We start from the raw sequence: 72,089 nt of genomic DNA, 5'->3' as shown, positions 1-72,089 counted from the left end.
GAAAATTTTATGAGTATGTTGCTTGATTGTGATACGAGAAGCATTTATGATGTTTTCGGTTTAAGTTTATTGAGTTTTGAATGATTTGAAGGCAAGAAATCAGATTGTTGGGGTAAAAGTTGAATGAGGGTTTTTGATTCAAAATATTTGAAATGGTTGTTGTTTTGGGGAAAGTTATTTTAATGTTTTGATGTTGTTGAATGGTATTTTGATGGAAAAACGTCCCAAAGCATTGTGGGTTTTGAAGAAAGTGCAGAAAAGATCAGTTTTTTTTTGGAATCAGACGCCACGACGACGCGCCCACACCTGAGCTGCGAAATCTATGCGCACAGACGGCGCGCCCGCGCTACTAAGTAGCGCGCCCGTGCCACATTGTCGCAAGAATTCGTGTGGGCGGCGCGCCCGCGCTGTTGAGACAGCGCGGCCGCGCCTCAGGCTCGATTTTCCCATCCCATTTTATGAGTTTTTGAGTCCTAAAAATCATGATTTTGATACTTTAATGTATTTTAATTATTTTTAAGAATGTTCATGAAGAATTTTAAAGTTTTCAAGGTCCGAAACGGATGGAGTGCCTCACGTGGATCAGTCAAGTTATGTATTGCAAGATTATGTGATTTTCTCATGAAAGTTAATTTCTCATGAAATGTTTTGACGGATTTTAAGCATGTAGCATCACGAGAAACTTTATGAGCATGTACGAGATTTATGAAATGACATTATAAGATGAATGATATGGTGCATGGAAAATATTTTGATGATTTATGCGTCTTGTGGTGATTATATGGGGTATGCACTTCGGGATGAGCTCCGGAGCGGCTATCCAAACATGGCTCACGGGATGGTTATACGGGGTATGCACTTCGGGTTGAGCTCCGAAGCGGCTATCCAAAGAATGAAAGTTTACGGGCGTAATGTCATATGCTTGTTGATCAACACGAAACTATGAATGGCTCGTTATGACGGTTACCACACTACTCATACTTCATCTCCTCAAATATTTTTATGATATGGCTATATTAAAGTTATGTTTATTGCATGGGAGTTTAAGTTAATGTTTTTCTTTTAAAGTTAGAAAATCCTTTTCTGCATGCTCTTGCTGAGTCTTTCGACTCACTATACTTGAATGGTGCAGGTAATGATGATGTGGATGCTTTTATTGATGATTATGTGGGCGGACATGAAGAAAAGGCAGGGGTCGGTCCAACGGGCAATGCATGAGTGTGAATGCTTTAGAATGGAAGATATTTTAAACCTTTTTATTTGATGAGAGACAAACAAGTTTTGATTTTTTTTTTAAGTTGATGGCCATGTTTTGGAAAATATTTTTAGATGCTATTTTATTTTGTGCACATTTTATACGCTATTTTAATAAATAAGATTATGCTTCCGCAAAATTTTTATTTTTACCAAATTTTTAAGTAAGTATGTTTGAGTAACGTTTCGATTGAGAAATTGGGACGTTACACAATAAACCCGGGAGCATGTAATGCAGACACGATATATGAAATATGAACACAATACTTCATTAAAACAAATGAATGCATGAAAAACAACAACAGAATGATATTAAAATATGCAACACAAACACGACTATCAAAATCCCCCATACTTAATCCTTGCTCGCCCTCGAGCAGGTCATGCAAAAAAAAAAAAGAAAAACAAAAACATAAGTAAGGACGAATCATGCATAACATAGCCTCAACGAAGTTTCTCACACAAAAAACAAGCTTACGAATACTCTCGATTTTCCATGATGCACCTCCATTCGAATGTGAACGTGTGTGTGTTCATGTTACCCCACTACATGCAACTTCAAAAGACATAGTTTCAAGACTGTTCGCCGACCTATAACAATTCAGTGTAAGTTTCACCATCAAGAACTCTCCTCTCAACAATCCCTTAATACAACACAACTTTCTTGAGATAAAATTCCGCACCGTCGGATTTTGCAACCGAAAAATTTATCCCAATAATTACCCGCATACTTATCTATAACTAGATAGAATTCGAATTTCAATCCCCTCGTCTATAGCTCGGATGGAACTATAATCCCATTAGGTCCGCAAACTTAGCTATGGAATAGTGAATAAAATTTCAATCACATTCCAAGCCCGGATGGAACTGTTATTTAAAAAAAATTTCAAAAGTTAACCCCATTCAATCCGCATACTTAGGCAAAAACAATATGATTAGGATTTCAATCTTCTTGCTCATACCCCGGATGAAGTTAATTGGATTTGCATAAAAGTATCATAAAAATTAACAGGTATGCCCAAGATCGTATATGTCATATCAACAAGATCATCGAAATTCAAGAAACTATCAAGTTCCACAAACACTTATTGTCGTGCAATGGTCCAACAGACATCAACAACATCTAATATATCTATGCAATTCACTGGTTAAACATGCGTGATTAAAATATTCACCAATCAACCTGTGGTGTCTCATATCCAATCAAGAGTAAAATTTTTCACAAAAATTCAATTTTTTCTAACTTCATCATCATAGGCTAACAATTTTCATCCTCGACTTATGCATACGAAACACCTGAAACAACGACAACACATATAACGAACTATATGCAACTACTCAACAAAAACAAATGCAAAACCATAATTGCACCCCCACACTTATCTAAAGCATTGTCCTCAATGCTTCAAAAAAAAACACAAAACATAAAAACACAAAAAACAAAATGACAATACGATGCAAATGTAAAACAGAACCCCCTGGTTTAATTGTCGGCGTTGTCCTCCTCATCGGCCTCAGGTGGAAAGACAGGGTTGGCGTATTGGAATTGGAAAGGAGGCGGGAACGGTACAGTTGGCGGCAGCGTGGCAGGATCAAGGCCAAGATGTGTAGACATGCCTCGAATAATAGCGTCCACAGCCTGAAAATTATGCGCAACCACAATATTGAACTCGTTTTGATGATGGGCAAAGGCAGTCAATTCTTGTACGGAGTTGGTGGTTGATGAAACTTAAAATTCGTAATTATTTATATGTTAATAATTGTGTTTTAAAATTAAAGTTTCATTAAAATTATGAATTTGTATTATTTTAGTGTTATGTGTTTATATTTAAATGTTTTACTAAAAATGTTGTATTTTATGGTTTGCGCAAGTTTGATAAAAATAAAATTACTCAAGCAACAAAGGTCATATTGGAGTAATCTCAAATCCTGTAGAACCAAAAAAGAGGGATCTTCAACTTTGTAGAAGACAAGAAATTCCAAAAACCTCATTAAAATGATCAAATTATCAAAAATAAAAAAGGAGACAGATTTACTTTTACTATGACCAGCTTGTAGTAAAAATATCATTACTATTTCACCTTTTACCCAAAAGAGGTGAATTATATGTCCAAACACATCTACACAAAATTTCGTACGTGTTCTCTGTTGAATGAAAAGGCTGAATCGGTGGTTTAAGGCATCAAACATGCCAATTAAAGTTGGGTCATGATATTGACATTCAAGGAGACAAGCACTCACCAACTTTACTATTCCACATTTAATGAGCATTAGACTCTTGCTCTCATTTGACCTATAAATAGATGTGTTGTATAAGATTTGAAGTGTGCAAAAGTGTAGAGAAATTCCTCACTTGTAAAATAAATATTGTGTGTGTAAGAATAAGAGTTTGAGTGTGCATATTTCTCCAAGTTTAAGTATGAAATTTCTTTTATCCTTACTCTTGAGTCTTATGTTCATGGCAAGCTAAATCCTTTTATGTTAAGGTGAAAAGGTTTCATTGTTGGTCAAGTAAGATTGTTTATATTTTTTATATTCTTCCCTTTTCTATTTTTATTTTGTTTTACTAATTGATCTTTATTTGTAGGTATAATTAGGATGATTTATCGTTATCTATTTACATCAAATACTTGGTATCTTAAATGTGGTTACCTTGATTTGTTGTCTAATATGATTGATAAGTATGTTTAGTATGCATTTTTTTATGTTATTTTATATTTATTTTGCATGCATTTATTTTATTTTTGTGAGTTTTATTAGTGTTTTATTTTATGTGCATGCATTATACTCCCCTGGTTGAATTTTGTAGGAAAATAAGCAATTTTTGGGAATTTCTGTGCGGAAAAAGCGCGCGCGCGCGAGGCGTGCGCAGAAGGAATCTCCAAAGGCATCCAGACCAATGCGCGTGCGGGCGAGCTCCTGCCCCGCGCGCGCGCAGAAGAATTAACCCGAGAGTTTCAGGGAAGCCGCGCGCGCGCGAGGTGTTTAAGGAATCACTGTTTATTTTAGGTGCGCGCGCGAGGCACAAAATCCTAGAATTTTAGTTTTACGAGGATTCCAATTGGCGCGGACTTATAAATAGAAATTTTATTATCTTTTTGCAGACTTTTTGTCCTTTTGAGACGCGCGAAGCATACGGAGGCTGCTGAACAAATTCTTCAGATTTTCTTCTACTCTCGTATTTTCTTTAGTTGATGATTTTAGATTTGGTTATAATTAATTATGTTTATTAGTGAGTAGTAGTTCTTTTTCGATCAAGGCCACATGATTGGGCCAGACAATTTATGTAGAAAACTTGATTTGTTTATTTGAGATTTTCAGACTTGATTTGATTTTATTGGTTATCGAATTTATATTTGTCTTGAAAATTTCTTGGCCAGTTATTTGTTTGCTTGTTATTCGATTCCAAGTCGACAGAGGAGGTTTAGATTTTGATCACTTTGATATTCAACATAGTGTAAAACTGACTAGAAATAGAATTCGGTTTCATTATGCGGTTTGGGTGTAAATTGAATTTTCACAGCTATTCATGCATTCAAATTTGATTAGAATTACGAAAGATTGGTTCATCAATATTTGAATAGGTTTGATTGTTTTAGAAATAGTCCTTCGAACAAATTAGGAAAATTCCCGTGAATTAAGATTAAGTCTGAGTCTTAAATCGACTGCTTGTTACATGAATTGTCTGGTACCTACGTGAGTCCTTGATCGAACTTTTCCCATATTTGAATTAAATCTAAATTTTCTTGCTGCGTTTTAGTTAATTTAATTTTTTTTACAATTTTAATTATTAGTTTAAAATCTAAAATCGCTATTTTTTATTAGTCTAGATTAAGTAGGAATAAATATATTCTGGTAGTCATAATTATACAGTCCCTGTGGGTTCGACATTCGAATTTTAATCACTATATTATAACTTGACCTGATACGCTTGCCAGTTGATTTTAATCAAACCGATTTAGCCGGTCAATGATACAATAAATACAACAATAATTATATACTATAAATATATGTATCAATTTATAATAAAGTCATATATATTATTTAGACAATAGCGTGACTCTGCCGGTTGTTCTAAATAATATATTGTGATTTGATATAACATTTACTTTCTCGCAACTAACATTTACTTTCTCGCATCTAACATTTACTTTTCCGCAGCTAACATTTACTTTCTCGCATCTAACATAAAAAAGGTCATATATTTTATTTAGACAATAGTGTGGTTCTGCCGGTTGTTCTAAATAATATATTGTGATTTGATCTAACATTTATTTTTATGTCAATTTATATTTATGCATTTACATATATATATATATATATATATATATATTATGGGTACCATGTATTAAATATCGGTTAATCTGATATTATTATAGTGGGAACTATATTATATGATATACTTGTTTAAATATTTAATTGTTCTTTTATGTTTATTATTATTTTAGTTTCTTTTATTTATTTTTGTCAAGCAATCTTAAATAAACCAACAATAAACCTTTGAAGCCTTGAAAATTTTATAATTTGTGCATTTGAAGTTTTATAATAATATTTTCATCTATAATATATCATTGCTAAAATTAAACTTACAGCATCCTCTCCGTGGATCGATCTCGTACTCACGAGTATATTACTTGCAGACAACCTACACTTGGGAGAATTACAATTTATGTTGTAGTAGTGGTGGTGTGACGAGAGGGTGGAGGTGGACGAGGAGGAGCACCAGTGGTAGAAACTTGACCATCGTGCACAAAATGCTTGACCCGGTAGGCTTTTTTAGCATCAACCGCGGCTTTATCCACGGGGCGCATGGGCTGCAACCATTCCTCATCGGAGTGAGTGGGAACACCAACGCGGATACACAGTGCTGAAATGATTATCGAAAAGTAGAGACCCAAAGCGGAGGATTATACCGACCGGCGGATCTCGCTGTGTATCACACGGCCCACATTGATTGGCCAACCCAAATCAAGAGCGTAGAGAAGTAAAGCACGCTCAAGAAGTCAAGGTTGACATCATTCGTGTGCAATATCGGCATCAGACGACTGGTCAGGAAAATGTACCATGTAGCCGGGGACAATTTCAAGTAGCGCTGCTTGAAGAACTGGGAGGAGACGGGATCATGGCACGAACCTCCATCGTAAGCCAGTTGGGTGATAACCTCGTCCAAATCTGGGTCGTTCTTGAGGCTCTGGTAAAAGGTGTCATCAACTTCCGGAGTCTCAAGTAGAGAATTCAACTAATTTGGCTAAAAAAAAAATCAGTTTACCTCGAACAAAGGCTTTTCCATCGGTCCTCTCCGCAACATTAGCATAGAATTCAATCACAATAGGGACTACAACGGCTTGCGGTTGTTTACAAAATAATTCCCAACCACGTTGTGCAATAAAACAATAAACCTCGCTATCAGAATAAGCGAGTTCAAATCCGCGTTTGGGAATAGAAGAGCGGTGTACCTTGGCGTGATCGTATCGATCAAGTGCCGCTTGGCTAACAAATTTACCGGCAAGGGCTTGTGAAGAATCGAGTGCCATGGCTCGTTGAGTAGAGGACTCCCCTGTGAAACGACCACTTTTTGGTCCCATAATAGCAAAGATTAAGATAGAAAATACACGGATGGCGGCGTGAGCAGCAGTTATCGGAGAAAGAGGGCCGGCTGAACAGATTGAAACTGCCGGTTGATAGGGGATGGTGGTGGATGGTTCTCGAAGAATGAGGACCACGACTGCTAGCGGCCAAGTGCTGGAGGAAATCAGTGTCATAGGACCGGCTGGTGTGGCATCCTTCACGGGGAGACAGGAGCGATGGCGACATGAGATTGATTGGAGCAGATAGTCGGTGATGCACAGGTGTTATGTGGTGTGGATTCTGGGTGTTCCTGCAAATGAAAGAGCAGGTGAACGAGATTGAAGATGGTAAGGGTTTGGGGGTTTATGGATTTCAAAAAAATAGAGAAGGAAAAAAGACTGAAAGAGAGAGGGAATAAATCGCGATTTAAATCGCGTTAGCAGAGGTCTTGCTCGATCGGTTAAAAGTGACCGATCGAACGAGACAAAGAAAGTAAAAGAATAAGGGGCAGAGAAATTCTCGCTCGATCGGTTAAAGATGACTGATCGAGCGAAATAAAAGTTGCAAAAGTTCTGTTGTCCAGAGAAATTCTCGCTCGATCGGTTAAAGATGACCGATCGAGCGAGCTCCAAAAAATATTTTTGGAATTTTTCGAAAATCAGAAAAAAAAACATGCAATGAACAATAAAACTAAAAAATAAAATAAAATAAGAAAAATAAGAAAAAGAACACTGGGTGGTCTCCCAGCCAGCGCTAAATTTACAGTCTATAGCTCGACTGTATGCTACGATTTAGTCAATATCTGGCGGAGCATCGAGTGTTAGATTATCCGCGTCCTCTCCGTCGTTCGATTGGACCCCTTCATGATAATGTTTCAATCGCTGTCCATTCACCTTGAATATCTTTGAGGTCTCCAAGCTCTGAATCTCAACTGCACCATGAGAAAACACATTTGTAATAACAAAAAGGAAAATCCATCTGGAACGCAGCTTACCTGGGAATAACCAAAGTCGTGAGTGGTAGAGAAGGACTTTCTTACCAACTTTGAATTCCCTTCTAGATATCATCTTGTCATGGAAGGCGTTTGTGTTTTCCTTGTAGATCTTGGAACTGACATACGCTTCATTGCGGATTTCTTCCAATTCTTGCAATTGCAGCTTCCTGTGTTCCCCACTATCATCCATCTGCATATTAAAAGTCTTGATAGCCCAATAGGCTCTGTGCTCCAATTTCACTGGCAGATGGCACGGTTTCCCAAAAATCAGCCGATATGGCGACATTCCAATTGGTGTCTTGTACGCAGTTCTTTAGGCCCACAGAGCATCATCCAATCGCAAACTCCAGTCTTTCCTTCTTGGATTCACTGTTTTCTCTAGGTTAGATTTGATCTCTCTATTTGAAACTTCAGCTTGGCCATTGGATTGTGGATGATATGCGGTAGAGATCTTGTGAGTCACATGGTACTTTTTCAGCAAACTCGCCATGGTGCGGTTGCATAAACGCGTTCCTCTATCACTGATGATGGCTATTGGAATCCCAAACCTAGAGAAAATATTATGCTTGATAAACTCTGCAACCACTTTTGAATCGTCAGTACGTGTGGCCTTAGCTTCCACCCACTTTGAGACATAATCCACAGCCAGTAATATATAAATAAATCCATGTGAACTAGGAAAGTGTCCCATGAAGTCGATGCCCCATACATAAAAAAATTCAAAAACTAAAATGGGTTGCTGAGGCATCTCTTTTCGCTGGGATATATTACCTGTCTTTTGGCATTGTGCGCATGACTTACAAAAAATGTAAGAATCTTGAAATATGGATGGCCAGAAAATCCACAGTCTAACACCTTCCTCGCTATTCTTTTCGCTCCAAAGTGCCCACCACAAGCATATGAGTGACAAAACGTGAGGATAGGAATTACCTCGCTTGCAGGTACACATCTTTGTATGACTTGATCAGCGCAGTGTTTCCACAAGTATGGGTCATCCCACACAAAGTACTTAGCATCGCTTCGGACCTTATCTCTCTGTGCTTTGGAAAATTCAGAAGGAAACCCTTTAGTAACTAAATAATTTACGATATGTGCGTACCAGGGTAATACTGTGCTCGCTGAAAATAGTTGCTCATCAGAAAATTCTTCTTGCAAGCTCAGCTCCTCATCAATATGAATCAGACGGCTCGAGTGGTCAGCTACTCGATTATATGTTCCTCTTTTATCCTTGATTTTCACATCAAATTCGCTCAAGAGCAGTATCCATCTTATCAACCTTGGCTTTGCCTCCTTCTTCGCCATCAGAAAACGAAGAGTTGCATGATCAGAATAAACAATAACTATAGCACCAAGTAAATAAGAACGCAATTTTTCTAAAGCAAAGAATACAGCTAAGAGCTCCTTATCAGTTGAATAATAATTTCGTTGGGCATCATTTAGAATGCGCAAGGCGTAGTAAATGGCATGCGATGCTTTCCCAACTTTCTGTCCCAATACTACTCCTACTGCATAGTCGCTAGCATCACACATTATTTCAAATGGTTTGCTCCAGTCCGGTGGTTGGATGATTGGTGCCGAAGTCAATGAGTCCTTAAGTTTGTCAAACGATGCTTTGCATGAATCATCAAATTCAAACGGGACATCTTTTTGCAACAGTTTGCACATGGAAGATGAAATCTTGGCGAAGTCCTGAATATATCCCCTGTAAAAACCTGCATGGCCAAGAAAAGAGTGCACTTCCCGCAGACAAGTGGGATAAGGTAAAGACTGAATAATATCAATTTTCCTTTTATCTACCTCAATCCCCTTAGATGAGACGAATGACCCAAAACAATACCTTGCCTAACCATAAAATGACATTTTTCATAATTTAAAACCAGGTTTGTTTCGACACACCGCTTAAGGACAAGATATAGGTTAGACAAGCATTTATCAAATGAATCACCATAGACAGTAAAATCATACATAAAAACCTCTAATATGTGCTCAATAAAATCAAAAAAAATACTAACCATACATCGTTGGAATGTGGCCGGTGCATTGCATAGTCCAAAGGGCATACGCCGATACGCAAAGGTGCCAAACGGGCAAGTGAATGTCGTCTTCTCCTGATCTTCCGGTGCAATTGCAATCTAAAAATAACCAGAATATCCATCAAGAAAACAATAATAAGGATAATATGCTAATATTTCAATCATTTGATCAATAAAGGGTAAAGGGAAATGGTCCTTTCGGGTTCCAGCATTTAATTTTCTGTAATCTATACAAACCCTCCACCCATTTTGAATGCGGGTGAGAACCAATTCATCATCCTTGTTCTTCACAACAGTAATCCCGATTTTCTTGGGAACCACTTGGACAGGACTAACACACTGATTGTCAGAGATGGGGTAAATTACTCCAACTTCAAGGAGTTTGATGATTTCGGCCTTCACCACCTCCATCATAGGTGGGTTCCACTTTCTTTGCGGCTGACACAAGGGGTTTGCTCCTTCCTCCATCAGAATCCTATGCATGCATGTAAAAGGGTTGATTTTCTTGATGTCTGCAATGGTCCATCCAATAGCAGTCTTGTGCTCCTTTAACACTTTGACAAGTTGCTCCTCTTGTTCGGAGACCAAACTGCTAGAGATGATAAATGGAAATGTTTCTCCTCCTCCAAGGAAAACATATTTAAGATGCTTGGGCAATGTTTTCATCTCAATAACTGGCTCCTTCAAAACAGATGGAAGACGCCGAGTGTTAGAAATTGTTAAAGAGATATATGCAAGATTACCTGATTCAGATAACTCAGGTGCACTGTTCAGAATTTTCACAATTTCTTTCACTTCTTCATTGCAACCCATCCCATCATCATCCTGCTGAATGAGTGCTATAATAGCCACCTCTAGCTTATCTTTTCCTGCCTGCTCAAAACATTCTTGTGACAAGTAATCCACAATGTCAACATAATATACACAATCATCACTGTTAAGAAATTTCATGGCATCATAAATATTAAACTTTACAACCTCACCATCAAATTCCATAGTTAGTGTGGCACTGTGAACATCAATTTTAGTCATCGACATTTTAAAAAATGATCTGCCTAACAGAATTGGACTATTGTGTTCAACATTTTCCATGTCGAGGAGATAAAAATCAGCAGGAAAGACCAAATTGTTCATTTGCACTAACACATCTTCCACTACTCCCCTAGGGTATGCATTAGACCTATCAGCAAATTGTATGACAATTCCAGTTTTTTTTAAAGGACCAAGTTTGGCATAACATTAATCGATGATCCTAAATCTAACATGACCTTTTATAATCAAACATTCCCTATGGTACATGGGATAGAGAACATACCTGGGTCCTTGCATTTTGCAGGCAATTTTCTTTGGATCGCAGCAAATACATTTTCACCCAACTCCACTTTCTGACATCCTTTCAATGTTTGTTTCCTCTTTGAAGTGCATAATTATTTCAAAAATTTTGCATATCGAGGTACCTGCTTAATAGCATTTAGCAATAGAATGTTTATCTCACATCTACGAAAATTTCATAAAGTTCCTTAATCCCTTCATCTTTCCTAGATTCCTTAAGTGCTAAGGAAAAATGGGCCACATGTTTATATTCAGAGAGAGGAGGGAACTTACCTTTTGGCACTTCTCCTTGAGTTGCTTCTCTATCATCTTAAGCTCTTCATTTTGCTCCTTCCTGGATGAAGCATCAACTTACTTCTCCTTGACTTTCAACTTCTTCCCATTCCTTAAAGTGATAGCACTTGCATTATCCCTAGGGTTTGGAATTGTTTGAGATGGTAGGGCGTTGGAGTGTTGCGATTCCAAGTTGTTGATTGCGTTGGCGAGCCGTCCCATCTGATTATTCAAGTTTTGGATACTTGCTCGGGTTTCATGTTGGAAAGTCAGAGTATTAGTTGAAAGATCCTTAACTATATTCTCAAGAAACTCACCTGGCACTGGAATCTGAGGACGCTGCTGTTGTGGAGGATAATGTGGCCTATAAGCTTCATAATGCGGTTGTGCCTGAGGCCCAGGTTGATTCTCCTGAGTATTTCTGTAAGGCCCGGGATTAATTAATATTAATCCGAATTTATTTAATTTTAATCCGAGTATATTTAATTTGGGAATATTTAGAGTTTTTATTTAAATTCTAATATTCATAAATTATTTAGGAATGAAATTGAATTAAAATGAGGACCGAGGACTGAATTGCAATTTTTGAAGCACGAGGGACTAAATTGCAATTCTTCTTTAACATATCCGATTTTGAGTATGTTTAGTCAGCATGAAACGTGTAAGAATGATATTTTGTTCAGAAACTTTCGAAACCAAGAGCAGAGTCTCGTTCCATTTTCTTTTTCCTTTGAAACTTTGAGATTCAAATTGCCGTAACTTTTGAACCGGTTATCCGATTTCGATTCCGTAAATTGTTCTGAAATCCTTACAACGAGGGCTTCGATCTCGTGTAAGTTTTATGTTATGTTATTTGGATTTCTAAATCAGTATGGAGCAGATATCAGATTTTGAGTTCTTGATTATGTTTATCAACGTATATGCAATTCTATGTCGAAACCGGATTGAGAAGTTTGTATTACATGTATCCAATCTTGATTCCAGCATGTTAATCGATTTTTATAGCTATTGAGATGAGGATTTGAATGATTTATCAGCTGGTTATTGACTTGAATATACGGATGATTGGGTTTTGAAGTTAGAAATGGTTTTGGGATTACGTCGGTTACCGATTTTCAATCGCTACGCAGTTTAATCGAGTTTTTGGACTGTTTTGATATTTGATAGTTAAGCTGAAACACTTATCTTGATGATGTGAATATTATAGAATTTTATTCTTCAGTTTCAGTTGAGTTTGGAAGGCCAACGACTCGAGACAACGACTTTGAACCGAAGAAAGTGGATTAAGGTTTGAAATGCGATTGATTGACGATCTTCTGATGTTTTCGACTTGTTTTTGATACAATATATTGAAATGAAAATTGATATATGTGTTATGATTGTATCTTTCAGATTTGAAGAGTTCAGAATCGAGATAAACGAAGGTATAATGACGACATCGCGAAGTAGGGACTTTGAAACTCAAGAACGACTAACCTTGAGTTGGCCCGCATAAACCACATACTTGTTTATGTTTTTATTTGATTGTGGTGTTATCGATCCATCTCAGGTAGTGGATCTTTATATTCGAGTTGATATGATGCTATATTGAATTGATTTTATGCCAAAGTTGCGGTAAACCTTATTTGCGAGTTGTTTACGAACTCGTTAGATGGATATCCATGTCAAGATCATTTATGAATCTTGATGGCCTCGAAGTTATATGAATCAGTTCTTATGCGAAGCGTTAATTTACTCTATTTGTTGAGTCGAGTTTAAATAGAGTCGATACGATTTATTTAACGCTTTCTATATGTTGGTTATACTGAGAATCCTTTCTCACCGGAGTTTATCCGGTTGTTGTCTTGTTTTGTATGTGTGCACGACAACAGATGGGGCAGGAGCTAGTCATCGATGTCATTGACAGCTGGGAGAGAGTCTAGCACGTGAGGACTCGGGTTGTAGATGATGTCTTGAACTTTAGAAGCAAGGAACCTTGGTCTAGTTTGTTTTGGACTACATGTATGAATTATGAGATAATTTGTGTCGTTTATCGATCTTTAGCGACTTGTTTGATGTAATAAATGCATGTATTGATGTTCAAGATTTCAATTATGTATGTATGCATATTTCCAGATTTTATAGCATGTGTAGAATCCATGTTGTTGAAGATTTATGCTTTGAACCAAGCCTTGACAGCAAAAACTCTTCTGCAGAATTTCTGGATTTTGGAGGCCGCTCGATCGGTTAAAGTTTACCGATCGAGCGAGGCTTGTAATTTGCAAACAGAGGATTTGAGTTTTTGGCTCGCTCGATCCACAGAAGTTGACGGATCGAGCGAGGCCAAATTATTTTCTATTCAAGAGTTGAGCAATTGTGCTCGCTCGATCGGGTGTTTTTCACCGATCGAGCGAGACACTGAATTTAAAAAAAAATAAATTTTTTTGTTATTTGGTTTGAGTATTCTTTAAACACTTGATTAATTGTTATTAATCATTAATTGCCCTAAGTTGAGATTAACAACTCGAGGTCCCCACAACAGGTGGTATCAGAGCGTTAAGTTTCTCGTACTAGGAATAGATGAGCGGGGTAGATCGAGTTGTCTATTCTGATTTATTTAATCTTGAAGCCTGTTTATTATTTGAAATGATTTACAGCTTTAAGAATTGCATGTTATCTATTTATTTGATGTGATTGGAAGCATGTCTTGACTGTCACTGAATCAGAACTCGATCTTTTGAGAAGTCGTTGTGTGCTTATCAGAGGGTGGACTGAAACAGACTTGTTCTATCTGAGATTGAACTGTACACTAATCTGTTTGATTACCAGATATGCCTCCCCGACCAGCACCGAGAGTTAGACAGATGTTGGCTACTAATCAGCCTGAACAGACGACTGCTGCACAGGTCCCAGTGACAGTGTCTGAACATGGACAGGGTAGTACTTCTACTGATGAGTGCAGTGATGCTAATCCGATGGAGAAACTTCTAAAACGATTCCAATCATTCAAACCACCGAAGTTTCAAGGAACTGAGAATGCTATAGAGTGCGAGAACTGGTTGGAAGATATTGAGAAGTTATTCGAGTCTATTGATTATACAGATGATCGTCGTGTGAGACTGGTAATTCATCAACTGCATGGTCTTGCCATGAGTTGGTGGATAGCGACGAAGAGAGCATTGGAAAACCAAGGTACTGTTATTACTTGGTTTGTATTTCGAACTGCTTTCTATCAGCGTTTCTTTCCTGTGTCTTATCGCAAGGACAAAGGAGCAGAGTTTGCAAGTCTACAACAGGGACAGTTAAATATCGAGGAATATGTTGCCAAATTCACCAGCTTGTTGAATTTTTCTCCACATATTGCTGTTAGTGATGAAGTTCAAGCCGATCAATTTATCAATGGCTTGAATCCTGATGTGTTTACACTTGTGAATTCGGGAAGACCGAATACCTTTGCTGATGCTTTGAATCGAGCAAAGGGTGCAGAAGCAGGGATACTGAAACAACTAGGAGCACAGTTTGTGCCACAGCCAGTGAGACAGTCCCAAGAACAGTCACAGATTCCACCGCCACCTCGATTTGAAGTTGGAGGTAGCAGTAGTGGAAAGAAGAACTTCTTCAAGGGCAAGAGTAAACAGTTCAAGAGATCTGGTGGTAGTAACTCTTCGAGTTCAGGTAGTTCCCGACATTCTAGGGCTGGACAGAAGTCTGATGTGTATTGCACCAAGTGTGGTGGACGCCATACCAATGAACAATGCCATGGTGTATTTGGAAGCTGCCACATTTGCAACAAGATGGGACATTTTGCACGAGTGTGTCCACAACGAGGTTCTGAAGGTGCACAGGGTGCGGGATCATCGAGACCGGTAGGTCAATCTACATATTCTGTTCACTCTTTTCAACCACAGCCTGCAGCACCGAGTAGAGTAGGAGGTCAGACGGTGAATCAACCTCCGAGGCAACAAGCACGAGTGTTTGCATTGACAGAAGAGCAAGCACAAGCAGCACCAAACGATGTGATTGCAGGTAACTGTTCTCTTTATGGTTATCCTGCTTATGTCTTATTTGATACTGGTGCATCGCATACCTTCATATCTGAACAATTTGTTACGTTCTATTCATTTCCTGTTGAGTCATTAGCTACTGTAGTGTCTATATCTTCACCGTTGGGAAAAGGTATAGTATCAGTGAAGTCTGTTAGAAACTGTGTACTACAGTACGAAGGTAATGAAGTTGAGCTTGACTGTATCGTTCTTGGTTTATCTAATTTTGATTGTATAATCGGTATTGATATGTTAACCAAGTACAGAGCAACAATTGACTGTTTTCAGAAGATTGTGCAGTTCAGACCTGATATGACTGATGAATGGAAATTCTATGGTAAGGGATCACGAGCCAAAATTCCTTTGATATCTGTTATTGCTATGACTGGTTTGTTACAGAAGGGAGCAGAGGGATTTTTTATCTATGCAGTTGATATGCTGAAGTCTAGTCCGAAATTGACTGATATACCGGTGGTGAGTGAGTTTGCAGATGTATTCCCTGATGAGATTCCAGGATTTCCACCGTACAGAGAGGTAGATTTCGGGATTGAATTAATGCCAGGTACACAACCGATATCAAAAGCACCTTACCGTATGGCACCGATCGAACTGAAAGAATTGAAGGACCAACTTGAAGATTTGTTGGCCAAAGGATATATCAGACCGAGTATATCCCCATGGGGTGCTCCGGTATTATTTGTTAGAAAGAAAGACGGATCAATGAGATTATGTATAGACTACCGGCAATTGAACAAAGCAACGGTAAAGAATCGTTATCCTTTACCTCGTATCGATGATTTATTTGATCAATTGCAGGGTTCGTTGGTATATTCAAAGATTGATCTCCGATCCGGATATCATCAGTTGAGAGTTAGAGACGAGGATATTGCTAAAACTGCATTTAGAACCAGGTATGGCCATTATGAATTCATAGTCATGCCTTTTGGTCTAACGAATGCACCGACAGTTTTTATGGGATTGATGAATAGAGTATTTCAAAGATATTTAGATGACTTTGTGATCATATTTATTGATGATATTTTGATTTACTCAAAGAATTTGTGTGATCATGCTGATCATCTCCGTACTGTGTTGAGAACATTGCGAGAAGAAAAATTGTATGCCAATTTGTCTAAATGTGAATTCTGGTTGCAACGAGTTGTATTTCTTGGGCATATAATTTCAGGAGATGGCATTTCCGTTGATTCGAGTAAGGTAGAAGCTGTGATCAGTTGGCAGAGACCGACATCTGTGCCAGAAATTCGAAGTTTTATGGGCTTGTCAGGTTATTACCATCGATTCAATCGAGATTTTTCCTCGATAGCGAAGCCTATTACACAGCTTACACAGAAGAATGCACCATTTCTTTGGTCTGAGGCATGTGAAAGAAGTTTTATCGAACTTAAGAAGAGATTGACGACAGCGCCGATTTTAATGATCCCTACAGGTACTGGTGATTTTGTTGTTTATTGTGATGCTTCTCACCAGGGTTTGGGATGTATTTTAATGTAGAAAGGACATGTTGTCGCTTATGCTTCTCGAAAACTGAAACCACATGAAGTCAGGTATCCGATTCGTGATCTTGAATTGGCTGCAATTGTCTTTGCATTGAAGATTTGGAGACATTACTTATATGGCGAGAAGTTTGAAATCTTTTCTGATCCCAAAAGTCTGAAGTATCTGTTCTCACAATCTGAATTGAATATGAGACAACGACGATGACTTGATTTGTTGAAGATTTTGATTGTGAAATCAAATACTATCTGGGAAAATCTAATGCAGCAGCGGATGCCCTGAGTAGAAAGGCATGTGCTTTATCCTTATCTACGGTAGGTGTATCTAATTTGATTGAAGATTGTTGTAGTTCTGGATATGTATTTGAGACAGATAGAAGGTCGATGAGAGTATATGCAATCAGTGCTGAGCCAGAGTTATTGATTCGTATCAAAGAAGCACAGAAAAGCAGATCAGAATGTGCAGAAATCGATTGAAATGATTTGATCGGGACATCAGTCTGAGTACAAGGTTAGTGACGATGATATCTTTTATGTGAATGACCGAATAGTTGTTCCCAATATTGCAGATTTGAGACAGAATATTTTGAAAGAAGCCCATTGCAGTCGCTATAGTGTTCACCCTGGAGGTAGAAAGATGTACAACGACTTGAAGAGTCAGTACTGGTGGAAACAAATGAAGTCTGATGTGACTGAATTTGTATCTAAATGTTTGAATTGCCAACAGGTGAAAGCTGAACGAAAGAAACCGGGTGGCTTATTACAGAGTTTATCGATTCCTGAATGGAAGTGGGGTCACATTTCCATGGACTTTGTAACGAAGTTGCCACGATCATCTCGAGGATGCGATGCTGTTTGGGTGATCATTGACAGATTGACGAAATTTGCGTGCTTTATTCCCTACCGAATGACTTATCGTCATGATCAAATGGCGGATCTCTATATTCGAGAAGTGGTAAGAATACACGGTGTGCCAAAGTCGATTGCATCTGACCGAGATCCGAGGTTTACTTCGCACTTTTGGCATAGTCTACAGGAAGCTCTAGGTACGCGTTTACATTTGAGTACCGCTTATCATCCTCAAACTGATGATCAATCTGAACGAACTATTCAGACGCTTGAGGATATGCTCAGAGTTGTAGTACTTGATTTTGGTGTTACATAGCAAAATTTTATACCACTCGTGGAATTTTCTTATAACAACAGTTATCAGACGAGTATAGAGATGGCACCATTTGAAGCATTATATGGGAAGAAGTGTCGATCGCCTTTGTATTGGGATGATGTTTCTGAAGTACCTGAGTTAGGGCCAGATATGATCAGACAGATGACTGAGAAGGTGAAACTGATACAGCAGAGAATGAGAACAACACAGCACAGACAGTCCAGATATGTAGATATACGACGACGGCCATTATCTTTTGATCAGGGAGATAGAGTGTTTTTGAAGATTTCACCGTTCAGGGGCACAGTTCGATTTGGCAAACGAGGAAAATTATCTCAGAGGTATATTGGGCCGTATGAGATTCTCGAGAAGATAGGCAATCTAGCTTATCGACTCGCTCTTCCTATGTCTTTATCTGGAATACATGATGTCTTTCATGTATCGATGTTGAGGAAGTATATATCTGATGCGTCTCATGTGATTCGATCTGATGAAGCTGAGTTGGATGATATTCTTTGCTATTTCGAACGACCTATTCAGATTCTTGATAGGAAGACGAAGAAACTCCGAACGAAGACCATTCCATTGGTGAAGATTCAATGGAATCGACACGGAGTTGAAGAGGCGGCGTGGGAAGTCGAAGAAGATATGAAGCAACGATTTCCTTATCTATTCCACGGATGTGAGTTCTTATTCAGTTTCAATTATTCTTTATTCTTATGAGCATGCAGTCTGCATATCTATACTGTTTATGAATCCGAGGACGAACTCATGTCTTAGTGGGGGAGAAATGTAAGGCCCGGGATTAATTAATATTAATCTGAATTTATTTAATTTTAATCCGAGTATATTTAATTTAGGAATATTTAGAGTTTTGATTTAAATTATAATATTCTTAAATTATTTAGGATTAAAATTTAATTAAAACGAGGACCGAGGACTGAATTGCAATTTTTGAAGCACGAGGGACTAAATTGCAATTCTTCTTTAACATATCCGATTTTGAGTATGTTTAGTCACCATGAAACGTGTAAGAATGATATTTTGTTCAGAAACTTTCGAAACCAAGAGCAGAGTCTCGTTCCATTTCCTTTTTCCTTTGAAACTTTGAGATTCAAATTGCCGTAACTTTTGAACCGGTTATCCGATTTAAATTCCATAAATTGTTCTGAAATCCTTACGATGAGTGCTTGGATCTCGTGTAAGTTTTATGTTATGTTATTTGGATTTCAAAATCAGTATGGAGCAGATATCAGATTTTGAGTTCTTGATTATGTTTATCAACGTATATGCGATTCTATGTCGAAACCGGATAGAGAAATTTGTATTACATGTATCCAATCTTGATTCCAGCATGTTAATAGATTTTTATAGCTATTGAGGTGAGGATTTGAATGATTTATCAGCTGGTTATTGACTTGAATATAAATATGATTGGGTTTTGAAGTTAGAAATGGTTTTGGGATTACGTCGGTTATCGATTTTCAATCGCTGCGTCGTTTAATCGAGTTTTTGGACTGTTTTGATATTCGATAGCTAAGCTGAAACACTTATCTTGATGATTTGAATATTATAGAATTTTATTCTTCAGTTTCAGTTGAGTTTGGAAGGCCAACGACTCGAGACAACGACTTTGAACCAAAGAAAGTGGATTGAGGTTTGAAATGCGATTGATTGACGATCTTATGATGTTTTCGACTTGTTTTTGATACAATAGATTGAAATGAAGTTTGATATATGTGTTATGATTGTATCTTTTAGATTTGAAGAGTTCAGAATCGAGATAAACAAAGGTATAATGACGACATCGCGAAGTAGGGACTTTGAAACTCAAGAACAACTAACCTTGAGTTGGCCCGCATAAACCACATACTTGTTTATGTTTTTGATTTGATTGTGGTGTTGTCGATCCATCTCAGGTAGTGGATCATTATATTCGAGTTGATATGATGCTATATTGAATTGATTCTATGCCAAGGTTGCGGTTAACCTTATTTGCGAGTCGTTTACGAACTCGTTAGATGGATATCCATGTCAAGATCATTTATGAATCTTGATGGCCTCGAAGTTATATGAATAAGTTCTTATGCGAAGCGTTAATTTACTCTATTTATTGAGTCGAGTTTAAATAGAGTCGATACGATTTATTTAACGCTTTCTATATGTTGGTTATACTGAGAATCGTTTCTCACCAGAGTTTATCCGGCTGTTATCTTGTTTTGTATGTGTGCACGACAACAAATGGGGCAGGAGCTAGTCATCGACGTCATTGACAGCTGGGAGAGAGTCTAGCACGTAAGGACTCAGGTTGTAGATGATGTCTTGAACTTTAGAAGCAAGGAACCTTGGTCTAGTTTGTTTTGGACTACATGTATGAAGTATGAGATAATTTGTGTCGTTTATCGATCTTTAGCGACTTGTTTGATGTAATAAATGCATGTATTGATGTTCAAGATTTCAATTATGTATGTATGCATATTTCCAGATTTTATAGCATGTGTAGAATCCATGTTGTTGAAGATTTATGCTTTGAACCAAGCCTTGACAGCAAAAACTCTTCTGCAGAATTTCTGGATTTTGGAGGCCGCTCGATCGGCAGAAGTTTACCGATCGAGCGAGCCTTGTAATTTGCAAACAGAGGATTTGAGTTTTTGGCTCGCTCGATCCGCAGAAGTTGACGGATCAAGCGAGGCCAAATTATTTTCTATCCGAGAGTTGAGCAATTGTGCTCGCTCGATCGGGTGTTTTTCACCGATCGAGCGAGACACTGAATTTTTAAAAAAAAAATCAGTTTTTTTGTTATTTGGTTTGAGTATTCTTTAAACACTTGATTAATTGTTATTAATCGTTAATTGCCCTAAGTTGAGATTAACAACCCGAGGTCCCCACAATTTCCGTATATAAGATTTGTATGATCCTTCCAACCTGGATTGTATATGTTGGAATATGGATCATACTTCCGCTGTGGTGGTCCAGGAAATCTACCAGTAGCATTCACCAGTAGCATTCACCTGTTCCACTGAATCCCACTGCAGCGCAAATTCCACATGTCTTTGCAGTTTGTCCATTCCCTACAGCCATTTGATGCACAAGAGACATCAGTTCAATCAATTATTGCTAAAGAGAAGAGACATTTACCTCATTACTCTTTTTAGGTGCATGATCACTTCTGTTGGTGCCAAATTGTTGAGAATTGGCAGCCATGTTCTCGATCAAATTCCTCGCTTGTATTGGAGTTTTGTCTACGAAAAATCCTCCACTGGACGCATCTAGCATACTACTGTCATGGGGTAACAAACCTTCATAGCAATATTAAATTAACAGGTTTTCACTTATCTGATGTTGCGGACATCTAGCATAGAGCTTTTTGAACCGCTCCCAGTATTCCTGAAGTGATTCCCCCGTAAATTTCTTGATTCCATATATCTCCTTCCTGATATTCGCTGCTCTAGAAGCTGGGAAATATTTTTCCAAAAAAATCCTCTTCATTTCAGTCCAAGTTGTGATGGATCCAGAGGGTAGATAGTACAGTCAATCCTTTGCAGCACTCTTCAAAGAGAAAGAAAAGGCTCTCAGTTGGATCTGCTTCTCTGTCACTCCATGGGGTTTCATACTTGTGCATACCACATGGAATTCCATCAAGTGCTTGTACGGATCCTCACCTGCGAGACCATGAAAAGAAGGCAGTAAATGAATTAATCCGGATTTCAACTCAAATGTAGCATTATTTTCTAGAGTAGAAAAAGTAGTGCATAAATATTGTTTATTTAAATCAGGAGTGCCCAATTGTCTCAGGCTCAGATTTGCGTTGGCAACCATCTCTTCCTTAGGAATTTCAGCCTGAATTTTGTCCTCTTCTTGTCTCCTACGAGCTTCTCTCCTTCGCCTATGCAAAGTTCTTTCTGTATCCGGGTCGTATGGAAATTTTTCTTTAGAAGAGTCACCTGAAAGCATGAACGACTGGAGAAGTACTAGAAACAAAGAAAAGAAAAGAAAATGATATTAAATAAAATAAAAAAAAATAGAATACAATGAATTAAACACTGTTCCCCGGCAACGTCGCCAAAATTTGGTAACGCTTAGTCGTGTCGCGCCAAAATTTTCCGACTCAACTCAGATAAATAAAATATGCAGTAGTGAGAGTAGGGATCGTTCCCACGAGGAAAGTGAAATTTATCGTGTTCTAAAAATTAATAAAATAAAATAAAAGGGGGTTTGAGTTTTGAAATTAACTACTGAAAATTTAAAGCAATTTAAAATTAAATTTTATCACTAGCATGCAAGATTAGGAATATGAGAAATCAATAAATTAACAAGTCTTGATATCGGTCGACTACACTCTTGAAATCATTCATTCGATCATCGATTATCTAAAAATAATTAATTATAATTGAATATTCATCATTCGATCATCGATTATCTAAGAACCCGGAGGAACCATGCGTGTACAAGAAAGTAGTTAAGGATGCGGTAACATTCTTAGTACTTTATGTTGATGACATCCTACTCATTGGGAATTACGTAGGGATGTTGCAGTCAACAAAGATATGGTTATCAGGTAGATTCTCGATGAAGGACTTAGGTGAGGCATCCTATATTCTAGGAATACAGATCTATAGAGATAGATCTAAAAGAAACATAGGACTCACTCAATCAACCTCCATCGACACCATATTGAAAAGGTTTTCAATGGATGGGTCCAAGAGAGGACATCTACCTATGTGTCATGGAGTTTCTCTATCCAAGTCTATGTGTCCCAAGACTGATGAAGAGATAGAGAAGATGACACACATACCATATGCGTCAGCCATAGGTAGTATCATGTATGGGATGATATCTACCAGACCGGATGTGGCCTATGCTCTGAGCGTCATAAGCAGATATCAAGCCAATCCTGGTCAAATGCATTGGAAAGCCGTGAAGGATATTCTTAAGTACTTGCGAAGGAATAAGAATTTATTCATGCTTTATGGAGGGAGAGAATTGAAGTTGGAAGGCTATACTGACTCTAGCTTCCTGTAGTAGCCCGTAACCAAAATCAGTAATTAAGGGATTAATCATAATTACTTGGGTAGAGTTCGGAAGCTCCGAAGGTGAGATCGGAAGCACCGATCAGGATCGGAAGCTCCGATCAATATTACGTCAGGCATGACGTGTGGCAAGATCGGAAGCACCGATCAGGACCGGAAGCTCCGATCACCCCTATCCGGAGTCAGCTAGTGATATTTTGACACGTGGCAGATCAGGATCTTCGGAAGCTCCAATGGCAGGATCGGACGTTCCGATCGAGGTTCAGACGTTCCGATCAAGGATCGGATGTTCCGATCGTTGTCTATAAATAGAAGGCCGAGGCTTCACTTTCATTTGCCAATTCCGAGTTCTCCTTTCCATTCTAGTCCTTTTGGAGCTGTTCTAGTCTTCTTAGGCTTGGTCCGGAGGTCGGCGAGTTGTTCGGTAGTCGTAGCGGAGTTGTGCCCAAGTTCTGGAGGCATCGACATCAAAGGGCTAACGACGGACGAAGGTATAGCTTTTGCTTCCTATAAATATTTAGGAGTATGCAATAGCTTAGTTAAGGCTTTTAGAGCACTTTAATGATAGTAGTATCATTTGGCAGTGTAGGGCAGACTATAGGCGTGGACCTAGAGTTGGTAGAGCTTGCACTGTTTTGAGGTACGAAAGTACTGTTCAAGATATCCTGATTGAGTATGCATGTATTATGTGACTGCATGATTTATATGCCATGATATTATGCTGCATTCATTTGCATCTTGCTGTATCTCTTTCGAGATGTCTGTTAGTAGGGTTGCACCCTATCCTGTTAGTGGATGGACTTCCATCGATTTGGGTCCGGCGTATCCACGGTTATCTCAGTATGGGAGCCACCTCCTGAAGCGACAGCACAGCGTGCTACATACCAGGGCCCGGTCTGTCTCTGTTATCTGATCCTTGACCTCAAGTCCTTAGGGAGTTCACTTTGCATGCATGTATACTCATACTCTCGCACTGAGCGTTTTATGCTCACGTCTCGTACTCTGTATTTTCTGGACACCCTATTCCATGGGGCAGGTTTGCGATTGGACGAGGAGGGTGGATCCAGGAGGGGCTAGTCAGTGGTTGGCCAGCTGGAGCTTCGCTTAGGTTTTATAACTGTTGTTTTGGGTTTATACAACTATTCGATTTGGTTGTATATTATTGGATAAATTACAGATTCCTTTATTTGGGATTGTATATTTTGTTTATGGATTCCGCAGTTTTATTCTGATATCTATTTAATTAAGTTAATTGCATGCCTAAGTTCTGTTTAGTAGGTGACCCGGGTAAGGGTCGCTACATTTATGGTATCAGAGCATGCAAAAGAATTCTTGGGATTTAGTCTCATCTTGAGGTATTTTTGTAGATGTCAAATCGTGACGACCAGAGTTCTCATGGCAGTGTTGGTGGGCGTTGGGGTGATGCTGACCAGGAGCCTCGTCGAGAACGGCGTCATCGTCATCATGACGACGAGCGTTTCACTGTGCGTCGATTCTTAGCTATGGGTCCTAAGCCCTTAGTTGGAGGTGAGCCTCCGGAGGATGCGGAGAACTGGTTAGACCGCATGGAGACGACTTTTCAGACTTTCCAGTGCACCGAGGAGCAGAAGGTGGAGACCCTTGGCTATCTTCTAGATGGGCATGCGCGCAGGTGGTGGAGGTTTACTTCTGCACCTTTTGTTGCGGCGAGAGGAGTGGCCACCTGGGCCGAGTTCCGCACAGATTTCCAAAAGAGGTATTTTCCTCCTGCACTCCGTCAGTCAAAGGCAGGCGAGCTACTGAGTCTGCGACAGGGAGCCATGTCTATAGATGAGTATCAGCAGAGGTTCTTTGATCTGCTATTTATTGCCCTGAGATTGCTGATAGCTTAGAGATGAAGTATAATCTGTTCCTTCAGGGCCTTAACCCTGAGATCCATGACCGTGTGGCGGTTGGCGACGACATGTCCTACGAGGGTTTGGTAAGCCGTTGTCACCAGGCGGAGGACAGCATTCGGCGGAACAGGTCTTTCCCTCAGTCGAGGCCTGCTAGTTCTTTGGGTCCCCGTGCCCAAACTTTCAAGAAGTCTGGATCTTCTTCTTCCTCTGGTTCTGGAGGTGTTGTCCGTTACGGTAAGAAGGACAAGTGTGATCACTGTGGGAAGAACCATCCATCCGACAAGTGCCATAGAGCTTCTGGAGCTTGTTTCCGTTGTGGAGAGACTGGTCATATCCGAAGGGATTGTCCACAGTCTGGGGGAGGCGGTTCTGGATCTGGTTCAGGATCTGGTTCTCAGGACACCGTTCAGCAGAGGTCGCAGGGACAGTCTGCTGGGAGTTCTCATTTGAGGCCACGAGCTTCTGGCCAGGTGTTTGCCCTGAGACATGATCAGGCTGTGGAGGAGAATGAGAAAGTCATCGCAGGTACATTTCTGCTTTATGGTATACCTTCTCTTGTACTTATTGACACTGGTGCATCTCATTCCTTCATTTCTGCACGTTTTGTTAAGAGGCATAAGTTACCATGCATTGCACTAGACGTAGTGATGTCTGTTTCTACCCCGAGGCCAATCTGCTTTGGCTAAGCGTCTAGTGATGGGTTGCCCTTTAGAGTTCGAAGGGAACATTCTGTTAGCGAATCTCATGGTCCTGGCGATGGACTACTTTGATTGCATTCTGGGAATAGATATGTTGACTACCTATCGAGCTTCAGTGGACTGCTATCAGAGATTAGTACGCTTTCATCCGGAGGGGAGCGAGAGCTGGTTTTTCTATGGTGAGGGAGCGCGACCCCCGATGCCTTTGGTATCAGCTTTGAGAGCCTGTCGAGCTCTGGAGTCTGGCGGGGAAGGCTACCTTATCTATGCAGTTGATTTGTCCGCTGAGAGTTTTGGGATAGAGAGCATTCCTGTTGTGGATGAATTTCCAGATGTGTTTCCTGATGAGATTCCGGGTTTTCCTCCTGCTAGGGAAGTCAAGTTTGGCATAGAGTTGATGCCGGATACTTCGCCTATTTCTAGAGCACCGTATCGTCTGGCTCCGTCAGAGATGCGTGAGTTGAAGAATCAGCTACAGGATCTTTTGGACAAGGGGTACATTCATACTAGTGTATCTCCTTGGGGAGCTCCTGTTCTCTTCGTGAAGAAGAAGGATGAGTCGATGCGGCTGTGCATTGACTATCGGCAGCTGAACCGAGTCACTGTGAAGAACAAGTATCCGTTGCCTCGTATTGATGACTTGTTTGATCAGCTGCAGGGCACGTCAGTTTACTCCAAGATTGACTTGAGATCTGGGTATCATCAGTTGAGAGTCCGTGATCAGGACGTAGCCAAGACTGCATTCCGTACTCGCTATGGGCATTACGAGTTCCTAGTGATGCCATTTGGTTTGACTAATGCGCCGGCTATATTCATGGATCTGATGAACCGTGTCTTCAGGGGGTATTTGGACAAGTTTGTCGTGGTTTTCATTGATGACATCTTGGTGTATTCACGTAATACGGAAGAGCATGTTTCTCACTTGCGGTTGGTACTGCAGACTCTTCGAGATGAGCAGTTGTACGCTAAGCTGAGTAAGTGTGAGTTCTGGATGGATAGAGTGGTCTTTCTTGGCCATATCATATCCAGGGAAGGGATTTCTGTTGATCCAAGCAAGATTGAAGCAGTACTTAATTGGTCCCGTCCGACGACAGTTGCTGAGATCCGTAGTTTTCTGGGTCTAGCAGGGTATTATCTTCGCTTCATTCTGAACTTCTCTCAGTTAGCTCGACCGTTGACGCAGCTTACCCGCAAGGGTGTGGATTTTGAGTGGTCCTCCGAGTGTGAGGAGAATTTCCTTGAGCTTCGACGGCGGTTGACTTCTGCGCCGGTGTTGGCATTATCGTCAGGATCTGGAGGGTATGTAGTTTACAAGGACGCTTCTCTTCAGGGGTTAGGCTGTGTCCTGACTCAGAATGGGCATGTGATCGCATACGCTTCTAGACAGCTGAAGCTTCACGAGGACAACTACCCAGTCCATGATTTGGAATTGGCAGCCATTGTGTTCGCTTTGAAGATCTTGCGTCATTATCTGTATGGCGAGAAATTTGAGATCTTCACCGACCATAAGAGTCTCAAGTATTTGTTCTCTCAGGAGGAGTTGAACATGAGGCAAAAACGTTGGATGGATTTGCTTAAGGACTATGATTGCGAGATTAAGTACCATCCGGGAGCTGCTAATCTCACCGCTGATACTTTGAGTCGCAAGGTGCGACTATCCGCACTTCAGACTTGTTCGATGTCTAGTGCGATCAGTGACTATTGTACTTCAGGTTATACCTTCAAGCATAAGAAAGGTATGCAGAGTATCTAGATGTTTGCGATATTATCTGAGCCAGCCTTGTATTCGCGGATCCGAGATGCTCAGATGTCTGATTCGAAGACCCAGCGTTTAGCTCGTCTAGCTAACGAGGGTAGCTCGTCTGGATTTCATTATCTGTCAGATGGCTTTCTGTGTTTGTCTGGTAGGCTTGTGATTCCGCAGGATGAAGAGTTGCGAGAGGAGATTTTGTCTCAGGCGCATCGCACTAAGTTGAGTATTCATCCTGGGAGCAACAAGATGTACAAGGATCTACGTACTCGTTTCTGGTGGAAGGGAGTGAAACGCAGTGTTTATCAGTTTGTTTCGAGATGTTTGGTGTGTCAACAGGTCAAGGCAGAGCACCGACGACCTGGAGGATTGCTTCACAGTCTGCCTATTCCTGAATGAAAATGAGAGTTTATCACTATGGACTTTGTGACCCATTTATCGGTATCCCCGAAGAACTGTGATGCTATCTGGGTTGTGGTGGACCGACTCACCAAGTCAGCGCATTTTATTGCCTATAGCCGAGATTACTCTGTGGATCGCATGGCACGGATGTACATTCAGGAGGTCGTCCGACTTCATGGAGTGCCTGTGAGCATTGTCAGCGATCGGGACCCCAGGTTTACTTCTAGATTCTAGGGGAGTGTTCAGCGTGCGATGGGTACTACTCTCAGTTTGAGTACAGCCTATCATCCGGAGACTGATGGTCAGTCAGAGCGCACTATCCGTACTTTAGAAGATATGCTTAGAGCGTGCGTCATGAATTTTGGTTCAGCCTGGCAGGATCATTTGCCGTTGATCGAGTTCGCTTACAACAACAGCTATCACACTAGTATTGGGATGGCACCTTTTGAGGCGTTGTATGGACGACGTTGTCGTACTCCACTCTTCTGGGAAGAAGTGGGGGAGAGACAGGCTGAGGGACCGGCGTTTATCCAGCAGGCGATAGATATTGTTGATCAAATCAAGAAACGGATTAAGACTGCACAGGATCGTCAGGCCAGCTATGCTATTATCAAGCGTAGGCCTTTGCAGTTCGAGGTTGGGGAGAAAGTGTTCTTGAGAGTGTCACCTTTCCGCAAGATTCTCAGATTTGGCCTTAAGGGCAAGTTGTCTCCCAGATTTATCGGTCCGTTTGAGATCTTGGAGAGCATTGGCGATTTGGCTTATCGACTAGATTTGTCACTGCATCTATCCAGTATTCACGACGTGTTCCACGTATCTCTGTTGCGACGGTATGTGGCGGATGAATCTCATATTCTGCAGCGGTCTGAGGTTCAGGTAGACAAGGATTTGACTTATGTTGAGAAACCTCTTCGTATCATGGATTATAAAGATAGGGTTTTACGGAACAAAGTCATTCCTTTGGTTTTAGTTCAGTGGCAGCGCCGAGGCACTGAGGAAGCTACTTGGGAGCTTGAGGACAGGATGCGTAAAGACCATCCTGAGTTGTTTTTAAAATATTCTTTAAGTTGTATTCAGTTGCAAACTCTGTAAACGTTTGATTTGAATAAAGAATGTTTCTGATTTTTGTATTTTGCATTCGGTACTTAAGATCTGATTTCGAGGACGAAATATCTTAAGTGGGGGAGAATGTAGTAGCCCGTAACCAAAATCAGTAATTAAGGGATTAATCATAATTACTTGGGTAGAGTTCGGAAGCTCCGAAGGTGAGATCGGAAGCACCGATCAGGATCGGAAGCTCCGAACAGGATCGGAAGCTCCGATCAATATTACGTCAGGCATGATGTGTGGCAAGATCGGAAGCTCCGATCAGGACCGGAAGCTCCGATCACCCCTATCCGGAGTTAGCTAGTGATATTTTGACACGTGGCAGATCAGGATCTTCGGAAGCTCCGATGGCAGGATCGGACGTTCCGATCGAGGTTCGGACGTTCCGATCAAGGATCGGAAGTTCCGATCATTGTCTATAAATAGAAGGCCGAGGCTTCACTTTCATTTGCCAATTCCGAGTTCTCCTTTTCATTCTAGTCCTTTTGGAGCTGTTCTAGTCTTCTTAGGCTTGGTCCGGAGGTCGGCGAGGCGTTCGGTAGTCGTAGCGGAGTTGTGCCCAAGTTCTGGAGGCATCGACATCAAAGGGCTAATGACGGACGAAGGTATAGCTTTTGCTTCCTATAAATATTTAGGAGTATTCAATAGCTTAGTTAAGGCTTTTAGAGCACTTTAATGATAGTAGTATCATTTGGCAGTGTAGGGCAGACTATAGGCATGGACCTAGAGTTGGTAGAGCTTGCACTGTTTTGAGGTACGAAAGTACTGTTTGAGATATCCTGACTGTGTATGCATGTATTATGTGACTGCATGATTTATATGCCATGATATTATGCTGCATTCATTTGCATCTTGTTGTATCTCTTTCGAGATGTCTGTTAATAGGGTTGTACCCTATCCTGTTAGTGGATGGACTTCCATCGATTTGGGTCCGGCGTATCCACGGTTATCTCGATATGGGAGCCACCTCCTGAAGCGACGGCACAGCGTGCTACATACCAGGGCCCGGTCTGTCTCTGTTATCTGATCCTTGACCTCGAGTCCTTAGGGAGTTCACTTTGCATGCATGTATACTCATACTCTCGCACTGAGCGTTTTATGCTCACGTCTCGTACTCTGTATTTTTTCTGGACACCCTATTCCATGGGGCAGGTTTGCGATTGGACGAGGAGGGTGGATCCAGGAGGGGCTAGTCAGTGGTTGGCCAGCTGGAGCTTCGCTTAGGTTTTATAACTGTTGTTTTGGGTTTATACAGCTATTCGATTTGGTTGTATATTATTGGATAAATTACAGATTCCTTTATTTGGGATTGTATATTTTGTTTATGGATTCCGCAGTTTTATTCTGATATCTGTTTAATTAAGTTAATTGCATGTCTAAGTTCTGTTTAGTAGGTGACCCGGGTAAGGGTCACTACATTTCCAATGTGACGTGGATGACTCGAAGTCAACCTCTGGATTTGTATTCGTGCTCAATGGCGGTGCTGTCTCTTGGAAAAGTTCTAAGCAGGACACCACAGCGGATTCCACCACTGAGGCAGAATACATTGCAGCATCAGCTGTGGATAAAGAGGCGGTTTGGATAAGGAAATTTATCCAAGAGTTTGGTGTAATTCCTGAAGCTGTTGGTCCAATCCCGGTGTACTGTGACAACACGGGTGCCGTTGCTCAGGAAATACAACATCATCCGGGAGATCGTAGAAAGAGGAGACATCACTGTCGAAAGAGTGGCCTCTACAGACAATATCGCTGATCCACTTACTAAGCCCTTGCCAGGACCATTGTTTGACAAACATCGCGAAACAATGGGATTACGTAGTATAACTAGTTGGCTTTAGGGCAAGTGGGAGATTGAAAGAGTGGGTGCCCAGTTAGCCAACTTGTGGCTAAAGGGCTTTTATGACTCTATGTATAAACAATATTTGTTTAATATAATTTATATTCATTAATGGCATTTTCTTTATCTTTCTTCATATTGTTATATTGTGATATACTATTGCTGTTTTGATAAAGACCTTGAATATACTATAGTGTAAGTAAGATGAGATAGTGAATAAAGAGAGATCACTATTATGAAACACATCTTATAGTCACTGTATAATATAAACAGTTCCTAGTCAATTGAGCCGTCCGCAAATAAGGATAAGGATCGCTCGAGATTGAGACTAGCATTTGTGATGCCAAGTACCACGTTTCATTGGTAATGAACATGGAGATGTTCAAAGCATGCAAATGGATATTCATATGATGAATGATCGAACTACCCTATTCGGACTTTCCAAGTGGTTATCACTTATCGAGTGGATAAAGTCTGCGGTTTTGGTTGTACACCATTAGTCCTTATTACTTGAAACATCATTGAGACTTTATATGCTAGTACTGTACTTTGACTCGTTTACCGACTCTATTGGGGTCATCAGGTGTCGGGATTGGGTACAGTTACGACACATATAGAAGTCGATGCTTTGTTGTCAAGGATTCACCACATACTTGCGAGTGTGGATATCCTATGCGATCTGAGGAGATATTAGTGTGACAAATCTCTGGCCAGAGTACTCGATGTGATTTAGGTTACTTGGTTTCCTAGTAGCACATGCGATGTCACTATTTGATCTTCAAGATGCATTAATATGAGAAATCAATAAATTTCTCCTTTGAACTCAGGTGGTCCTAACTCTAAGAACCTTTTGTAGATAGGGTTTTGATTAGCCGCAGGATGGTTATTTCCGGCATTAGCTGTCTTGGCTTGAAGCAACTGTTGGATTTGAGCTCCCTGAGCACGACTTTGCTCTTGAAGCAGAGCAGTTAATCCCGCCAAAAACTGGTTGTTTTGATTGTTCTCACTATCTAGCCCACAATCATTATGGTTGTTGTTAGCGGCATTGGCGTTGGCATTGGTGTTATTTCCCCTACGTGATGCCATAGTCCTAAAGTCCAATATTATCCACACCGCTCAGTCACCATTCAATACGTAAATATACTTTAACATATAACATGTATACAATATCTCATCGCATTATCATACACATAATCGAATAAACATCATAACTTACAGACATGAAGACGGAGCGTTGGAGTCGTGGCGAGTATGCATGAATGTTTCAAGAAAACCCAGAGCGAACTGCTCTGATACCAAATTGTCACTAGTAGAATTTTCGCTTTTTTACTTCGCCATTATTTACTTCGCCAATTAATAATTACGAAGTAAAATGTGACAATCAACTTCTCTAATAACACGAACGAAGTAAAAACGCACCTTCTACTTCGGTACTTAAAAAACCTGGGCTTCACTAATAATTTTGGATAGTATTTTACTTCAGCATACTATAATTGATGAAGTAAAAAGTAATAAATTAAAATTTGTAATTATAATTGATGTAGTAAAAGGATGAACCGGATTAAAAATATTAACTCCAATGACTTTTCTTTCTAACTTTTTCAACACTTGGTAAAATATACATCACAAAACACGATCGATCCCCTTTCTTCTTCATTGCGGGAAAAGAAACCCTGCTCGATCCCTTTCTCTTCTTCAGCCGCCCACCATCAACCACCGCCGGGAACGGACGCCAACGCCATATTTCGGAAGCAAAAGGTCCGAATCTCTCTGTTTTGGTTTCAATTTAGGGTTTACATGTTTTGGAAGATGTTTTCTTTCTTCTTTTTTTACATGAATACGATGCCCTTTTTTGAACATAAATTTGGGTTTTCCTTTTTTCTTTGCGTTTTACTTGTCTTTCGATCCAGAAAACTACAAAGATATGCCAATGTTTCCTTTTTTTTAAACGTCAATTGGGTTTCTCTGTTGATTCGAGTTTTAAATATTCTTCTAGTTCATCAAGCCATCTTTTGTGTTATATCTCACGCAATTCCCTCCCGAGTTTTATGTTAAAGGTTTCAGCTTTTTTATCAGAAAATCCCAAACAGTGTTGGTAGAGTCTGTAGTGATTAGTGGATGAAGGGGTGGGGTGGGTTTTCAAAATCTTTGGGGTCTTGGATATGATATGGGTATGAGAAAGTAGCCTGCCCAGGTTATCTTTATCCTTTGGAAATGGGTTTTTAGTGTTTTTATGTTTCCTTCCGGTTCTTTAATTTACACACACACACAAACACAAGAATTAAAAATCTCCCTTCTTCCGCTGCCTCTGCACAGACACAACAAAATGAGTTAAAGAAAGGAACTCACTGATGAATATTGAGGAGAGAGAGTTTTTTGCAGAGTGCACGCTGTGTTTTGCAGGGGAGAAAGAGACACCACTATGTGTGTGTGTTCATGGAAGGGGCAAGATTGAGTGTATTTATTTTAGAGGGTTATCGAGCAAAAGCTTTTACCTTCCAAATGAAAACTCTCGCCCTTTTTTTCTTGCACTGACACTGAGCCACTGCCATTTACTGGCAAACTAGAAAGAGAGAGAGAAAGAAAGAGTGAAGCAAAGCTTTGTTGCTTATGTTATAGATCAGAAGCTAAGGAAAGGGGCAAAGGTTAAAAACAGTGGGAGATGAAAGATCAAATCGAGGTGTAATTTGAGTGTTTGTATTTGTACTGACAGATGATAAGGGAGAAGAAGTAGTGTTTGGTTTCCGGGGCAAGAAATCAACATTCCTATGCTATTCAGCTGATATACATTAATCAATCATCTCGTATTTGAGCTATATATATTTCTCCACTCACTAATTATATAATTTATTCTTGCCTACATTTTGCCTGCCCTACCATTCCATTCCTACAGAAGCTTGAGTAATAATATATACAGAAGCTTCTAAAATCCTTAACAAGAGACATTGATAAATGAATCGTGCGCACCACAGTACTTGATATATATACTTGATGTTGTAGTAGCACTTGTCCTTTTGTTTTTGGAGGAAAATGATATCCATTGCGATTTAACATGTTTTTATTGTGCTGTATTTGGATGAGAATACTTTAGTTAATTAACAAAAATGATAAGTAGAAAAACAAAGTATAAATTCTATAGTTGGATATTTTCATGCTAGAAATCTTTGCAAATTTGTTGAAATAAATTTAGCTGGTATACAATATATAGCTGAACTTGAAAGTAGCATCCTAGCTCTACTCGCTCGCACCTGGATCTAACAAATCTGAACATGGATTCTTGCACTACACATTCGACAAGTTCTTTGATGGAATCTGATTTTTACTTTCTGGAATTTTATGCAGTGGAGCTCTAAGTTCTTAAGAGAGAAGTTAAAAGACTACGAAACTTGTATAAGCAGGAAACTTCACTGCCGCAACAACAACAGGTATTTTGTGCTTTTTACTTCGTCACATTTTACTTTGCCAATTAGTAATTGCGAAGTAAAATATAACAATCGACTTCGGTAATAATACGGACGAGGTAAAAATGCACCTTTGGTATTATTTTGAACCACGAGGTAAAAACTTCACTGCCGCAAAAACCCACTTGAATCAAAAAAAAATTTTGAACCACACGGAACTTTGGTATTCTGGAGTTATATCCATGAATCTTTTTTATTTTTTAAAAAACTGTATCATAATTTGCTTGCTTTGTAACTATTTAAAAATCTGGAGCCAAAAAATTTTTGGTTCAATAATCATGTTTTATCGATTTCTAGCCATTGTGGTTTGATATAACATTGTACATACGTATCAGTACTTTGCTTCAAACTGATTGTTCGTGTTCATGCTGTTTTGGCTATCACAAATAAGCAACTTCCGGGGTTCTTACTATGTTTTTTTAATATCTCTATTCACCACATGGATTTTATCAATTGAATTCTAAAATTCATTCTTTGGGTTCATATGTTAATCCAGATTTTTCGGGGTTCAGTGTTCAAGCTGTTGCAAAAATTTACTTCCTAAACACAAACAGTGGTATATTGATATGTAACTTCTTAATTCTTTTATTCAAAACATACTGAAAAGAAAAAGTCACAAAATTTTGCAACTGTGGTTAATCACATGTTGACAACAAAATTTCTGGTGCATATCGTGTTTCTCACGGATCATTTAACATTTAGTTGTTTTTTAATATACAATTACTATTTTATGGTGGGAAAAATTCTCTCAATTGAGATACTGGTGATCCTATTGAAATAATTAGAAAGCTTCTACTATCTCACGATATAGCCACTGAAAAAGAATTGAAGGTAATATAGCTATATATCTTTAAATCATGCATGAGAAACTGAACAGAAAATAAAATCTATTATGTATCTGTGACTTACTGAATTTGTTGGTACTTTAGCTTGAAAAAATAAAAAATGATGACTTGATGAGGCTACGAAGCCGCACCTATGACAGTTTTTTCACAGCGATGCTCCTAGGAAACAAGAAAACCATTTCAGTTGCTAGAAATCTTTACAAATTTGCTGAAATAAATTTAGCTGGTATACAATATATATTGCTGAACTTGAAAGTAGCATACTAGCTCTTCTCGCTCGCACCTGAATCTAACAAATCTGAACATGGATTCTTGCACTACACATTTAACAAGTTTTTATGGAATCTGATTTTAACTTTCTGGATGCTTTTGTAGTGGAGCATTAAGGGCTCAAAAGAGAATTTAAAAGACTACGAAACTTGTATAAGCAGCAAACTTCACTGCCGCAACAAAATCAGGTATTTTTAGAACTTGTTCTGCTTTGGTGGAGTTTTAATGTGCTTTGAAATTAAACCTGATCGCATATTTTATCCCTGTGCTTTCAATATTTTGATTATATGATGATTCATTGTTTGCGTCAGGAATTTCATTTTTTATGATACTGAATCCATCCAAATTAAAGGACAATGTGTCTTTCACTATTTTTTATTTTTTAAATCAATGTTGCAATATTTAATCTATTTATTGTATTTTAATCGAATATAATTTCACAATTTATATTGGTTGGAGAGTCGCAGTAACTAGTGTTTGAAGTGAAAATCACTAAATGATTGTCATGTAATTAAAATTTTTAATTATGTTTTATTATAACTTATCTTTATTTAATTCTTTGTTGAAGGTAAGTTGTTAATTATGGATAAATCTTGGATTCACTCTGATAGAAGGTCGAAACAATATGAGGAGGGTGTGGAACAGTTCATTAGCGGTTGTTTACAAAATCCCCATATTGACTCGAATTTAATTCATTGTCCTTGTTGCAAATGTAAAAATCTGAAGAAAGGACCAATTACGTCCATTCGAGAGCATCTTTATTTCCATGGTTTTAGTCAGAATTATATGACTTGGATTTGGCATGGCGAGTCTGCCGAAAATGATAGAATGAATTTAAGCACCAACCAGGAGCCAATTGGTGATTATAATGACGACTTTGAAACCGCTAATATGTGTGAGGCAGCATATGATAATTATACAGAAAATCCAGAAGCGTTTATGAAATTTTTGGAGGAAGCAGAGAAACCTTTGTACAATGGATGTACATGTTACACAAAGTTGAGTGCACTTGTAAAATTATACAACACCAAAGCAATGCATGGGATGAGTGATGCTTTATTTTCAGATCTACTAACGGATTTTGGGGATATGCTTCCAGATAATCACAATCTACCATCCTCAACGTATGATGCAAAAAAGACGTTGAGTTGTCTGTCGTTGAGTCATGAAAAGATCTATGCTTGTTCCAATGATTGCATTCTTTATAGGAAACAATATAAGGACTGTGTAAGTTGCCCTAAATGTGGATCGTCGCGTTGGAAGCTAAACAAGAAGAACATTGAGAAGAAAGGTATTCCTGCCAAGGTGATGTGGTATTTCCCTCCCATACCAAGATTTAAGCGCATGTTCAAATCTTTAGAGACATCAAAGAATTTAACTTGGCATGCAGAAACCACAAGAGTTGCTGGTCAGTTACGTCATCCATCTGATTCCCCATCTTGGAGGTTGGTGGATCATATGTGGCCCGACTTCGAAAGTGAACCAAGAAATCTTCGCCTAGCACTTGCAGCTGATGGCATTAATCCTCATAGCAATCTTAGTAGTCGGTATAGCTGCTGGCCAGTCATGTTGACCACCTATAATATTCCTCCAAGCATGTGTATGAAGAGGAAATTCATCATGCTAAACATGCTCATTTCAGGGCCTAAACAACCAGGAAATGATATAGATGTTTACCTCGAGGTGCTAGTTGAAGATTTGCAATGATTGTGGGAAGGAGTTGATGGCGTTTATGATGCTTATCAAAGACAGTTTTTCACCCTTAAAGCAGTCTTATTATGGACCATTAATGATTTTCCTGCCTATGGTAACCTTAGTGGATGCACTACGCATGGTTATTATGCATGTCCAGTATGCGGAGAAGATACTTGTGCAAATCATTTGGAAAATGGGAAGAAAATGTCATTTGTTGGTCATAGACGTTTCCTACCAATGTTTCATCCCTATCGAAGGTAAACTAAGGAATTCAATGGCATGGAAGAACATGGAGAAAAATCCACACCATTATCTGGGGTTGCCTTGTTTGACAAGCTTGCAGACATAAGATGTGATTTTGGAAAGAAGGTCAGTGTGAAAGGTAAAAAGAGAAAAAAATCAAAGGTGAATAATGTGGAAGACAGCAAAGAAGAAAAATATTTAGGGGAAACAGATTTTAAAAAATGTTGGAAGAAAAAGTCAATTTTTTTCAATATTCCTTATTGGAAACATCTTCATGTTAGGCATTGTCTCGATGTGATGCACATAGAGAAAAATGTCTTTGAATCCCTCATTAATACTTTGATGAATGTTAAAGGAAAATCTAAGGACAATCTGGCAGCTAGGCTGGACATGCTTCAAATGGGAGTTAGGCCTGAATTGACACCTAAATTTGGAGAAAAAAGAACATATCTTCCTCTTGCTGCATGCTCATTCACAAAAAAAGAGAAGTTACAAGTGTGCCAATCATTAATGGATATAAAAGTTCCAGAAGGTTACTCATCGAACACGAAGAATCTTGTGTGCTTGTCTGAGCTGAAGTTGACTGGCTTGAAATCCCATGATTGCCATGTTCTAATGCAGCAACTCCTACCAATACTCATTCGTGATGCGTTGCCAAAACATGTTAGATACACCATCATAAGATTATGTTTTTTCTTAAAAGATATTTGTTGCAAGGTTATAGATGTAGCCAAGTTAGATAAGCTGCAATCTGACTTGGTTGTTACACTTTGCTTATTGGAGCAGTATTTTCCCCCATCTTTCTTCGACATTATGGTGCACTTAACAATCCACCTTGTTCGAGAAGTCCGATTATGTGGACCTGTCTACTTTCGGTGGATGTATCCATTCGAAAGATGCATGAAGGTGTTTAAGAGTTATGTTGGCAGTCGAAAACATCCTGAAGGTTGCATTGTTAAGAGATATTCAGCGGAAGAAGCAATTGAGTTTTGTTCTGAATACCTCAACGGACTTGATCCTGTTGGGGTCCCTCAATCAAACCGAGACCCCAAATCCAATGTTCCTGGATTTTTAGCATGCAAAACACCAATTGTAGTGCCGCAAAGTGATATGCAACAAGCACATTTGACTGTTCTGGAAAATACAGAAGAAGTATCTCCCTACATAATGTCAGTTCAACTCATTAATATATAATTCTGCACATTTGTGACTATCAAAATATGTTTATTAAAAAATATTATACATAATATTTCCACAGTGAACATAAAATCTTTTTGAAGTCCATGTTTCCGAAAAAAAAGAAAGATGAAAAATGGATACAAGATGCTCACAATAAGAGGTTCATTGACTGGTTTCGCGCAAAGGTTAGTTAGATGAAAAAATATTTATTAAAGAATTTGCGGTGAGCATGTTTTATCTAGTATTTTAATCACTCTTTTCTAATTGAATACATGTTAGGTGGCTGCTGAAATAGATAGTTGCAATGGTGGAACGACATCGACATTGACATGGCTAGCTCATGGACCACGCGCGCAAGTCATTAAGTACAGTAGTTACGTGATAAATGGCAACTTATACCAAACAAAGGCGCGGGATGATGATAGAGTTTGCCAAAACAGTGGGGTTTCTCTAGTTGCCAGCACCATGCTTGTCTGTAGTGCCAAAGATAAAAATCCCTTGATTGCTGATGTGTCTTTTTATGGAGTAATTGAAGAAATATGGGAATTAGACTATCATCAATTTCAAGTTCCTCTTTTCAAGTGCGCTTGGGTTGCAAATGATAAGGGAGTAATAAACAACGATGAATGTGGCTTCACTTTGGTCAACATGAACAAAATAGGGCACAAGAATGATGAATTTTCCCTTGCAAGTCAAGTCAATCAAGTTTTTTATATTGATGACCCATCAAAAAAAGGATGGTCAATTGTGCTCCCAGTGCCAAATAGGTGCTATGAGGGGGAGGATGATGGTTGGAATAGTATTCCAGAGTCTTTACCAATTGATGATGTTGAGACTCATGATATACCTATTCACGAAAGATACTTTAGAGCGGAAAACGAGGGTGTCTGGGAAACGAACAAGAAAAAATGATGTTTTGTACTTTATGCCATGTTTTGTTATGGATAAGCAAAGACACTTTATGTGTTGTAAAAACATATGTTATGACCTTTTATTAGTATTATTATTATTATTATTGTTATTATTTATTTATTTTTTCTTATTGTTATTATTTGTGTCTTTTGAATTCTTGTTATTATTTATGACATTTGTGTTATCATTTTTATTTAACGTTTGTTTTCAAAACATTTATGCAGTGTTAAACATATATAATGAGTCAAAGAAAACATAAAAAGAAAGTTTCAGTTGAGCAGCTTCAAGAATTAGATGTTGATGAAAATCATGGAGATGAAGAGGAACTTGGGCTTACTGATGGAGAATTACATCATGTAAATATTCAAAAGAAGCGAGGCCCTACATTGATGGCTAAAGTAAGTACAGCTGCAAGATGGGGAAAAAAAACGAAGATCGATTATGATGATATGGGGCGGCCAGCATACAATGCAAATGGTAGGGCACTACAATCATACATTGGATCCATTGCTAGATCTATGGTGCCAATCAATATAAAATCGTGGCCTGATGTTCCAGAAAACATCAAACAAAAAGTGTGGGAAGAGATATCGGTGAGTTCAAGATTTTATTTCAATAATGGCATTACAATCTTGCTTGATTATCCATAAGCTGACTTTAGTTGTTTGCCCTTTATAATTGGACCATAACTATTTTGTTATGTTGCCTTTTTTCCTCCTTTATTTCTGATTTTGTTAAGAATAATTTAGTCTGATAGCTTAAGGAAAATATGAAAATTAATTGCATCCATTCATTATACTTTGTCATTCTGACATTTTGAAAGTTATGCATTACACAATTCTTGTTGTAATCTTAGGCATGATATGTGTATGCTTCTACTTTGTACTCGGTCAGTGATGATTGATTATTTCTGGAACTTCTTTATTACTAAAATAATGATAGTGTAGCATGTTTTTTTATGATTAGATCCAGCTAACCAATTCTGAAAAATAGTAAAACTTTAAATTGTTTCAACCTTAATTACCTATTTGATGAACATTTCTTATTTTATTGTACAGTTTCACCTAATGGTATATATCATAAGAAATAAAATCCAACATTTTCTGTTGCAGAATGTCTTCGAGGTAGCGCCAGAAAGTCAGTCTTCGGTGATGAGTTCAGCAGCTCAGAAATGGCGAGATTTCAAAAACAAATTGACCAGCAGATTTGTTTGGCCTAACAGAGATAATCCTGAAAAATTGATTTCTCCGCCTAGTCAGTATCAACTCCCAATAGCAGATTGGAAGGAATTTGTGAATGCGAGACTAGATCCATCATGGGAGGTACTTTGATGACAATTTTTATGTTTCTTTTAAAAATTATTAATTCCATACTTAAACTTATGAACAAAATGATTTAGGCTACTCACGAAAAGCAAAAAGAACGAACAATGCACTGTAGATATCACCACAAAATGTCTCGTAAGGGTTACATCGGATTGGAGGCTGAACTGGTAAGTTATGCATCATTCTATTTTTCATTTTCAGAAAGTAATTAATGTTCGTAAGATGAAAATTTTGGGATTGTAGAGGGAGAAAAATATAATTGCTGAAGACGAAGTAGTTGATAGATCGATTCTTTGGCGTAAAGCTCGTGAAGACAAATCTGGAATCATTACGAGTCCGGACACATCAGAAGTTGCTGAAAAAATTGTAAATGTTTAGTTTTATCAATCACCATATTCCCTAGATATATTAAATTTTTTCGATTGATTTTTTATGTCTCATTTGTAGGATGACTTATTGGAGAAAAATGAAAAAGGAGAATTCAAGGTTTCTGGAATGAATGATGTTTTAACCACTTCCTTAGGAAGTCAGGAACACCATGGAAGGGTTCGAGGTGTGGGAGGATTTGTAAAACCTCACGTTTTTTTTAAGACTCCAAGAAAAAAGAGGGAATCATTCCAGAAAACTACGACGGGAAACATCAATGAACAATTGGAGGAGACTAGACTTTTGAAGGCTGAATTAGAGAAGTTGAAGGCTCAACTTGCTAGTGTTTTGCCAATCATCAATGATAGAAGTTCTGAGATTGTAGCATCAAACAAGTCCTCAGAAATTCAATGTCCAAAGCAAAAACAATCGAAGGATATGGACCCAAAGTTGTCCAAGGATTTGGAAGATTTTTATGAATGCGGCCCTCCTGACATGAAGGTTCGATATTCATATGTTTCACGGGAAATTTGATTTTTTTAATCACATTTTACATATGTATATATAATAATTTATTGTTCTTAAAGGGTAAAAAATGCCACCTTGCCGTCAAAAAATGTGAAAATGTGGTGGCGTATGGCACAGTAATATCAGAGGGAGGCCCAAATGTCATGATTCACAATGTTCCACTTGGGGAAGAGAACTTCAAGGTGTCTGTTGATGTTGTTTTAGATGAAACAGCAATGCTTCCAATCCCAATTAAGTCTGGACCAACAATCGTTACTGATGCAATTGGAGCCATTGTTGGTTGGCCTAAAGAGTTGGTAATTTTTCCAAAGAAAAAGGTATTGTGACCAAGTATACTGATTTTTAATTATGAAAATTGGGAGAGGAGATGATTTTATTGCTAACATTTAGAATATATATGTGTGTGTGTCTGTATGATCTCCATCTACAAAATTCAAGGAAAAATAGTTTGCATTTGTCTTGATTTGTATACTTATTGGTTTTATAAGAAATATTCTCACGAATAATACACTTGCACTCTACATGTGTAGATCATTGGTTGAAGTTTATTTGAGATGAAGAGATGCATTTTGATTAATAATCGGGAATATGATTTCGTGTTGAAGATTTTGTTCACTCCCATCTTATTCTTTGCTTGTGCATTATGATTTCTTTTAAGCACATGCTTTGTTCATGACATAAGAATGTTGCTTGCTGCTCTGTAGAAGGAGAGACAGCAATCATTTGCTATTTCGGATGTTGTTGGTCAGCGTGAGAAGTTCAAGGACGTTGAAAAAACATTACCCATGGCATGCAAGTATATATACTCGTATGTTGTTAGGTTGATGGATGAATATGACAGCATCTACGTGAAGTTTGATGATGCTATGTTTGGACGTCCTCAAGGATCACGGTTGCTGAGACAAGATATCATATCCTTTATGGAGATGAGAGAGATAGGTTCCGGACATATTTTGGTTTATATGGGGTAATTTTGTGTCTAAACTTCAATGTTTGCATATTAAATATTTTATTTGGAACTTGTCACTCTTGAAAAGATTTCTCATCGTGTTTGTAATCTTTATTGCAGTCACCTCTATAAATATTTGAAGGAAGCAAACCGGGCTGATAGTATTTCATTTGTGGATCCTGGCCACATACCTACATGCCCAATTGACAGAGATGGCAGCCACTTATCACAACATATTGCTAACCAGTTGGAAGCAGTGTGTAGAGACAGCATATGCCTCATCCCATACAACACTGGGTATGATTTTAATTATATAAAAATTCATACTGCATGATAGTCAATGTTATATTTTTTTTTATTTTTTGCAGGTACCATTGGATCTTGACTATCGTGAATGAAGATAAAAATATGATCTATTTGCTGGACTCTACTACTAACAGATGTCGAGATGAGGAATGGAAAAAGATAGTGACAAAGTAGGTAGTAGATTATGTTGACAAATCAATTCTCTTATACATATGAAAAAAAAATAATTTTTGACTTTATCAAATGTAGTGGGGTCAAGATGTACAATGCTTCAAGAGGTATTCCTAGAGGGCCACTTTTTAAACAATTGACGGTATGTGTTGTGCTTACATATGAAAACATGAATGTGATTGCAATATTTTGATGGCGTTAAAGTACTGTACTATAGGGACTAGGGATGGTGTTTTAGTGTTATATTATATTTGAGAACTTTACTCATTTTCTTACCTAATTCAGTTTTTTTTTTTCTAAACTTATTGCTGAAATATTTTTTTTATTTCATTGTAGGGTAATATAAAACAAAGTGGTTCGGTTGAATGCGGATTTTGTGTGATGAAGTATATGAAAGATATAGTTGAATGTGAAAATCTACATTTGGATAAAATGGTGAGTTTTCTTTTCATTTTATGATTTGGTTTACGTGAAAATCTGTTTATATCCTTTTTTGCTACTTAGTTGCTCATAAATGAATCTGAAGTTGGCATTTATGGTAGGCTCTGTTTTGAAGTTGGCATTTTTGGCATTCTTCTTTCCAAACTTTCTGTCTTAGCACTGTTAGTGGTGAAAGGGTTTTATAATTATTTTTTAAACAACTCTTTTTCAGAGATATTGACATATTGTACTTGCTCGCTGGTTTATATCATATTTTCTCGTACGAAAAAGGCCATTATTCCATGCTGATAAATGTTGGAATCAAAATTGTCTGAGACTACTTGCGACTGCTCTATGATGTATGGATTATTGTTTCTAGTTTGGATTGGGTCAATGGTATTTCGTGCGACTGTTCTATGTTCTGGGCATTTGATTCTGCACTTATTGGCTATTTCTCTATCTCTCACCACCTGTCCATTCGTTCTCGCATTCTCTGCCTCCCTACTTCTGCAAATTTAGCACTCATTTCCAAACCAAAAACGTAATATGAAAAAGGAATAAGATTGCAAGAATTTCAATAATTGGTGCTGCAAATGGTCGAGGCAAGGCTTGTGATGCTATAGACCCATAAATACTTTTATTTAATTTTTTTTTAGATCTATTATGTTGAAGCTTCAAGCTTTTCATTAGCTAGCTGTTGGAATTATTTGTGAAATGACAAATATATATGTATCCTTGATAGAGTACTGTGTTTTCAATTTAGTAATGTTTTAATTTAATCATCTGTTGCAATGACAACCTGTGATCAGTACCTGCATATGTCGTTACCCTTATTTGTGAACTGGCAAATATGAATCCTCGATCTTAAATTTTATTCTAATGTATTTTATTTTTTTTACATTTCAGTATTCAGGATCCATCAGGAACCAATATTACGACCAAGCTCAATTTGACGAAATTAGAAGTGAATGAAGCGAATTCGTCTACTCCTATGTAGGTTCATAAATTGGTCATATGCACGTTGGGATGCATAATACTTTTATTGATGGATATACTTTTGGATGGATAATTTATCAATCTTTTGTAGAAATACTCGTGGATGCATAATTTTTTATTGATGGATGTACTTTTGGATGGATAATTTATCAATCTAATTAGTGTATTTTACGTTTCAGATATATATATATATATTAATGGTGTTATTGTATCTAATTAAAATTGTTTAATGTTGATTTAGTGATACATATATTTTTACTTCATCAATCAATGTAAAAGCCGAAGCCATATGTACTTTATTACTTCGTCAATTAATGAAACTGCTGCAGTAAGGGCATGTTTTTACTTTGCCAAGTTACATAACATTTGAAGTTAAATAGAGCATTTATTTCATCACTCAATGTAAATACCGAAGTCTTATATGTTCTATTACTTCGTCGTTTAATGAATCAACGGAAGTCATATATGTTCTATTACTTCGTCACTTAAGAAAACTGCCGAAGTAAAATACGCGCATTTAATTCGTCAGTCAACGTAAATGGCGAAGTTATAGATGTTATATTACTTCGTCACATAATGTAAATGCTGAAGTAAAAGGCATGCTTTTACTTCAGAACCGGTCCAATATTAAGCGAAGTAAAATGGTACCCTATTACTTCGGTAATTTCATGCCTAATACTTCGGTTATTAAGCGAAGTAAAATGATACCTATTAATTCACGTGCATCTACTTCGGTACTTATCTATCTACGACTTCAGTTAATATGCGAAGTAAAAGGCATAAATTCTACTAGTGTGTAACACCCTCAACCGATGAAGATGTTACAAAACTAACATATCCTTACAAAAACGCGGAAAAGAAATTTTTGGAAAGATGTATGCATACATCAAACCTTACTTAAAATATTTCAGAATAGTTTACAAACCAAATCCAAACCTTAAAATTTATAAAACTTCTTTACAACCTTAAAATACATCATAAAGTTGCAAATAACTCAAGACATAGCATATCACACTCAACTATGAACACACTCATGCATCGCCCACCGGTCCGACTCCTTGCTCTTCTTCATGTTCGACATTAAACTCGTCGACATACGCATAAATGTCATCCCCATTACCTGCACTATTCAAGTATAGTGAGTCTAAAGACTCAGCAAGTATATGCAGTAAAAATCGTGAGATTTCAAATATCATTTAAACGTAACATAACATAACATAAACTCATCATTTGGTGACGAATTATGCGAAATTGTGGCAACCGTCATAATGGGCACATTCATCCTTTTCTTGTTGATCAACAAGCATATGGCACTAAGCCTCATAACATTCGTTCTTTGGAAAGGCCCTCTCCGGAGCTCATCCCGGAGCACCAGTCCCGTGTACTTATCTGTCTCATGAGCCATGTTTGGAAAGGCCCTCTCCGGAGCCCAAATCGGAGCACCAATCCCGTGTTTGCCACCACAAAGACACATAAGACATCAAAATCTTTTCATGCATCAACATATCATATCATGCTTCATCTTAACATCATTCATCATATCATTTCATTCATTATGAAACATCATTGTTTCATCGTAAATTCCGTCATAACTTTCATTTCATGAACATAAAACTTTACTCAATTACTTCATGCATGTCATAGATGATAAAAATCATACTTTCATATTGAACATAGGTTTCATGGATGAAACTTAGACATTTACATGCATCACATAGCGTAATCAATCCACATAAGTCGTTCTTTTCGTTCTTGGCTTAAAACTTGAAACTTTTTGCATAGAAACTCTTATATATATTTTAGAAGCCTTAAAAGATCATAACCATGAATTTAGGACCCTAAAATCAAAACTTAAGAAAATTAATTCGAGGCTACAGCGCTCCAGCGCTGAAAGAAAAGCGCTGGGGCGCTATACTTGCGCATTGACAGTTCTGCTGCACTGCAGTTGCTATGCATTTACACTGATATTTCGAGTTCTTGAGCCTAGAATTTGGAAAAGTGATAAACATGAAAGTTGTAGCTCTTAATCTTGGCTTTCTAATGCAGAACACCTCACTTCAATTGGAGTTTTCAGTAAAACTTTATGCTCAGTCTCCCCAGATGTGTCACTGCCGGGAAATCAAAACACTCGACACACTTTGGGGTGATTTTGACCAATCTTCCATAATGATTTTGATAAAACTCAAAACATGAAAGATGTAGATAAATACGCTATATTTCCAATAAAATTGGCCTCATATCATTTGAATAAGTACACTAATAGTTATCTTCAAAATCGTAATGAGTGTTGCTAATCCGAGACAATCGAGCACAAGCAACATTTCAATGCTTTAACTAAAACTAACTCAATACTTCAAAATATGATATTTTCTATTACTCTAGCTATATACTTTAATTAAAACATATCTTAGAACCTCTGAAACTAATCAAAACTTTAAAATAAACATGTATCTCTTGAATCAAACTTAATAACTTGACAAGAACGACTTATGCTTCACGATTTTGTACCATCACATAACATGTTCTTCAAACCATTAAAATATCAAAACATCATGCTCTTGAAATTTTTGAAAATCATGCATACATATTTCAACACACAACAATTCATATTAAAATACATAATAGCTTGAATGGGTTTCAAAATCTTTTAAATTTGTACTTGCCTTGAAATGAAGACGAAGTTGATTCGGATTCTTGGCAACGAGCTAACAACACCAAGAACGAGATTTGGAACTTTGGCTTGTGACTTTCTTGAAGAACCATGAAGGTTCAATAAAGAAACAAGAAGGAGAAGATGATAGAATGAAGATAAGGGGAAAGAATCGTGTAGAGGATAGGGAAGAAGAGAGAGTCAAGGGAACAAGGGGACATGGGAAGTAATGGGGTGGGGAACCGGGTAGATAAATAGGATAATGATCATTCAATACATAATGTGTGTTCATCTCTAAAATGCAGTCAGTCACCCATCCCGACTCGTCTGATAAAAATACCATCCCCCGACTCATACATCAAAAACATATCAATATTATACTTAAAACGTTCGTAAAAATATGCTCTATCATCTCGTTCGTAGGTTAGCCTCGTCCCATGATTTCAAAATCAAACTCGACCTGAAACCATTAACTTAATCGAAAGCGTTAAACATAAAATAATTATATCATGAAACCATAATCATTAAATCATAACATAAACAATTTATGGCATAAAATCATAAAAATTATTTTAAAATCATCGTAAGTGAGTTTAGTGGATTTGGACCTTACAACTCTACCCTCTTTAAAAGAATTTTGTCCTCAAAATTTGACTCACCAAATAATTCTGGGTATCGGCTACGCATATGTTGTTCAGTCTCCCAAGTAGCCTCTTCCACTAATTGATTGCGCCAGAAGACCTTTACCATCTTGATCTCTTTGTTTCTCAACTTCCGGACTTGTGTATTCAAAATTTGGATAGGTACCTCTTCATATGACAAGTCTGGCGTCCACTGAACTGGTTCATGACGAATGACATGGGAAGGATTTGAGATATACTTCCTCAACATCGAGACATGGAAGACGTCGTGTACTCCTTCTAGATTTGGAGGCAATGCTAATCGATAGGCTCTTTCTCCAATCTTGTCTAGGATCTCAAAAGGCCCTATATATCTCGGACTCAGCTTTCCTTTCTTCCCAAATCTCAAAACTCCTTTCCAAGGTGACACTTTCAAGAACACATGATCACCTACCTGAAACTCCAAGTCTCTACGCCTCTTATCGGCGTAGCCTTTCTGTCGACTCTGTGCTGTCAACATTCTGTCCTTGACTTTTGCTATCATGTCGATTGTCTGTTGCACTATTTCTGGCCCCAATACAGCTCCTTCTCCCACTTCATCCCAATGCAATGGAGTCCTACACTTTCTCCCATACAAAGCCTCATAAGGAGCCATTCCAATAGTAGCTTGATAACTATTGTTATATGTGAACTCCACTAAAGGAAACTTCGATTCCCAATTTCCTCCGAAATCAATCATGCTAGCTTGATAACTATTGTTATATGTGAACTCCACTAAAGGAAACTTCGATTCCCAATTTCCTCCGAAGTCAATCATGCAAGCCCTAAGTAAATCCTCCAGTATCTGAATCACTCGCTCAGATTGTCCATCTTTTTGTGGATGAAAAGCTGTACTGAAAGCAAAATTTGTCCCCAATCCATGATGTAGACTCTTCCAAAAGTTCGATGTGAACCTGGGATCCCTGTCAGAGACTATCCTTGCTGGAACTCCATGCAATCTAACTACCTCTCGAATATACAACTCTGCATATTGATTCATCGAGAAGTTGTTTCTAACTGGTAAAAAGTGAGCTGAATTTGTCAACCTGACAACTATTATCCATATTGAATTCATTCTTCGTTGTGTAATTGGCAGTCCAATCACAAAGTACATGGTGACATCTTCCCATTTCCAAGTGGGAATGTGTAATGGTTTCAGAAGTCCTGCTGGCCTTTGATGTTCAACTTTGACCTGTTGACATGTCAAACATTCGCTAACAAACTTAACGATGTCTTTCTTCATACCTGGCCACCAGTATAGCATCTGTAAATCCTTGAACATCTTTGTACTCCCTGGATGAATAGAATATGGTACAGTGTGAGCCTTAGTCATCACATCTTCCCTCAGTGAATCTACTGCTGGTACCCACTTTCTTCCTTTATGATGCACGATCCCATCCTTCACTGTATACAATGCACCCCCTTTAGCTTCATCTTTAAGTTTCCAAGTTAATAATTGCTGGTCTGAAGCCCGGCCTGTTCGAATCTTGTCGAGCAAACTTGGAACCATTGTTAAGGCTGATAGGGCACAAACTTCCATCGGCTCAACTACTTCCAATCTGAGTCGTTCAAAATCTGCAATCAACTCTTGTTGAGTTGTCATTCTGTTAAAGGTTGCAGATTTACGACTCAAATCATCTGCTACTACATTAGCTTTACCCGGGTGGTAGCTAATATCACAGTCATAATCTTTCACCAATTCGAGCCATCTTCTCTGCCTCATGTTCAACTCCTTCTGGGTGAAGAAGTACTTTAAACTCTTATGATCAGTGAAAATCTGACACTTCTCACCATAAAGGTAATGTCTCCACAGTTTGAGTGCGAAGGCAACTGCTGCCAATTCAAGGTCATGGGTAGGGTAATTCTTTTCATGAATCTTCAACTGTCGTGAAGCATATGCTATCACCTTTCCATCTTGCATCAAGACAACCCCTAATCCACTCTTGGAAGCATCTGTATAAATTACGAATCGACCTGTTCCTTCTGGTATGGCTAGTACTGGTGCTGTTATCAACTTTTTCTTTAACACTAAAAAGCTTTTCTCACACTGATTAGACCATTCAAATCTCACACTTTTGCGAGTTAATGACGTTAGTGGCAGTTCTATCTTGGAGAAATCCTGAATGAATCTCCTATAGTAACCCGCTAATCCCAAGAAACTCCGTATCTCTGTAGCATTCTTTGGAGTAACCCAATTTTTAATTTCTTCTATCTTTGCTGGATCAACCTCTATTCCCTTAGCCGAAACTATGTGACCCAAAAATGCAATCTGTTCCAGCCAAAATTTACACTTACTGAACATAGCAAACAATTGTTTTTCTTTCAGAATCTGCAAGACTGTAGTTAGATGCTGACGATGCTCATCTGAACTACGAGAGTAAATCAGTATGTCATCTATGAATACTATGACAAACTAATCTAAAAAAGTCTGAAACACTCTGTTCATAAGATCCATTAATATTGCTGGTGCATTGGTAACTCCAAATGGCATGACTAAAAACTCGTAGTGGCCATAACGAGTCCTGAAAGCTGTCTTATGAATATCTTCATCTTTCACCTTCAATTTGTGATAACCTGATCTCAAATTGATCTTGGAGAATACTATTGCCCCTTGTAACTGATCAAAGAAATCATCAATACTTGGCAGTGGATATTTGTTCTTCACTGTTACTCAATTCAGCTCTCTATAATCGATGCACAGTCTCATAGACCCATCTTTCTTCTTGACAAACAATACCGGTGCACCCCAAGGCGATATACTCGGTCTAATAAAGCCTTTATTGAGTAGCTCTTGTAGTTGCTCCTTCAATTCTTTCATTTCAGTATGTGCTAATCTGTATGGTGCTTTGGAAGCTGGTTGGGTTCCGGGCATTAATTCAAGCCCAAATTCTACCTCCCTAGCTGGAGGTAATCCTGCAATATCATCAGGAAATACTTCTGGGAAATCTCTCACTACCTCGACGTCTTCAAGTTTCGGTCGAGGTAATTCTTGGTCGCAAGTGACACTTGCAAGGAAACCTGCACATCCTTTATTCAACAGTTGTCATGCCTTACCTACTGAAATTAAAAGAGATGAATTATTTTTCGGTGTGGCATGGAATAGAAACGTTTCTCCATCCTTAGTTTTCAAGGAAAACATCCTACGTTTACAGTCTATGGTAGCCTCGTAACAAGACAACCAATCCATATCAAATATCACGTCAAAGTCCGACATTTTGAGGATAATAAGATCAGCATACATCTCATGACCTTGCATCTGTATACTGCATCCTCTGATAATCAAATCACTACTCAATTCTTCCCCTGAAGGCAAAGATATACTAAACCCCAAAATTGACTTATCCGATACCAAACCCGATTTATTAACAAATTCAACAGATATGAATGAATGTGTAGCTCCAGTATCAATTAAGATATGAGCAGGAATACTGGAAACATTAATCATACCTATGACGATGGCTGAGTTTGTGTCCACTTGCTCATGAGTCATGGCAAACACTCGGCCTTTGACCGGTCCTATTTGTTGGGGACATTCCTTCGCAAAATGTCCTGGTTGTTTGCACAAATAACATACACCAGTTCCCATCATACATTGGCTTGAATGAATTTTTCCACATTTTTGACAAGCTGTTGGTGCATTTGCCAGTTTTGGTGCTGGCAGAGCCAACTGTTTCTGCCCATGAGGTCGAGGCTGTTGTTGTTGGTACGGTCGGTGTTGGGGAGGGGCTTGGTACGGCCTCTTTCTGTTAGAATTTCCTTGTTGGTCTCGACCCTGATAGTTAGATCTCTTTGCCTGTGACTCTCTGATAATATCGTTTCTGTCCTTTTCGGACAGCATGGCCTGATCTACCTCTTCTTTGTAATTTTTCGCTCCACTTAGTCTAACATCCTTTCTGATGAAGGCATTCAACCCTTCTGTAAAGTGTTTCAACTCTTCAGCAGGATCACCAGAAATCATCGGTACAAAGTATCTTCCCCTTTCAAACTTCTTTACATACTCCGCAATTGACATGTTTCCTTGACGGATCTCCAAAAACTCTCTAGCCAACCTGTTTCGGGTGCTCACCGTGAAATATTTGCCGTAGAACACATCCTTGAATCCATTCCAAGTAAGGGTGGTTAGGTGCAACGCTGCTTTGGCTCCATTCCACCAAACACGAGCATCATCATGGAACATATAGGTGGCACATCTCAATCTATCCGCATCCGTGATCTGCATGAATTCAAAAGCAGTCTCCATAGCTTGGAACCATTGTTCCGCAATCAAAGGATCAGTCTCTCCTTTGAACTCAGGTGGTCCCAACTCTAAGAACCTTTTGTAGATAGGGTTTTGATTAGCCGCAGGATGGTTATTTCCAGCATTAGCTGTCTGGGCTTGAAGCAACTGTTGGATTTGAGCTCCCTGAGCACAGCTTTGCTCTTGAAGCAGAGCAGTTAATCCCGCCAAAAACTGGTTGTTTTGATTGTTCTCACTATCTGGCCCACAATCATTATGGTTGTTGTTAGTGGCATTGACGTTGGCATTGGTGTTATTTCCCCTACGTGATGCCATAGTCCTAAAATCCAATATTATCCATATCGCTCAGTCACGATTCAATACATAAATATACTTTAACATATAACATGTATACAATATCTCATCGCATTGTCATACACATAATCGAATAAACATCATAACTTACAGACATGAAGACGGAGCGTTGGAGTCGTGGCGAGTATGCATGAATGTTTCAAGAAAACCCAGAGCGAACTGCTCTGATGCCAAACTGTAACACCCTCAACCGATGAAGATGTTACAAAATTAACATAACCTTACAATAACGCGGAAAAGAAATTTTTTGAAAGATGTATGCATACATCAAACCTTACTTAAAACATTTCAGAATAGTTTACAAACCAAATCCAAACCTTAAAATTTATAAAACTTGTTTACAACCTTAAAATACATCATAAAGTTGCAAATAACTCAAGAAATAGCATATCACACTCAACTATGAACACACTCATGCATCGCCCGCCGGTCCGACTCCTTGCTCTTCTTCATGTCCGACATTAAACTCGTCGACATATGCATAAATGTCATCCCCATTACCTGCACCATTCAAGTATAGTGAGTCTAAAGACTCAGCAAGTATATGCATTAAAATCGTGAGATTTCAAATATCATTTAAATGTAACATAACATAACATAAACTCATCATTTGGTGACGAATTATGCGAAATTGTGGCAACTGTCATAATGGACACATTCATCCTTTTCTTGTTGATCAACAAGCATATGGAACTAAGCCTCATAACATTCGTTCTTTGGAAAGGCCCTCTCCGGAGCTCATCCCGGAGCACCAGTCCCGTGTACTTATCTGTCTCATGAGCCATGTTTGGAAAGGCCCTCTCCGGAGCCCAAACCGGAGCACCAATCCCGTGTTTGCCACCACAAAGACACATAAGACATCAAAATATTTTCATGCATCAACATATCATATCATGCTTCATCTTAACATCATTCATCATATCATTTCATTCATTATGAAACATCATTGTTTCATCGTAAATTCCGTCATAACTTTCATTTCATGAACATAAAACTTTAATCAATTACTTCATGCATGTCATAGATAATAAAAATCATACTTTCATATTGAACATACGTTTCATGAATGAAACTTAGACATTTACATGAATCACATAGAGTAATCAATCCACGTAAGTCGTTCTTTTCGTTCTTGGCTTAAAACTTGAAACTTTTTGCATAGAAACTCTTATATATATTTTAGAAGCCTTAAAAGATCATAACCATGAATTTAGGACCCTAAAATCAAAACTTAAGAAAATTAATTCGAGGCTACAGCGCTCCAGCGCTGAAAGAAAAGCGTTGGGGCGCTATACTTGCGCATTGACAGTTCTGCTGCACTGCAGTTGCTATGCATTCACACTGATATTTCGAGTTCTTGAGCCCAGAATTTGGAAAAGTGATAAACATGAAAGTTGTATCTCTTAATCCTTGATTTCTAATGCAGAAAACCTCACTTCAATTGGAGTTTTCAGTAAAACGTTATGCTCATTCTCCCCAGATGTCTCACTGCCGGGAAATCAAAACACTCGACACACTTTGGGGTGATTTTGACCAATCTTCCAAAACGATTTTGATAAAACTCAAAACATGAAAGTTGTATATAAATAAGCTATGTTTCCAATAAAACTGGCCTCGTATCATTTTAATTATTACACTAATATTTATCTTCAAAATTGTAATGAGTGTCGCTAATTCGAGACAATCGAGCACAAGCAACATTTCAATGCTTTAACTAAAACTAACTCAATACTTCAAAATATGATATTTTCTATTACTCTAGCTATATACTTTAATTAAAACATATCTTAGAACCTCTGGAACTCATCAAAACTTTAAAATAAACATGTATCTCTTGAATCAAACTCAATAACTTGACAAGAACGACTTAAGCTTCACGATTTCGTACCATCACATAACATGTTCTTCAAACCATTAAAATATCAAAACATCATGCTCTTGAAATTCTTGAAAATCATGCATACATATTTCAACACACAACAATTCATATTAAAATACATAATAGCTTGAATGGGTTTCAAAATCTTTTAAATTTGTACTTGCCTTGAAATGAAGACGAAGTTGATTCGGATTCTTGGCAATGAGCTAACAACACCAAGAACGAGATTTGGAACTTTGGCTTATGACTTTCTTGAAGAACCATGAAGGTTCAATAAAGAAACAAGAAGGAGAAGATGATAGAATGAAGATAAGGGGAAAGAATCGTGTAGAGGATAGGGAAGAAGAGAGAGTCAAGGGAACAAGGGGACATGGGAAGTAATGGGGAGGGGAACCGGGTAGATACATAGGATAATGATCATTCAATACATAATGTGTGTTCATCTCTAAAATGCAGTCAGTCACCCATCACGATTCGTCTGATAAAAATACCATCCCCCGACTCATACATAAAAAACATATCAATATTATACTTAAAACGTTCGTAAAAATACGCTCTATCATCTCGTTCGTAGGTTAGCCTCGTCCCATGATTCCAAAATCAAACTCGACCTGAAACCATTAACTTTATCGAAAGCGTTAAACATAAAATAATTATATCATGAAACCATAATCATTAAATCATAAGTTAAACAATTTATGGCATAAAATCATAAAAATTATTTTAAAATCATCGTAAGTGAGTTTAGTGGATTTGGACCTTACAGTTTGATTGATGATCTAGGAATGTTTTCTTGAAAATTTTATGAGTATGTTGCTTGATTGTGATACGAGAAGCATTCCTGATGTTTTCGGTTCAAGTTTATTGAGTTTTGAATGATTTGAAGGCAAGAAATCAGATTGTTGGGGTAAAAGTTGAATGAGGGTTTTTGATTCAAAATATTTGAAATGGTTGATGTTTTGAGGAAAGTTATTTTGAAGTTTTGATGTTGTTGAATGGTATTTTGATGGAAAAACGTCCCAAAGCATTGTGGGTTTTGAAGAAAGTGCAGAAAAGATCAGTTTTTTTTTGGAATCAGACGCCGCGACGCGCGCCCGCGCTGCCGAGCAGCGCGCCCACTCCATAGCTGCGAAATCTCTGCGCACAGATGGCGCGCCCGCGCTACTAAGTAGCGCGCCCGCGCCACTTTGTCGCAAGAAGTCAAGCGGGCGGCGCGCCCGCGCTGCAGAAGGAATCTCCAAAGGCATCCAGACCAATGCGCGTGCGGGCGAGCTCCTGCCCCGCATGCGCGCAGAAGAATTAACCCGAGAGTTTCAGGGAAGCCGCGCGCGCGAGGCGTTTAAGGAATCACAGTTTATTTTAGGTGCGCGCGCGAGACACAAAATCCTAGAATTTTAGTTTTACGAGGATTCCAATTGGCGCGGACTTATAAATAGAAAATTTATTATCTTTTTGCAGACTTTTTTTCCTTTTGAGTACGCGCGAAGCATACGGCGGCTGCTGAACAAATTCTTCAGATTTTCTTCTACTCTCGTATTTTCTTTAGTTGATGATTTTAGATTTGGTTTTAATTAATTATGTTTATTAGTGAGTAGTAGTTCTTTTTCGATCAAGGCCACATGATTGGGCCAGACAATTTATGTAGAAAACTTGATTTGTTTATTTTAGATTTTCAGACTTGATTTGATTTTATTGGTTATCGAATTTATATTTGTCTTGAAAATTTCTTGGCCAGTTATTTGTTTGCTTGTTATTCGATTCCAAGTCGACAGAGGAGGTTTAGATTTTGATCACTTTGATATTCAACATAGTGTAAAACTGACTAGAAATAGAATTCGGTTTCATTATGCGGTTTGGGTGTAAACTGAATTTTCACAGCTATTCATGCATTCAAATTTGATTAGAATTACGAAAGATTGGTTCATCAATATTTGAATAGGTTTGATTGTTCTAGAAATAGTCCTTCGAACAAATTAGGAAAATTCCCGTGAATTAAGATTAAGTCTGAGTCTTAAATCGACTGCTTGTTACATGAATTGTCTGGTACCTACGTGAGTCCTTGATCGAACTTTTCCCATATTTGAATTAAATCTAAATTTTCTTGCTGCGTTTTAGTTAATTTAATTTTTTTTTGCAATTTTAATTATTAGTTTAAAATCTAAAATCGCTATTTTTTATTAGTCTAGATTAAGTAGGAATAAATATATTCTGGTAGTCATAATTATACAGTCCCTGTGGGTTCGACATTCGAATTTTATTCACTATATTATAACTTGACCTGATACGCTTGCCAGTTGATTTTAATCAAAACGATTTAGCCGGTCAATGATACAATAAATACAACAATAATTATATACTATAAATATATGTATCAATTTATAATAAAGTCATATATATTATTTAGACAATAGCGTGACTCTGCCGGTTGTTCTAAATAATATATTGTGATTTGATATAACATTTACTTTCTCGCAACTAACATTTACTTTCTCGCATCTAACATTTACTTTTCCGCAGCTAACATTTACTTTCTCGCATCTAACATAAAAAAGGTCATATATTTTATTTAGACAATAGTGTGGTTCTGCCGGTTGTTCTAAATAATATATTGTGATTTGATCTAACATTTATTTTTATGTCAATTTATATTTATGCATTTACATATATATATATATATATATATATTATGGGTACCATGTATTAAATATCGGTTAATCTGATATTATTATAGTGGGAACTATATTATATGATATACTTGTTTAAATATTTAATTGTTCTTTTATGCTTATTATTATTTTAGTTTCTTTTATTTATTTTTGTCAAGCAATCTTAAATAAACCAACAATGAACCTTTAAAGCCTTGAAAATTTTATAATTTGTGTATTTGAAGTTTTATAATAATATTTCCATCTATAATATATCATTGCTAAAATTAAACTTACAGCATCCTCTCCGTGGATCGATCTCGTACTCACGAGTATATTACTTGCAGACAACCTACACTTGGGGGAATTACAATTTATGTTGTAGTAGTGGTGGTGTGACGAGAGGGTGGAGGTGGACGAGGAGGAGCACCAGTGGTAGAAACTTGACCATCGTGCACAAAATGCTTGACCCGGTAGGCTTTTTTAGCATCAACCGCGGCTTTATCCACGAGGCGCATGGGCTGCAACCATTCCTCATCGGAGTGAGTGGGAACACCAACGCGGATACACAGTGCTGAAATGATTATCGAAAAGTAGAGACCCAAAGCGGAGGATTATACCGACCGACGGATCTCGTTGTGTATCACACGGCCCACATTGATTGGCCAACCCAAATCAAGAGCGTAGAGAAGTAAAGCACGCTCAAGAAGTCAAGGTTGAAATCATTCGTGTGAAATATCGGCATCAGACGACTGGTCAGGAAAATGTACCATGTAGCCGGGGTCAATTTCAAGTAGCGCTACTTGAAGAACTGGGAGGAGATGGGATCATGGCACGAAGCTCCATCGTAAGCCAGTTGGGTGATAACCTCGTCCAAATTCGGGTCGTTCTTGAGGCTCTGGTAAAAGGTGTCATCAACGTCCGGAGTCTCAAGTAGAGAATTCAACTCATTTGGCTAAAAAAAAAAAATCAGTTTACCTCGAACAAAGGCTTTTCCATCGGTCCTCTCCGCAACATTAGCGTAGAATTCAATCACAATAGGGACTACAACGGCTTGCGGTTGTTTACAAAATAATTCCCAACCACGTTGTGCAATAAAACGATAAACCTCGCTATCAGAATAAGCGAGTTCAAATCCGCGTTTGGGAATAGGAGAGCGGTGTACCTTGGCGAGATCGTATCGATCAAGTGCCGCTTGGCTAACAAATTTACCGGCGAGGGCTTGTGAAGAATCGAGTGCCACGGCTCGTTGAGTAGAGGACTCCCCTGTGAAACGACCACTTTTTGGTCCCATAATAGCAAAGATTAAGATAGAAAATACACGGATGGCGGCGTGAGCAGCAGTTATCGGAGAAAGAGGGCCGGCTGAACAGATTGAAACTGCCGGTTGATAGGGGATGGTGGTGGATGGTTCTCGAAGAATGAGGACCACGACTGCTAGCGGCCAAGTGCTGGAGGAAATCAGTGGAGTAGGATCGGCTGGTGTGGCGTCCTTCACGGGGAGACAGGAGCGATGGCGACATGAGATTGATTGGAGCAGATAGTCGGTGATGCACATGTGTTATGTGGTGTGGATTCTGGGTGTGCCTGCAAATGAAAGAGCAGGTGAACGAGATTGAAGATGGTAAGGGTTTGGGGGTTTATGGATTTCAAAAAAATAGAGAAGGAAAAAAGACTGAAAGAGAGAGGGAATAAATCGCGATTTAAATCGCGTTAGCAGAGGTCTCGCTCGATCGGTTAAAAGTGACCGATCGAACGAGACAAAGAAAATAAAAGAATAAGGGGCAGAGAAATTCTCGCTCGATCGGTTAAAGATGACTGATCGAGCGAAACAAAAGTTGCAAAAGTTCTGTTGTCTAGAGAAATTCTCGCTCGATCGGTTAAAGATGACCGATCGAGCGAGCTCCAAAAAATATTTTTGGAATTTTTCGAAACTGAGAAAAAAAAAACATGCAATGAACAATAAAACTAGAAAATAAAATAAAATAAGAAAAATAAGAAAAAGAACACTGGGTGGCCTCCCAGCCAGCGCTAAATTTACAGTCTATAGCTCGATTGTATGCTACGATTTAGTCAATATCTGGCGGAGCATCGAGTGTTAGATTATCCGCGTCCTCTCCGTCGTTCGATTGGACCCCTTCATGATAATGTTTCAATCGCTGTCCATTCACCTTGAATATCTTTGAGGTCTCCAAGCTCTGAATCTCAACTACACCATGAGAAAACACATTTGTAATAACAAAAAGGAAAATCCATCTGGAACACAGCTTACCTGGGAATAACCAAAGTCGTGAGTGGTAGAGAAGGACTTTCTTACCAACTTTGAATTCCCTTCTAGATATCATCTTGTCATGGAAGGCGTTTGTCTTTTCCTTGTTGATCTTGGAACTGACATACGCTTCATTGCGGATTTCTTCCAATTCTTGCAATTGCAGCTTCCTGTGTTCCCCACTATCATCCATCTGCATATTAAAAGTCTTGATAGCCCAATAGGCTCTGTGCTCCAATTTCACTGGCAGATGGCACGGTTTCCCAAAAATCAGCCGATATGGTGACATTCCAATTGGTGTCTTGTACGCAGTTCTTTAGGCCCACAGAGCATCATCCAATCGCAAAATCCAGTCTTTCCTTCTTGGATTCACTGTTTTCTCTAGGTTAGATTTGATCTCTCTATTTGAAACTTCAGCTTGGCCATTGGATTGTGGATGATATGCAGTAGAGATCTTGTGAGTCACATGGTACTTTTTCAGCAAACTCGCCACGGTGCGGTTGCAGAAATGCGTTCCTCTATCACTGATGATGGCTATTGGAATCCCAAACCTAGAGAAAATATTATGCTTGATAAACTCTGCAACCACTTTTGAATCGTCAGTACGTGTGGCCTTAGCTTCCACCCACTTTGAGACATAATCCACAGCCAGTAATATATAAATAAATCCATGTGAACTAGGAAAGTGTCCCATGAAGTTGATGCCCCATACATAAAAAAATTCAAAAACTAAAATGGGTTGCTGAGGCATCTCCTTTCGCTGGGATATATTACCTGTCTTTTGGCATTGTGCGCATGACTTACAGAAAATGTAAGAATCTCGATATATGGATGGCCAGAAAAATCCACAGTCTAACACCTTCCTCGCTATTCTTTTTGCTCCAAAGTGCCCACCACAAGCATAAGAGTGACAAAACGTGAGGATAGGAATTACCTCGCTTGCAGGTACACATCTTTGTATGACTTGATCAGCGCAGTGTTTCCACAAGTATGGGTCATTCCACACAAAGTACTTAGCATCGCTTCGGACCTTATCTCTCTGTGCTTTGGAAAATTCAGAAGGAAATCCTTTAGTAACCAAATAATTTACGATATGTGCGTACCAGGGTAATACTGTGCTCGCTGAAAATAGTTGCTCATCAGGAAATTCTTCTTGCAAGCTCAGCTCCTCATCAATATGAATCAGACGGCTCGAGTGGTCAGCTACTCGATTATATGCTCCTCTTTTATCCTTGGTTTTCACATCAAATTCGCTCAAGAGCAGTATCCATCTTATCAACCTTGGCTTTGCCTCCTTCTTCGCCATCAGAAAACGAAGAGTTGCATGATCAGAATAAACAATAACTATAGCACCAAGTAAATAAGAACGAAATTTTTCTAAAGCAAATAATACAGCTAAGAGCTCCTTATCAGTTGAATAATAATTTCGTTGGGCATCATTTAGAATGCGCAAGGCGTAGTAAATGGCATGCGATGCTTTCCCAACTTTCTGTCCCAATACTACTCCTACCGCATAGTCACTAGCATCACACATTATTTCAAATGGTTTGCTCCAGTCCGGTGGTTGGATGATTGGTGCCGAAGTCAATGAGTCCTTAAGTTTGTCAAACGATGCTTTGCATGAATCATCAAATTCAAACGGGACATCTTTTGCAACAGTTTGCACATGGAAGATGAAATCTTGGCGAAGTCCTGAATATATCCCCTCTAAAAACCTGCATGGCCAAGAAAAAAGTGCACTTCCCGCACACAAGTGGGATAAGGTAAAGACTGAATAATATCAATTTTCCTTTTATCTACCTCAATCCCCTTAGATGAGACGAATGACCCAAAACAATACCTTGCCCAACCATAAAATGACATTTTTCATAATTTAAAACCAGGTTTGTTTCGACACACCGCTTAAGGACAAGATCTAGGTTAGACAAGCATTTATCAAATGAATCACCATAGACAGTAAAATCATACATAAAAACCTCTAATATGTGCTCAATAAAATCAGAAAAAATACTAACCATACATCGTTGGAATGTGGCCGGTGCATTGCATAGTCCAAAGGGCATACGCCGATACGCGAAGGTGCCGAACGGGCAAGTGAATGTCATCTTCTCCTGATCTTCCGGTGCAATTGCAATCTAAAAATAACCAGAATATCCATCAAGAAAACAATAATAAGGATAACATGCTAATCTTTCAATCATTTGATCAATAAAGGGTAAAGGGAAATGGTCCTTTCGGGTTCCAGCATTTAATTTTCTGTAATCTATACAAACCCTCCACCCATTTTGAATGCGGGTGAGAACCAATTCATCATCCTTGTTCTTCACAACAGTAATCCCGATTTTCTTGGGAACCACTTGGACAGGACTAACACACTGATTGTCAGAGATGGGGTAAATTACTCCAACTTCAAGGAGTTTGATGATTTCGGCCTTCACCACCTCCATCATAGGTGGGTTCAACTTTCTTTGCGGCTGACACAAGGGGTTTGCTCCTTCCTCCATCAGAATCCTATGCATGCATTTAAAAGGGTTGATTTTTTTGATGTCTGCAATGGTCCATCCAATAGCAGTCTTGTGCTCCTTTAACACTTAGAAAAACTGCTCCTCTTGTTCGGCGACCAAACAGCTAGAGATGATAAATGGAAATGTTTCTCCTCCTCCAAGGAAAACATATTTAAGATGCTTGAGCAATGTTTTCAGCTCAATAACTGGCTCCTGCAAAACAGATGGAAGACGCCGAGTGTTAGAAATTGGTAAAGAGATATATGCAAGATTACTGATTCAAATAACTCAGGTGCACTGTTAAGAATTTTCACAATTTCTTTCACTTCTTCATTGCAACCCATCCCATCATCATCCTGCTGAATGAGTGCCATAATAGCCACCTCTAGCTTATCTTTTCCTGCCTGCTCAAAACATTCTTGTGACAAGTAATCCACAATGTCAACATAATATACACAATCATCACTGTTAAGAAATTTCATGGCATCATAAATATTAAACTTTACAACCTCACCATCAAATTCCATAGTTAGTGTGGCACTGTGAACATCAATTTTAGTCATCGACATTTTAAAAAATGATCTGCCTAACAGAATTGGACTATTGTGATCAACATTTTCCATGTCGAGGACATAAAAATCAGCAGGAAAGAACAAATTGTTCATTTGCACTAACACATCTTCCACTACTCCCCTAGGGTATGCATTAGACCTATCAGCAAATTGTATGACAATTCCAATTTTTTTTAAAGGACCAAGTTTGGCATAACATTAATCGATGATCCTAAATCTAACATGGCCTTTTATAATAAAACATTCCCTATGGTACATGGGATAGAGAACATACCTGGGTCCTTGCATTTTGCAGGCAATTTTCTTTGGATCACAGCAGATACATTTTCACCCAACTCCACTTTTTGACATCCTTTCAATGTTTGTTTCCTCTTTGAAGTGCATAATTATTTCAAAAATTTTGCATATCGAGGTACCTGCTTAATAACATTTAGCAATAGAATGTTTATCTCACATCTACAAAAATTTCATAAAGTTCCTTAATCCCTTCATCTTTCCTAGATTCCTTAAGTGCTAAGGGAAAATGGGCCACATGTTTATATTCAGAGAGAGGAGGGAACTTACCTTTTGTCACTTCTCCTTGAGTTGCTTCTCTATCATCTTAAGCTCTTCATTTTGCTCCTTCTTGGATGAAGCATCAACTTACTTCTCCTTGACTTTCAACTTCTTCCCATTCCTTAAAGTGATAGCACTTGCATTATCCCTAGGGTTTGGAATTGTTTGAGATGGTAGGGCATTGTAGTGTTGCGATTCCAAGTTGTTGATTGCGTTGGCGAGCTGTCCCATCTGATTATTCAAGTTTTGGATACTTGCTCGGGTTTCATGTTGGAAAGTTAGAGTATTAGTTGCAAGATCCTTAACTATATTCTCAAGAAACTCACCTGGCACTGGAATCTGAGGACGCTGCTGTTGTGGAGGATACTGTGGCCATAAGCTTCATAATGCGGTTGTGCCTGAGGCCCAGGTTGATTCTCCTGAGTATTTCTGTAAGGCCTGGGATTAATTAATATTAATCCGAATTTATTTAATTTTAATCCGAGTATATTTAATTTGGGAATATTTAGAGTTTTGATTTAAATTCCAATATTTTTAAATTATTTAGGATTGAAATTGAATTAAAACGAGGACCGAGGACTGAATTACAATTTTTGAAGCACGAGGGACTAAATTGCAATTCTTCTTTAACATATCCGATTTTGAGTATGTTTAGTCAGCATGAAACGTGTAAGAATGATATTTTGTTCAGAAACTTTCGAAACCAAGAGCAGAGTCTCGTTCCATTTCCTTTTTCCTTTGAAACTTTGAGATTCAAATTGTCGTAACTTTTGAACCGGTTATCCGATTTCGATTCTGTAAATTGTTCTGAAATCCTTACAACGAGGGATTCGATCTCGTGTAAGTTTTATGTTATGTTATTTGGATTTCAAAATCAGTATGGAGCAGATATCAGATTTTGAGCTCTTGATTATGTTTATCAATGTATATGCGATTCTATGTCGAAACCGGATTGAGAAGTTTGTATTACATGTATCCAATCTTGATTCCAGCATGTTAATCGATTTTTATAGCTATTGAGATGAGGATTTGAATGATTTATCAGCTGGTTATTGACTTGAATATACGTATGATTGGGTTTTGAAGTTAGAAATGGTTTTAAGATTACGTCGGTTACCGATTTTCAATCGCTACGCCGTTTAATCGAGTTTTTGGACTGTTTTGATATTTGATAGCTAATCTGAAACACTTATCTTGATGATATGAATATTATAGAATTTTATTCTTCAGTTTCAGTTGAGTTTGGAAGGCCAACGACTCGAGACAACGACTTTGAACCGAAGAAAGTGGATTAAGGTTTGAAATGCGATTGATTGACGATCTTATGATGTTTTCGACTTGTTTTTGATACAATAGATTGAAATGAAGTTTGATATATGTGTTATGATTGTATCTTTCAGATTTGAAGAGTTCAGAATCGAGATAAACGAAGGTATAATGACGACATCGCGAAGTAGGGACTTTGAAACTCAAGAACGACTAACCTTGAGTTGGCCCGCATAAACCACATACTTGTTTATGTTTTTGATTTGATTGTGGTGTTGTCGATCCATCTCAGGTAGTGGATCTTTATATTTGAGTTGATATGATGCTATATTGAATTGATTTTATTCCAAGGTTGCGGTTAACCTTATTTGCGAGTTGTTTACGAACTCGTTAGATGGATATCCATGTCAAGATCATTTATGAATCTTGATGGCCTTGAAGTTATATGGATTAGTTCTTATGCGAAACGTTAATTTACTCTATTTGTTGAGCCGAGTGTAAATAGAGTCAATACGATTTATTTAACGCTTTTTATATGTTGGTTATACTGAGAATCCTTTCTCACCGGAGTTTATCCGGTTGTTGTCTTGTTTTGTATATGTGCACGACAACAAATGGGGCAGGAGCTAGTCATCGACGTCATTGACAGCTGGGAGAGAGTCTAGCACGTGAGGACTCAGGTTGTAGATGATGTCTTGAACTTTAGAAGCAAGGAACCTTGGTCTAGTTTGTTTTGGACTACATGTATGAATTATGAGATAATTTGTGTCATTTATCGATCTTTAGCGACTTGTTTGATGTAATAAATGCATGTATTGATGTTCAAGATTTCAATTATGTATGTATGCATATTTCCAGATTTTATAGCATGTGTAGAATCCATGTTGTTGAAGATTTATGCTTTGAACCAAGCCTTGACAGCAAAAACTCTTCTGCATAATTTCTGAATTTTGGAGGCCGCTCGATCGGCAGAAGTTTACCGATCGAGCGAGCCTTGTAATTTGCAAACAGAGGATTTGAGTTTTTGGTCGCTCAATCCACAGAAGTTGACGGATCGAGCGAGGCCAAATTATTTTCTATCCGAGAGTTGAGCAATTGTGCTCGCTCGATCGGGTGTTTTTCACCGATCGAGCGAGACACTGAATTTAAAAAAAAAAATTTGTTATTTGGTTTGAGTATTCTTTAAACACTTGATTAATTGTTATTAATCGTTAATTTCCCTAAGTTGAGATTAACAACCCGAGGTCCCCACAACAGGTGGTATCAGAGCGTTAAGTTTCTCGGACTAGGAATAGATGAGCGGGGTAGATCAAGTTGTCTATTCTAATTTATTTAATCTTGAAGCCTGTTTATTATTTGAAATGATTTACAGCTTTAAGAATTGCATGTTATCTATTTATTTGATGTGATTGGAAGCATGTCGTGACTGTCACTGAATCAGAACTCGATCTTTTGAGAAGTCGTTGTGTGCTTATCAGAAGGTGGACTGAAACAGACTTGTTCTATCTGAGATTGAACTGTACACTAATCTGTTTGATTATCAGATATGCCTCCCCGACCAGCACCGAGAGTTAGACAGATGTTGGCTATGAATCAGCCTGAACAGACGACTGCTGCACAGGTCCCAGTGACAGTGTCTGAACATGGACAGGGTAGTACTTCTACTGATGAGTGCAGTGATGCTAATCCGATGGAGAAACTTCTGAAACGATTCCAATCATTCAAACCACCAAATTTTCAAGGAACTGAGAATGCTATAGAGTGCGAGAACTGGTTGGAAGATATTGAGCAGTTATTCGAGTCTATTGATTATACAGATGATCGTCGTGTGAGACTGGTAATTCATCAACTGCATGGTCTTGCCATGAGTTGGTGGATAGCGACGAAGAGAGCATTGGAAAACCAAGGTACTGTTATTACTTGGTTTGTATTTTGAACTGCTTTCTATCAGCGTTTCTTTTTTGTGTCTTATCGCAAGGACAAAGGAGCAGAGTTTGCAAGTCTACAACAGGGATAGTTAAATATCGAGGAATATGTTGTCAAATTCACCAGCTTGTTGAAGTTTTCTCCACATATTGCTGTTAGTGATGAAGCTCAAGCCGATCAATTTATCAATGGCTTGAATCCTGATGTGTTTACACTTGTGAATTCGGGAAGACCGAATACCTTTGCTGATGCTTTTGAAAGAATGGGTGCCCGGTGAGCCAACTTGTGGCTAAGGGCTTTTATGACTCTATGTATAAACAATCTTTTGTTTAATATAATTTACACTTTTATAATGGCATTTACTTTATCTTTTATCATATTATTATGTTGTGACATACTATAAGATGTTTAGATGAAGACCTTGAATATACTATAGTGTATGTAAGATGTGGTGGCACATGGGGATGGCTATCATGAAACACATCTTATAGTCACTGTATATTCTAAACAGTTCCTAGTCGATTGAGCCGTCTGTTAATAAGGATAAGGATCGCTCGAGATTGAGACTAGCATTTGCGATTCCGAGTACCACGTTTCATTGGTATGGAACATAGAGATGTTCAAAGCATGCAAATGGATATTCATACGATGAATGATCGAACTACCCTATCCGGACTTTTCAAGTGGTTATCACTTATCGAGTGGATAAAGTCCGCAGTTTTGGTTGTACACCATTAGTCCTTACTACTTGAAACATCATTGAGACTCTATATGCTAGTACTGTACTTTGACTCATTTACCGACTCTATTGGGGTCATCAGGTGTCGGGATTGGGTACAGTTACGACACATATAGGAGTCGATGCTTTGTTGTCAAGGATTCACCACATACTTGCTAGTGTGGATATCCTATGCAATCTGAGGAGATATTAGTGTGACGAATCTCTAGCCAGAGTACATGATGTGTTTTAAGAAATGGTTTCTTAGTAGCACATGCGATGTCACTATTTGATCTTCAAGATGCATTGCATAGTTATCGAATCTCGAACGACTCTCGATTTACCAATAGTTGTTGATTTGATCGGGATATATGGATGAAGGGACCGTACTGTATGCTAACCAAAATCTATTGGTTCTTGCAGGCACTATTAGTGATACCTAGGGAATCATGGGGCGATGTTGCTAGGCGCTCTTACCATGATTCGATGGGCAAGTCGGAAATTGTTGTTCCGAGTCACAAGGAGTTGTGAGCCCACGGCTAGCTGTATCCCTGAACCATTGAGGGTCACACAAGTAATGGATTTTTAATCCCCGTTGAGATAATTAAATTTAAAGAGTTAAATTTAGTGAATAAAGAAGTGGGACTTCTTATTTAAGAGTAGAGGGAGTAAGATTTCCTAAAATGATATAGTGATGGACATTTTTGGAAACCACTGAATTCGGATTCAGAAAATTTATCTTGACTTTAAAAGATGCAGAAATGGTTTCTGTGCACATTGGTGAAATTGGTTTATCAATCTTAGTCACGATGAATTTTATATTAATTTCTGAACTTGCGGGCTTTGCTTGTCAGGCTTGAACTTATGACTAATGGGCCCTAAGCTGTTAGCAGCCCACATTATAAATAAGTTATTGCAGTACAGAAATTACACAGAACTTACACTCAAATTTTCGAAAACCCTAGCCTCCAGTCTAGGAATTTCGGCCGCCCCCCCTCTCTCTGTCTTAGAGAATTTTCAGTCTGCAAATTTCGAATTTGCAGTCTGAATTAGCAGATCATATCTGTTCTATCTCTTCGCAGAAACTTCTGATAGACTTTCTAGTGCAGTCTATCAGAGGGATTAAACTTCTGTTCGTGGACCTGAATGAAGAATTGTTCGTTCATCAGTTCCTGGGATATACAACAAGAGCAGAGTTATCTGTTGGTGTCCATAATCTCGTTTCGAGATTCAAGGTAAAAATTTAATTGTTATTTAATTTTTACACACACAATTTAATCGTAAAGTTTTGATACCCATGATATGGAATCGTTCCATATAAAATTTTAAAACTTCCGCTGCATCGGGTATCAATTCTGATTGATTTGAACACCGTTTTCCAACAGTGGTATCAGAGCCAGGTTGCTCAGATCAAGAGATTAAATTAATCGATTGTACAAAATTTTTTTAAGCCTTGGTTTTTTGAAACAAAAGGATTTTAAAATTTTAAAATTAATGGGCAAACCCGGGGAAGCGAACGTCGCTGCCCAAGGGCAGCGAGTCCATCGCTGCCCAGGGCAGCGACGGGCTGCCCGGCCCGAGCACCTTTTGGGGCGCGGGCTGTTCGGCCTGAGCACCTTTTGGGGCGCGGGCTGCCCGGGATCGTCCCGGGCGGCCCTGGAAAATTAATTTTTTATTTTTAATTAAAATTTTAATATGTTAAAATTCTATTTTTGGTCCGATCGAAAATTGTTTTTGATTGGTCCATGAGGCGTCGGATCAAATTGTTCGAGTACGAAAATTTTAAAATTGATTTTTGGATAAATTTGAATTTTTGGAAAATTTATAGATTTTATCCGTTAAATCAGATTTTATGAAATTAATTATTTTTGGTACAATTGATGATAAGATATGATCTTATGGAAATATTGAGTAAAATATGATTTTATGTATAAAATTGGATTTTATATGTAAAATATGATTTTATTTGATAAAAAGGTAAAATATGATTTTGTATGTAAAATAAGATTTTATATATGGAATATGATTTTATCCTTTTTAATTTAATTGCCATTGCATGTTATCCAATAAATTAATTTTGAATTAAATATTATTGGATAAGGATGATCGATTACCATGACCAATTTTGTAGGTGTATGTTAGGGAATTTACATTTGTTTTTATTGTTGTTGGATTTATTAATGGGCCTGGTTTATGGCTCAATATGAATTGTCATATTTAATAAAAATGGGCCTGGTTTATGGCCCGTTCCCACCCCTTAAAATGTATCCCCTACTTGTCATAGTTATTTATTGTAAATACATTATACTTAGTGGGAGATGAAGATTTGAAGACGAAGGTGGGCCCAGCAGACAATAAAGACTGAAGAAATGCAAATTGGAAGCACAATGTAATAGGATTGCATTGCATACTTGCATATCACCTAGGATTGGACTTAGACTCGTGATTGGCAACCACGGGTCGATTAGTAATGGAATCGATCATCCTAAAATATAATATATGATATTGTCGTTGTATGCATGTTTAGACTAAATTGTATGAATCCCGCAAGCATACAAATTTTAAATGATGAGACAAATTTTAAAAAATTAAAATCCCTCATTTTAAATATGATTTAAAATTGATATCAAGATTAAAAGGGAATTTAAATATTGTTTAAATGTTCCTACCTTCCATCAACGATCAATGTATGAGATGCTACACGTGGATATGGTCCGGCTCATATTATTGGGGGGACCCGTTCGTCGAAAAGCTGTACATTGGATCGATACATGTTGTAAGTTGGGTGGAACTCCCATGAGATTTGCTCATATTATTGGGGATCCACATGGCGACCGTCCATCACAACTTAATATTGATGGGTCATATTGACGTGTCACAATAAACGGCGTCATATTATTGGGCCCTTATTGGACATGAGGTAAAAACGTGGAGGTTGCTTTGGAAGCAATTGGGCTCTACCTTTTGAAAATTATGGTTGGCTGATATTATTCGGGACCATAGTTTGTCAATTGGACTTCATGTTCCCACTAAGGAAAACAGTTTCCCGTTTTCACTAGAGGGTAGTGAAATCGTTAAAATAGTGGGAGTGAGATTCATAAAATAAATTTCGCCTATTTTATGTCTTAGTAAATTAATTAAACAATCACTGATTATTTTCTGTTTCTTTTCAGTATTTCATTAAGATGAATTCGCGCAATCCACTATTCTCTATTCTCGAACAAAATAAACTGACTGGCGCAAACTATACGGAATGGTTCCGTAAGTTGAAGATTGTCTTGACCTCGGAGAAGATGTTCTACGTGTTAGAAAAATCTCCTCCGAAGGAAGCACCAGCTGATATTAGTCCGGAAGAGTTGGCCAAACTTGATAAATGGTGGGACCATGATATCAAGGCCAAATGCTATATGCAAGATTCGATGTCTGATGAACTCCAGAGGCGATTTGAGGATACCGTGAATGCTGCTGACATTCACGTACAACTCAAGGAACTTTTTGGGGCTCAATCGAGAGCTGAAAGGTTCGCTACTGTAAAAGAGTTAATGACGTGTCGCATGCGTGAAGGGACTTCGGTCCGTGATCATGGGGTACGCGTGATTTGGCTCATTCAGAAGTTGGTAACGCTTGATTTGGTATTGGAGCATGAACTCAATGTGGACTTATTACTTCTCTCTCTTCCTTCATCGTTTGACGGTTTTGTGGTGAATTTCAATATGAACAAGATAGAGGCCTCCCTTGAAGAGATGGTCAATATGCTTGTAACTTATGAAGCCACTTTAAAGAAGGATAAACCGGTTCTCTTGGTGGGATCCTCTTCTTCTGCTAAGAAGGGGCCAAGTACAAAGGGTAAGAAACATTCTGCCTCATCCAAGAAAACCAGACCCGAGAAGAAGAACAAGACAAAGGCTTCAAACATGGAAAATTCCAAGGATGTTTGCCATCACTGCAAGAAACCCGTTCATTGGAAACGTAACTGCAAGGAATATCTAGAGCAGTTGCGAACTGCGAAGGGTATGTTTTATATTGAAATAAATGTTTCACTTAATACTACTTCTTGGGTATTGGATACCGGATGTGGATCTCACATTTGCAATGATTTGCAGGTGATGACAAGAAGTCGCAAGCTTAGAATGGGTGAAACCCAGCTGAGGCTCGGAAATGGTTCTAGAGTTGAAGTCAAAGCTGTGGGATACGTTTATTTAATTTTGCAGAACGATTTTAAGTTACTTTTGAGAGATGTTTTATTTGTTCCAGACTTGATTAAAAACATTATTTCTGTTTCTATGCTTGATAGAGATGGTTTTTCTTGCAATTTTGTGAATGTGATTTGCAATATTTACAAGAATGAATGTTTGATTGGAAATGGACAACTTGAAAATGATCTATATAACTTAAAATTAAAAGACGTTCCAATAAATTATGTCGATAAATCGGTAACAACAAATAAAAAGAAAAACGATAGTCAAAACCCGGCAAATCTTTGGCATACTAGGCTAGGTCATATTTCCTCAAGGAGGATGAACAAGCTAGTGGGAGAGGGCATGTTTGATATGTCTGATATTAACTCTCTACCTACTTGTGAATCCTGCCTGAAAGGAAAAATGACTAAATCTCCATTCAAGGGGAAACCTGAGCGTAGTCAAAATCTGTTGGATTTGATCCATACAGATGTTTGTGGTCCATTTAGAATTGGTACTCAATTTGGCCACACCTACTTCATTACCTTTACTGATGATTATTCAAGGTATGGGTATTTATATTTAATGAAATATAAGTCTGAAGCATTTGAAAAGTTCAAAGAATTCAAGGCTGAAGTAGAAAACAAGCTAGGTAAAAGTATTAAAGCACTTCGATCGGATCGAGGTGGAGAATACTTGAGTACCGAGTTTTTGAGCTATCTAAAAGAGAATGGGATTCTCTCTCAGTGGACTCCTCCTATGACACCTCAGCTTAATGGTGTTTCGGAGCGTCGCAATCGAACTTTGTTGGACATGGTTCGATCCATGATGAGCTTCACTGAGCTCCCACCTTCGTTTTGGGGCTATGCTCTTGAAACGGCGGTATTGTTGTTGAACAACGTTCACACTAAAGCAGTGAACAAAACACCATACGAGTTATGGAATGGCAAAGCTCCTAAGTATTCGTACTTGAGGATTTGGGGATGTCCTGCTTACGTGAAGCAGACAGTGGGAGATAAGTTGGATAGTCGATCCACCTTATGTTATTTTGTAGGGTATCCGAAGAATTCAATCGGATATTATTTCTATCATCCTACTGAAACAAAAGTGTTTGTTTCAAGGAATGCCACCTTCTTGGAGAAGGAGTTCTTATTGG

At 38.3% G+C, this 72,089-nt stretch overlaps 4 protein-coding genes across 4 annotated transcripts; 3 read left to right on the top strand and 1 right to left on the bottom strand.

Annotated features, from left to right (window-relative positions):
• Positions 1 to 37,405: 37,405 nt before the first annotated feature.
• Positions 37,406 to 39,460, top strand: LOC140889231 (uncharacterized). Its single transcript, XM_073296943.1, has 4 exons — positions 37,406 to 37,508; positions 37,725 to 38,521; positions 38,650 to 38,733; positions 38,828 to 39,460. The coding sequence occupies exons 1-4, from the start codon at positions 37,406 to 37,408 to the stop codon at positions 39,458 to 39,460; spliced, it is 1,617 nt and encodes a 538-aa protein (XP_073153044.1).
• A 239-nt stretch (positions 39,461 to 39,699) lies between these two features.
• Positions 39,700 to 42,147, top strand: LOC140889230 (uncharacterized). Its single transcript, XM_073296941.1, has 6 exons — positions 39,700 to 40,053; positions 40,573 to 40,782; positions 40,860 to 40,952; positions 41,029 to 41,151; positions 41,233 to 41,652; positions 41,739 to 42,147. Exons 1-6 carry the CDS (start codon positions 39,700 to 39,702, stop codon positions 42,003 to 42,005), a joined length of 1,467 nt encoding a protein of 488 aa, XP_073153042.1. The 3' UTR covers positions 42,006 to 42,147.
• Positions 42,148 to 42,840: 693 nt separating this feature from the next.
• LOC140889229 (uncharacterized) lies at positions 42,841 to 44,497 on the top strand. Its single transcript, XM_073296940.1, has 5 exons — positions 42,841 to 42,925; positions 43,029 to 43,104; positions 43,184 to 43,247; positions 43,442 to 43,540; positions 44,432 to 44,497. The coding sequence occupies exons 1-5, from the start codon at positions 42,841 to 42,843 to the stop codon at positions 44,495 to 44,497; spliced, it is 390 nt and encodes a 129-aa protein (XP_073153041.1).
• Positions 44,498 to 59,014: 14,517 nt separating this feature from the next.
• On the bottom strand, positions 59,015 to 61,718 carry LOC140889227 (uncharacterized). Its single transcript, XM_073296939.1, has 7 exons — positions 61,518 to 61,718; positions 61,280 to 61,349; positions 61,114 to 61,192; positions 60,608 to 60,929; positions 60,074 to 60,511; positions 59,263 to 59,407; positions 59,015 to 59,154 (listed from the first exon to the last, which is right to left on the bottom strand). The coding sequence occupies exons 1-7, from the start codon at positions 61,716 to 61,718 to the stop codon at positions 59,015 to 59,017; spliced, it is 1,395 nt and encodes a 464-aa protein (XP_073153040.1).
• Between the last annotated feature and the right edge of the window lie 10,371 nt (positions 61,719 to 72,089).

Source organism: Henckelia pumila, chromosome 3 (genome assembly GCF_033568475.1).
Source record: "Henckelia pumila isolate YLH828 chromosome 3, ASM3356847v2, whole genome shotgun sequence".
In the NCBI taxonomy this organism is placed as follows: Eukaryota; Viridiplantae; Streptophyta; class Magnoliopsida; order Lamiales; family Gesneriaceae; genus Henckelia; species Henckelia pumila.
Note: the sequence above shows the minus strand (reverse complement) of the source record. Positions and strands in the feature narration are given on the sequence as shown.

What these genes read in the sequence shown, in the direction of transcription:
- LOC140889231 (XM_073296943.1), top strand. Translation starts at nt 37,406, where the DNA reads ATGGAAGAACATGGAGAAAAATCCACACCATTATCTGGGGTTGCCTTG. An exon ending in AAAGAAGGTCAGTGTGAAAG is followed by an intron (nt 37,509 to 37,724) that starts GTAAAAAGAGAA and finishes TGAATGTTAAAG; the next exon opens with GAAAATCTAAGGACAATCTG. An exon ending in TTGACTGGTTTCGCGCAAAG is followed by an intron (nt 38,734 to 38,827) that starts GTTAGTTAGATG and finishes AATACATGTTAG; the next exon opens with GTGGCTGCTGAAATAGATAG.
- LOC140889230 (XM_073296941.1), top strand. Translation starts at nt 39,700, where the DNA reads ATGAGTCAAAGAAAACATAAAAAGAAAGTTTCAGTTGAGCAGCTTCAA. An exon ending in CAGAAGTTGCTGAAAAAATT is followed by an intron (nt 41,152 to 41,232) that starts GTAAATGTTTAG and finishes TCTCATTTGTAG; the next exon opens with GATGACTTATTGGAGAAAAA. An exon ending in GCGGCCCTCCTGACATGAAG is followed by an intron (nt 41,653 to 41,738) that starts GTTCGATATTCA and finishes TTGTTCTTAAAG; the next exon opens with GGTAAAAAATGCCACCTTGC.
- LOC140889229 (XM_073296940.1), top strand. Translation starts at nt 42,841, where the DNA reads ATGGCAGCCACTTATCACAACATATTGCTAACCAGTTGGAAGCAGTGT. An exon ending in CTCATCCCATACAACACTGG is followed by an intron (nt 42,926 to 43,028) that starts GTATGATTTTAA and finishes TCGTGAATGAAG; the next exon opens with ATAAAAATATGATCTATTTG. An exon ending in TGGAAAAAGATAGTGACAAA is followed by an intron (nt 43,105 to 43,183) that starts GTAGGTAGTAGA and finishes TATCAAATGTAG; the next exon opens with TGGGGTCAAGATGTACAATG.
- LOC140889227 (XM_073296939.1), bottom strand. Translation starts at nt 61,718, where the DNA reads ATGGAGGAAGGAGCAAACCCCTTGTGTCAGCCGCAAAGAAAGTTGAAC. An exon ending in CGGCACCTTCGCGTATCGGC is followed by an intron (nt 61,193 to 61,279) that starts GTATGCCCTTTG and finishes AGCACATATTAG; the next exon opens with AGGTTTTTATGTATGATTTT. An exon ending in CTGATAAGGAGCTCTTAGCT is followed by an intron (nt 60,512 to 60,607) that starts GTATTATTTGCT and finishes CTGATGGCGAAG; the next exon opens with AAGGAGGCAAAGCCAAGGTT.